At 36.0% G+C, this 72,089-nt stretch overlaps 2 long non-coding RNA genes across 3 annotated transcripts in view; one reads left to right on the top strand and one right to left on the bottom strand.

The window, feature by feature from the left end:
* The window catches only part of LOC110352099 (uncharacterized), an 8,361-nt gene extending 26 nt beyond the window's left edge, over positions 1 to 8,335 (top strand). Inside the window, exons 1-4 of the long non-coding RNA XR_002400521.3 lie at positions 1 to 104; positions 1,998 to 2,073; positions 6,638 to 6,754; positions 7,061 to 8,335. The exon at positions 1 to 104 is cut by the window's left edge and continues 26 nt beyond it. This is a non-coding gene — a long non-coding RNA (uncharacterized lncRNA). The remainder of the gene's footprint in view (positions 105 to 1,997; positions 2,074 to 6,637; positions 6,755 to 7,060) is intronic.
* Positions 8,336 to 12,778: 4,443 nt separating this feature from the next.
* Positions 12,779 to 54,458, bottom strand: LOC140002512 (uncharacterized). 2 transcript variants are annotated; one of them, XR_011809261.1, is made up of 5 exons: positions 54,393 to 54,458; positions 51,276 to 51,476; positions 35,514 to 35,576; positions 35,077 to 35,231; positions 12,779 to 20,823 (listed from the first exon to the last, which is right to left on the bottom strand). It is a non-coding gene; the product is annotated as an uncharacterized lncRNA (long non-coding RNA). The 2 variants fall into 2 exon arrangements; XR_011809262.1 differs by having other exon boundaries at positions 35,077 to 35,177.
* Between the last annotated feature and the right edge of the window lie 17,631 nt (positions 54,459 to 72,089).

The following is a 72,089-nucleotide window of genomic DNA, read 5'->3' as shown; positions in this document are numbered from 1 at the left end:
ATTACAGAGGAGGGATAACTAATCAAGCTCATCAGTGTTATGTGGTTCATCTGTGATAGAGTGAAGATGAGAACCCAGACTACAGAGATTTGGTATCCCACCAGGTAAAAGACAACAATAATAACTATTTTAACTAAAATCTTAAAGTTTATATTTTTATTTTACTTCTCCTCAGAAAAGAAAACTGGCTGTAGATCTGGCAAGAAATACTTCAGCAAATATTACTTTAATTGTCAATGTTGATTCATCCAAAACACATCATGGGAAAGGAAGTATTTGGCTGAATTACTTTCCTCTAGGGCATTCTGAAAACACTGCAAAATCATCAGAATTTTTGGATGCAATGTTTTGAAAATGACAAGTGCTGACTTTATGATTTGAAATAAAGTTTTTTTTTTTTTTTTTTTTCCTTCCTTAAAAAAATTCTACTGAATACATCTTAAAATGCCTGAAGGGAAAATAAAACATTGACAAATTAGAGAAACTGTTTTTCAGATATTTGTGATGATATTTTTCTGCAATTTTTGAAAGCTTTATTTAAGATAGGAATATATGTATATATTTAATTACAATGTTTGTGGAACTTGCAAATTATTTCAATAGCAGGCTGAAAAAATCAATAAGAACTAGAGAGGAACAAAATTCAGATCCTTCCTAGCATTTTATGCTAATTTCAATTGGAGTTAAGGCGGGCTTCTTTCCATGTTATAGGCCAGCCCAACCCAAATTCATGCTTCAGGTACAAACTCTGAACACAGCTGGACATCCACATAATCTAGAGCCCCATGCCACCAGCCTCATTCCATCACACAAGTCAATGCATGCAGATTGTTTTAGCAGTATTTCCAATGAATCAATATTAATTTTAGTTATATTTTGGAAGTATTCCATGGATCAGTTCCAAAGCAAAAAGTCGAGGAGTGCAGCATTACATGTGCAAGTGTGACAAATGGAGTCTGACATGACCAGCAAGAATTAGCTCTGAATAGCCCAGCTTTGTGCACTTTGACAGACTTCCATGACTGCTCTCTGGAGCATGAAATAAGTCTAAAGTATGACTGCAGCTCTGCTAACAGTGTGCATGTTTCACCATAATTTCCTTATCATTTGCTGAAAAGAGTGAGAAATTGTGTCTTATTTATGCTTGTTAAAGAAGTAACACACACTTGTAATTTTTGTAAATATTTGAGGTAAGACAACTTATTTAGAACTTAGAATATAGAAACTGAACTGATCAGAAGTTGTTACACTCCTTGTGAGGAGATTGTCAAAAAAGATTCAATGTTTGGGAATCTATAAATATCAGCTTGAATACCATCTGAGTTCAATTTGTAGATCCTGAGAAGACAACACATTGCCACTGGAAACCAGATCCTTTTCCTGGCTTAATGCTGCAAGTTCTCCAGATGAAAAACTCCTATTGGAGTCATTCTGAGAAACATCTCCTAGAATTTGGTTCCCACCTGCCCGTAAAGCAAAACAAGCATACCAACAATATGAAAACTTACTATCAACAATAAAGTAGAGATTACACCAAGGAAAGAATTGAGTCTTGAAAAACAAGTCAAAAATTCACATTTTATATTGGCTATGTAGGATTGTAGAGGGAACACAAAGTAAGGGAAAGGGACAGCATAGATTTGGCATTTAGAGAATAAGGGTTACATTAATCTAACCTTCTTGAAGAATTATTTGTTCTCATATTTATTTCTGGATAGATTAGAACATATTTTATTTACATTATGACCTCTGCATTGGTTATTACCAATGGTGAGATTCCTGTTTTAAATGAACATAATCAAAATGAGTTAATTAAACTACCATCAGAATATATCTTTGTACAGAAAATATGGAGCAAGTCAAGCTCCATGCAAATGTATGAAGTGCATTAAAGATGATCTCTTCTGAATGTAGTGGATAACCATTTATGGTCAGGTGCAACAATGAAAAGATGTCACAGCTTTAGTTAAGCCAATGTGTTTGTTCCTGAGTTACAGCAGGATTTGTACCAGAATCTGGAGTTGTGGAGTACCTGAATTTCATTTCTTCAGGCTTCATGAACAAATGACAGAGGTATGAATGAGAAACTGTATAAATAATTATGTTTTATAGCTATCTTTGAAAATGTGTGAAAGTAGTTACAGATAATTTGGTACGTATAATCTGATCAGGTTTATTAATGAACTCTTGATTTAATATCTCCTGTGACTTGACATGTTTGGTTGTGTATTTTTAAGGTTTCTGCTGAAAAAGGGACCAACACAAAAGACAAAAAAGCAAACAACAGATAAATATTCATAACTATCTGCTTGTTTTATGGGTAAAAAGAATGATACACTCAGCTTCTGGTCTTGGAGATATTCTTGCTGTAGAAAAGAAACACTAAAGGTAATTTCATTGCTGGTCTGGGGACTTTCTTGTGAAAAAAGACTTCATGCTTCAATACACTCCACCTCTTTTAAGTCTCTGAACTCAGTTGAAAATAAATTATAAATTGCACAGAAATAAGTATAAAAAATCTTGAGGCTGCTGTATGTAATTGGTGGAGAAAGGTCACTTTTTGACTTATGTCAGTGAAGGCGTAAGATTTTTAAACATGGGTCCTGTTCTGTGCAGGATTTGGCAGGATCAAAAATCTAGTTTGGTGAAAATACACATAACATTCCTAACCAAAGCCTGCGTTTGCCCAGTTTATTCATCAATCAACCAAGGAACACACGTATGCATTTTTACAATTTATCCTTATAAAAGTATCGAATAAGTATTTACAGGGAAGAGAACCCTGCAGAGTTAGTTATTCATTATTTTGGGAGCAAAGAAAAAAAGCAAGCTAAACTATAATTATAACCACGGTGATAATGTATGTAGGAATCCTTCTTAATCCAGGCTAATCTTGTTCATGTTCTTACCTACAATAAATATCTGAATGATTTTTGACAAGATCCAAAGTTTTGTCAGTTGTTAAGAATTAATTGAAAAAATTACTAGAGCACAGCAGCTATTTCAAAGGGACTGACCCAGAACCAATTAGAATTTTGTAACAATTGACCATTCACCACAAAACAGTTATCATGAGCTTTGGCCTCTGAAGTGTGGTGTTGGGGGTGGGGGAGAATCAGATTAAAGAAACTTTTAAATTTTTTTCCCCTTTAACTAAAATATCGTTAGTAGCAGCTTTCTCAACACAACTATCAATCAACTTATCTGAGTTTTAAAGGCTATGCTCAGTTTGCAGGAACAGCACTACAGAGTATAATGGATGATTATCCCCTGGCTTTAGATGATACACAATATAGGTTACTATCTTGAAAAAACAGGTCAGACATAGGAACATTCTTTATCAAATTGCTGTTGACAGCCCAAACAAGAGATTGAAGAATACCACAAAAAGGTTCTTTCATCTAAAGACAACAGAGTTTATAATTGGTCATTCTTTCCTCCTTCATCCTCTCCTTCTCAGCAGAAAAAATAAAAATAAAAAATCCTAATGCAGTTTCTTGAACATGGTCAGCACGAGGGTAGACTGGTATACACTGAGAAACAGATTCAGTGTTCAGTGTTGATGTCCAGACGCCTGGGGAGAGGTATATGGGGGGAAAGCCCACGGCAGTCTTAAATGTTGAAAAAGAATAAAAAGCTAGAACTTTGTGCTGGGTATTCAGTCTTCCAGGATGATAAATATATATATATATATATTTTTTTTTTTTAAGGGAAAAAAAGAATCAGACATAAATATTTACCAGATACTTCTATAATTCATAAATGTGGAATATTTTATATCTTTTTATATCTTACTTTCAGCCCATAGTAAATATACATGGTAGGCATGCAACTGTACAAATATGTTTTATCACATCATATATTTCACTCAATACTTTCTATACGTATGCATATAGGTGTAAAACAGAAAGATATCAGATTGAAAGGAATGCTAGATTTAAATATTTAATGTTGAAGGCTTTTTCCAGAGGACCACTGTGTTTAAAATGAAAAAGTGTTATCTGATAGGCTGAATTTCTGTATGTTTCAGGCTCTTATATTTCACCCAGTCACCTCTCATTTAAGTTGCCTTGGGCTGGTTAAGGCATATTTCCATGCAAAATTTGCAAACTTATTTGGAAAATACCAGAGCTGGAAAAATTACTATTCTCTTTGGTGTTTTTCTGTGGCACTTAATCTTTCATGAAGAATAGCTAAAAAAAAAAAAAAAAAATGAGATCAGAGCAATTAAATCACTGTCCTACAAACACTTATGCTTTTGCTTACCCTGACACATGTGAGTAGCTCCACTGAACTCAATATAAAGAGAAATCAATAGAACTGCTCATGTGTATCAAGTTAAATATATGAATAAGTGTTTCTAGATTTGTAGCTTTGAAAAAGTCTACAGTAAGATTTTTACAGATTTTATAAATGCACTTTGTCCTGAAGAAGAATATTCATCAAGGAGGTTCATAACATGAATAAACTTATCCAACCATTATTCTACAATAATACCTAGCTCAGTTCATGTTTCTTCAGCTCTGGCTAAGCATTATGACTAAAAATAACAGAAAAAAAAATCCTCCAAACTTCACAAGATAAAGCTTCATATGAATCCCCTATGCCAGCTTCCTAAGAGGAAAAAAAAAAAAAAAAAAAAAAAAGGAAAAAAGAAGAAAGAAAACAACAACCACAATTACTAAGTGTCTGCAATAAAGTCAAAGCCTTTACAATTTTTTTTATGTATTTAAATAGTCCCAAATCCCTCTCCAGGGACTGAAAAGTATTTGTACTACTTTATAATAAAAATAGAGAATTCTCAGCCCGTTGAAGGATATTGTATGAAGTCTTCACAGTAAATCAGCACAGCTTTGTCAGAGGTTGCTACTGTGAAATAACTGAAGAAAGTTTGTGATAAAACAGAGTCTAAAGGTGCTTTTTTATTAAAAAAAAAAAAATAATACTAATTTTCATGAAATTTCTGACCTCTGTTATGTCTTGTTTTGTTGTATATGATTTTGAATAAAAATCATTCTAGAAGAGTAAAAAATCATTCCTATACAATTCAGGGAGTTCAAAGCTAGGAAAGGACATGGTCTCCTCTGAAGAAAACATTTTGTTGATGCATACAGACATACGCTGCCCTGAACCCCTACTGGATCAGGGAAAAATAACTGCAGAACAAGGATATCTTGGCTTCCTTGTTTATGTGAAGACTCTGTGTGGGAGTCTCACTTAAGTTTGGTTTCTAGATGAGTGTAATTCCAGTCACTTCAGTGGATTTATTTCCAATTCATTTAATATCATTGTGAAAAGAAGCAGACACAAAGTTTGCTTTGGCGCTGCACATCGTGTTGCGTCACTGTCTAGCAAGCTTCCCATTGCACATTTTTTCAAATGGATGCATCTGCCAGCCCAATACAAACAAAAATAGCTTGCATGTGTCTTACGTTAAAGCTGAATGAGAAACGTGATGCCACGTCTATGTTGTTCATTCACCAGTTAAAACCCTAATGTCTTATTAAAGACATCAGAGAAAGTGTGCATGTTTTTTCTTTCCCTCCTAATGCATAAAGGATGGGGTCAATTCCTAAGCAGCTTCCATTCAGAGAGCTTTTAGGAGAAGATCCTTTACTTTTGCATGGACTTGAGACTATTTTGTGCAACTTTGTCATATTCTTCTATATAACATGCTCAATCTTGCATCCGTATCTGGCCTTATTTTCCTTGTCACAACTCAATGGTAGTTAATGAGACAAATCTTGAAAGCCTCAGTTCACGTGAATCTAGAATATCTGTGAGGCTTCAGGGGCTGCACAGTCTCTTTAAAGGTCTTCCTATGACTTGGATGTTCATTTCCCCCTCTCTTTTTATTTAATACGATTCATTCATTTAACCCTAAATGTTCATTTTCGTGTTGCTCTGCTCTTCCTGTGTCTTAAAGCCATTAGATGAGAGCACTTTGACTCTCCACATTGACTCCAAATCAAGCTTTTGAGAAAAAGTCCTTTTGTGTCTCAGTGTTGAATGCAAAGCACAGTTTACAAAGTTCCCTGGTTTTGCTCTTGCTCTATTTAATGCAATGTTATTCCTGTCTTGAGCTCACTCTCCCTCTGTGTTCACTGGACTGTGCCCTCCCAGGCAGGCAAGTAGTCACTTCCATACAAATGTTTCAACTGGAAAATTGACTCAAAACTCAACCTACCACAATAAAGTGGGTTTTGTTTGGTTAATTTGTCTTCTGTGGTGATGTCAGTGAAGTGATAGCTTGGTGGCCAGTACCATTTCTATCTATCTTTCTCTTAATATTTTGTTCTTTGTTTTTTGAAAGAACATTTGTAAACAACTCAAAAATTAACAACAAAATGGTTTCTATGGCTCACAGGTCATATTACTCATGGAAGATGTTTCAAATGACAGCTGCTGCTGCTATTTTATCTATTTACTTATTTATTCATTTTTGTTTGTTTGTTTGTTTATTTTTGTTTTTAGAAAAAGTACAGTGATATGTTTTTATTATGTCATATCTAAAGACTCTAGCCATCCCAAGGAATCAATTGTGGGGCTTTGTGCTCACAGTATAAAACAGATTTTACTGTTCATCACTGTTGATCTAGATAAGTGAGACAAATAGTGTATTTACTTTATTCTGTAGGGGAGGTGGGGAAAAAAGAAAAATTCTGCCAAAACTGGGAATTGAAGTGAGCCTTGTGAAAAACATGAAGTGCCTTGATCTCCAGCCCACCCTCATCCTTATGTTTGCCATTTATAGGTGGGTTTTTGCTTTTCATGAATTCAAGAGAATACTCTGTTTGGGATTTCAATCCTCTTTCACCTACTTTTTGCTGTAACTTATTATTTGGCAGAAAGCTTAAAGGATGTGATGGTTTGTGTATTACTATTTCATCTGACATTGTTCCTCGCTCTCACTATGTCACTATATCACACACTGAGTCAAGGAGAAGATAAGAATGTGAAGGAAAATGAGATTGTTTATTCATAACAGAAAAGTTACAGGCTTTGTCTCAAATTATCACAAACACATCTACCTAACAACATTTCCCTTTTTTTTTTTCAGCCAAGACTACTATTTTACCATCTTCATCAACTTTTCTCAATGACAGACCTCCCACCTATAATAATGACCTTAATATCAAGAGCAGAAGTGAGTGAAATATTTCTTACTGTGTTATGCTAAGGAAGTAACAAAATAGACAAGGCTCATGAGTTGATTCAACTTGTAGCTGCTGTTACTACTTTCTCTTTTACAGTGTTCTTTTTTTATTGTGATTAATATGGAGTTTATACAATTTAGCAGTATGTGATAGAATTTTTATTCCCACCTGGCTCTGTTTTTGCAGGTTTGTGTTAAGGGATGAAAATGTAATGTATTTTATCACAATGTCCTCTTGATGTATTTCCAGTTGTAACAGAGGGCAACTCACAAATAACTTGAGTGTATACAATCTTTTTTTCCGTTAAGTTGAATGTTTAGAGAAATTGTGATTTCCTTAATATTTGCTATAAGAAATCTCCTATTCCCATCTGAATAAGCAGTGTTGGAGGTTTTTGGTTCATGAGTTGTGTTCAGTCCACATGTACACAATAATTCTCCATGGGGGCTGTGCTAATCAGTGGTCATTACTCAGGTGAATAAAGAATTACTGAACCTATTGCTGTGTATGCCAGAGAATATTTATGAATAGGAAATTTGGCTCCCACAGGCATTTATGGAGAGTCTCAGTCTTTGTTTTCCCAGTGTCTCTGCTCATGAAACTCAAAGGTATACATGTACATTGATTTCTGGACGTAAGTGTATACAAATTTCTTACAATGTGAGGGAAGTCACTGCATTGACTGTAGTGTCATAGTACAGCAATGAAGATCCAGCTTGGATCATCAACTACAGAGGAAACATTGCTTTTGGAGAGGTTGTAGAGGACCCATATATTTTGATCATACCAATTCCCTTGTGAATGGTAAGCTAATTCAGAACCAAAGGAAATGGTAGGAGAAAAATATTGAAATGCCACTGCTAAAGAAAGGTGATTTGGGATGTAGTGTGCAGCTATGGACCTGCATGGGAGAAAGAAAGGGCAGAAGCACATATGGCCAATCTGGTAGTTAGAAAATGACATGACATATAGATTATATTCAATAACACAATGATTTCCAGGTGACTCTATTAAACAATTTGATGCTGAATTATGATTTCCTGTATTCTCCCCTAAGACAGTGAATTTTCTGCATTATAAATAACAGGAGAGGGGTCTGTAACTTCCTTCTTATGTCTGATAAAGATAAAATGAGGAAGTTGGGTGAATAACTTTGAAGAAAACATTTATTCCTTCCAACTTAGATTTCTGCAGAAAGAAAGAAAAAAAAAAAAAAAGAAAAGTATTTTAGATCTTTCATTCCTGAGAAACTCTTGCTTCCATAAATAAAACTGATATTTAAAGTTTGGTATGCCACTGATGTAAACTGTGAAATTATTATCTTAGAAATGCAATTTCACAAAGTGGCTCAGCTGCATTTTCAACACCCAAATCCTGTGGGGAACTTTTGTTTGTTTGTTTGCTTGCTTAGCACAATGGGCAATAATTTTAGGTATTATGATAACATAAATAAAACAAATTATAGATTTATCATATCGTAGTTATGAAATCTACTTCTGGATATATTCAGGCCATTTGGCATCATGTCTAGGCTGAGGGGTTTGCTGGAAATTAGGACACTTCTAAAAAGGTTTAGTGGTCTTCGATGATGCAGCAGTTTAATGAAGTAAAATATTTTATTAATTAGAAAAAAAAATAATCAACCCAGGACTTATGTGTAAGAAAATTTGACTTCACCCTCCAGTCAATTACTTCTTGCATAAATGAGAGCAGAGTTTGGGGATTAGTGCAGCTGTAGTTCTGCTTGTCCTTGGGGCAGTTCTCCAAGGTGATGTGGAGCAGGAACACTCCTCTCACACTCCTCGTTCTGAGAGGAGCAGCTGAAACAACCATGCTGCATTGCTGATGAGAAATCAAATGTTGAACAGTTGCAAACAATCCTGATGTGCTTCTCTGAGTCTTTTTGAGCTTGTGGCTTTCTAGCTGCTCAGACTACCCTGTTGCTGGAAACTTCAATGACTAGGAAGGTGGCAGTGACTTTCCTTGCAGAGGAATGTCCATTGGCAAGCTACTTCTTTCAGTCGATCTAGAAACCCACCATTTGGTGAGTTGAACACAGGGTGAGTTCAAGCACAGATGAAGGCAATGTAGAATAACTCACCATATTTTTATATGATTTTACTAGTTTCCAATTTTCCTGAATGCTTCAGAACTATGAAGAGCTTGAGCTCTCAAACTGATGTATAGGCACCAGCAGAGAGAACCTCAGGTTCTCTGTAATATTATAGTTTGAACTAGCATCATTATATTCTGGATTATTCATTATCTTTTTAGTAAATTAATTTCATGCCAATAGACTTTAGTATACAATTTAAAAAGAAAAAAAAAAAAAAAAAAAAAAAAAGAACAAACAAAACCAAAAACACCTCAGTTAGGTTTTTGATGTAGATGAAATATTGGGAATCTTCATATTAGGAAAATAGCCGATTAAAGTCTCCTTCTTCCCCTTTTACCTTATTTGGCTCACTGTGCATAAAAAGTCATCTGATACTCAAATCTAGCAACTTTGGCTATTGTTTGCTTTTCTGGTGGGATTAGCGGGTGCCTCAGAGATCTGAGAAAGGATTCAATAAAATCAGTAGAACTAAATATCCTCTGGTATTTTAATCTAGCTGTGGTGACCAGTTTGTGGAGTTCAAGGTCCAAATTCTTCTTCTTAGGGGCAACTTAGTTAAGTAATTCCTGTGTGAATGAGGAGGAAGAATGTGTTCCTGGTGTATTCTCTCCTTTTCAAAGATAAATGTCTAAATCATCCTCATTCCTGCTAGAAGATGGCAAAGCAGGTGGGTAATTCTCTTTCCCTTGTTTTCTTCCCTTCTTGCTTTCTGAAGCTAAAGATCATCAGGTTTCCTGACCATTTCTGAGGAAAAAATTCCCCCAAAAGCAAATGCAAGCTATGAGACCAGAGCAACACTCGGAGATGCAGTGAGAAAAAGACCACGCCTTCCTAATGAGCTTCCATTAATGGATAATTTATAGTGCAGATAATGAAAGTATTGATCGGTGCTCTTTAACTTTGAAATATTACATTTAGCTCAAGGCCATAAAGATTGTTTATTATAGTGGTGATAATGACACTCTGTGGAAGCAGGAAAGCTTGTTGACATCTATGAGTTTCCACAAAAAATAGGGGAGAAGTTCTGAAAGGTCATCAAGGTCTGGAGGACTGGGGATTATTTTCACAAGAGAATACTGATGGTAATTCTATAGAAATTGCTTATTTGATCCTGATTAGGGACAAAAAGAGGAGCTGATAAGTATGGCATACCTAAGCATTGAGGTCATATGTGAAGGTACAAATATGCTCTGATAAAGACTGGCATCTCATTTGGAAGAATCTTTTCCATTTGCAAAGTATCCTGATATGGAAATGAACATTAAAATCTGGGGTCCCTGGATCTGGAGTCTTTAGAGCCCAACGCCCTTACATGTTATCAGACAGCTGGCTCTGTTGGGCACTAGCATTTACCTTCACTGTTTGACGGGTACAAAAATGGGGGGATGCCATTTATGTAAGCTCAAATGCAGGCAGCTGTTTTTGGCAAACTGAATCCTTCTGCTTCTGCTTGCCAAAGAGCATGAATATTTCTCTGAATTATCTATAAAGGGTGCTGGGAAAGTGCATCCACTGGTGTTTGTAAAATTATATGAAATTTAAACAGATATGCTATTAGTATAGTTGGCATTGAACAGAAATGTTTCTATTAAACTTAATTGATGTTTTCAGAAGATATATTTGAATTCTCAATATTTTCCCTAAATTACATACAGCCTAATAATCAGTGTTTTTCCACCATCTCCAATACACTCAACAGCCTGTTGCAGCCATAGTATGAAATGGTGCAGCACCTGACGTTACTGCAGTCCCCTACTGGTGGAGAAAACTGGAGCAGACTGTACACAGATAGGGATTGTGCTGGCTGTAAACTGGGAATTGCTAGATTTATTTCCATCATGCAGTCTCCTAAAGTTTTGACATCTTCATCAAACTAATGAACAAAAAAGTGACAGACGTATTGGTTCACTAATATTAGGTTACCAGTCTTTTCCTTAAGTCCCCATTAATGCTTCTTCCTTTGCCTGCTAATGCTAGGATAACAGATAGCAGCCAGACTTTCTGGCTCTACCATGTGCAAAACTTCTAAACATTGGGCCATTTTTGTCTCCCACTGCACTTTGCTATAAAACCACAAGGTTAACACGACCTTCTGGCCCATTCCATTTTGTGTCTTGTTTTGAGTCAAGCTTTGTTAGGGACAAAAATCTATGTTATATTCCATCTGATCAAAGTACTTCAGATGAAGACATGCCATCTGTATTCATTTAGTGATATCTAAGACTATAGAGCATTACAGTGGTATTTTGTACTTAGTATTGATTGACTTCATTTGTAGCTATTATAGACACCGGACACTGTTCACTTTTAAATCTGAGCGTCAGATTTCCCATCTACAATCTCCAGGCACTCTCTTCCCACTCCCTTGCTTCCATAGCAGCTTTCAAAGGCTCTGTTTGAAAAAGCTTCCTTTAAAATAATTGAAATAATGTAGCATGTTATACATTGCATTCTTGTCACAATTTTCTATACTGTTATATTTGTTAAATGTCCTAATGCCCCTGTGGAGGAAAGGTGCTCAAATCTATAATTTACTCCATATCTACCAGATGACTCTGTTTGCACTTTGTTGCTATTATTACTAGTAGTTGTAGTTTTTGCATCACTACAAAGTGTTGTTACAGATCAGATCTCTATTAGCTAAGCACTGCATTTTTGTTCTGTTCTTGTTTAGCTCCTCCTTCAGAGTTGGCAGCATGACCATATCTACTTACATCTTTATATACATGTAAGTGGGTTCTCAAAGCCATCTTCACTGGCAAATTTTCAGATGAGTTCTGGCCACGGTAATACATGTCAGAGGTAAAGAAAAAGATAATAGCTTCACACTTTACAGCTAGGCAGACCTGAACATGGGATACTTTCATCAGATGTGGATTTTGAACTTGGGCAAATCAGCTAAAAATTTGATCTATTTTCCTGGTTATACCTAAGAAGATGAAACCAACTGGTTGTGTTAAAAAAAATATAAAATTAATCAAAAGTTATTAATGGAGTTTATTGCTGCTGCCTGTTACCTTTAGGAGAACACTCTGCAAAGGTTAATCAGAAATTGGCCTGGCAAAGGACAAACCAAGGTATAGATAAGTGGATAGGTTTATTTCTGTTCAAAAAAAAAACAAAAACAAAACAAAACAAAACAAAAAATCACCCACACTGGGAGAAAAGAAGTGTTAGGTCCAAAAGCACCTATCTAAAGTGTCAAAATAATATGATAAATCTAGCATAAAAGCTTAGAAATGATAGTGTCTCTGTAATTCCAGACAGGATTTCTAGCACCGACACTGGGGGGGTCCACAGTACCTGAACCAGCAAAGGCTTGGAAGTTGTTACAGCGGGAAGTGTTTTATAAAACCAAAGGAAAACGTAATTCCCAACAGTAACAGGAACAAACGGATGGTCTCAAGACACTCAGCACATTAACTCCCAATTCCAAATCAGTGAAAGGAATACAGGATTCCACACCCTCCTCTCTATCCTTACTTTTGGGAATAACAGATATTTCATTCATCTTCCCCTTGTCGTGCTCAAGTACCCACATGCACATCACAAGGTGCAGTGCTCTATAGCTGAGGTGTGGAGAAAGGGAGTAAGGCAAGGAGCAGAGAACAGTTTGGAAAACTCTTTGATGGTGGTGAACTCATACACTGATACACACACTAGGTTGGATTTTTATTTTTAGGTTTTGAAGCAACCAGAATAAATGAAAACTCCCTGTTATGACAGCAGAAGTGGAAAGTGTCTGTGCTTGCGGCCTCTTCTTGCCCTCTGGGCTAGCCTTGCTTTTCCTCCCATGAGAGGAACTCCTGCTGTTACCAATCCTCTTTTTAACTGATCTTGCTGAGCAGCCTCAAGCCAGAACTGTTTCCTTCAGCAGAAGGGAGAGCACTACTATGCTTATAAATCTGCTACCTCTAATGCGACTCTGGGCAGTTACTTCTGGAGCATCTGTAGAAGAGCCCATCCAAAAATGAGCAGCGGATGTTGTGCACAAAGTATGCTTCCAGCACTGGCTCCTTGCTGCTATTCATGGCTGATTAAAAACCCGCTGGAGTATGAAGTAGAAATGGCAAGTTCTCCATTTGAAAGGCTTGAATGAACTTCAGGCTTAAAGAGCTTAATTTTCAGAAAAAGATGAAAAATCAACTGAAAGATTTAGTGAAGATTTGATTTATTAATTATCATGCACCTGGACTGTAAAATGAAATTTAGTGCAGGCAGCAACCAGATGCTTCCGCTGGGTGAGCTGTCTAGGTAAAAGTTGTATCTGTGTAACAGAGAGCAGATTTTGTACTCACTGCTACTCTTTAAGGGGGATGGTAAGTAAGAGGATGACTTTACAGCAATAAGTCATTGCTACCAGTATGCATTTTAAAAACCTTTAACACAGTAATGACAAAAACAAGAACCAGATCTTCACATACCCCAGTGAAAATATTAATTTTACCCCTAGGTGTGCTGCATCATTCTGTAAAGAACAAAAGTGTATAGGGAAGATTTGCAAGAGACTGTTCTCTGCAAAAAGACAAAATTTATCAAGGGATATCCAATAGCAATCAAGCCTTTATTTGATACCATTGATTTCAGTAAGACTTAAGTCACTGCACATATGTAAAGGTCTTCCTGGACAGATGAGACTCCAGACTTAAGGTTCAACTAAAAATAGCACTCAACAAGTGGTCTGACATTGAAAGAATAAATCAAACTATGTGTATCTTATTGGGGGGATTCAGTAGTGATAGTGATTCAGCAGGCAAATGTCTTTGAGATTCATACAAACCACATACAGCTGTGAAACTAGGCTCCATTTCTGTTGTAAGTTTTTACCCTTCTCTTTCTCCCTCTCTCTCTCTCTCTTTTTTTTTTTTTTTTTTTTTTTAACCTGAATAGATGACTCTTCATTTCTATGTAGTGATGTTTTGCACAAGGAGTAAAACTTATAGTTAAAATCTGGAGAAGATAGTAGAAAGTGCCTGGGGAAAAAAAAACAAAACAAAACAAAACACAAAATGATGAATTGCAAATTGGAGTCCATATTAACAAATAAAGCATGCTAGAAAAACAAGCAGCTACAATTCTCATATACAGGGGAGTACTGAAATAATGATGTGATTGCACACTATGTGTGTTCATACTTCCTTTCGGTTGACCATGAAGAAAAGACCTCTTACAAATGTCTTAAAAAGAGACAGCTGCCCCATTGCTGAGCCTGGATCATTCAGCAAAATGTAAAACTCAAACAAGTTGTCTTCTCAAGAATCATCTTCTCAGAAAACATCAACAAGATGTTCAAGATCTGGGCAGTGACTTGGAGTGGGAATAAGAACTGAAAACTTTGTGTTGTGAGTAAGATGGTAAAATGAAGAGTGTATGTTCTGCCAGTTTACACAATCTTGGGATAACTCTTGTGACTTCTGGAAGACATGAAAACTGACATTACCATTTAAAAAATATTTTTATTTTAAACATGCAACTCTGAGGATGCAAATTAGGAAATCATTTGTGAACAACTTTTTTTTTTTTCCTTCTTTATGTATGTATATATGTATATATGTATATATATATGTATATACATATAAAGGGAAAATTTATTTGTGGAACAAGCTGAGTGCACTGCTGGGTGGTTAGGACTCCATGATAGCGCAGAGTGCAGTCTGTGCAGTAGATTTGCCCGGTACTTTTACATTCCTCAGACTTTACATCTAAAGAGATGTTTGGGATCTAGTGTTTCTCCTCAAGAAACTTTCCAGAGGCCTTTTATATCCATGGTCTGTATGATTTCAGTGCAGTTTCAGAGTAGTTTAAATATCTAGGAAGGGTTAGTTAAAGTATGGGGTCATTCTTTGCAGATGGGCATCTGCAAAGATTCAAGCACACGGAACTGCCCTTTAGAGTTTTTTCCACAATGTGTACAAGGTGATTGATAAAATGTCAAATAAATCATGTGTTATAAAAATAAAATAGAAAAAAATAGAATAAAATAAAATTTCATATTGTGTGACTGTAATAAGTATGGTTCAAAAAAAGTATCTGAATTAAGACTAGAGAAAAAATGTTATTGGAAATGATGTTGTTCTGTTAAAATCTACTGAGCTGGTTAATGTTCTGTAATTCTGTCAGTATCAACTGAGGAGCTAGGCCTTGCAGTCATAACCAAGTCCCTTGGTCCTCAGTGTTAAAACCTAGCAGCCTGGTTTACAAAGGCTTTTTCACAGACCTTAGCAGAGATGGAACTGGGCCATGAGTACTTTGGTTGTTGTGGTAGATATATTGTTATGGTAAGATGCGATATTTCTATGTTCCTGTGGTGTGAGGTATGTGTGAGTAGATATTAAAGTGCCAGACAAATAACAAGTCTGTTTCTCATAGTTCTAGTATGTTTGTATAAAACATTTGTGCAGTGTGAGGAACAACACAGAGCAACCTCTGAATCTTTTAGAGATTATCACCTCTTGGAACAGCAAAACTGACTGGAAAGAATAGTTTTTGGCATGAAATACCTTGATTTTGAGACTGATTCTCATGTTTGTCTAGTTCCTGCAATGAAACTTCACTGTTGTGTTTGTCATCATTCTACATTTATATTGATAAGAAATTAGGGAGGAATTCTTTGTATTGTGCCCAGAACTGCATGAGTGCATGCTTCATCATACAGCCTACAAGAGGAAGTTAAAGATGTTTTGTAATATAGGCAGATAATATGGTTAGAAATGTTAATATGTGGCTCTGAGAAGAAAACAGGGTTAAAGACTAGAAGTAATTCTCTTTGTGTCCAGCAAGTTTGTTCTGTGTTGTTGACCTACCTGAAAATGTAGTTGAACCAAGTGGTGGTTGAAACAAACAAACAAACAAAACAAAACAAACAAACAAAAAACAGAACCCAAAGAAAATTGCATATTTAGATAATGGAAAGAGGTCATCAGCTTTCACTTCAATGTTATTGTTTGTCATCATTGAGGGATCCTTAAGGATCCAGCTGAGAACCAGTTTTCCAGCAAAATGAGAAATGAGTGCAATTAAAAAATGGAAGTAGATTATTGCCTGTATGTTAAAAATCAAAAGGAAATTGAGAACCTTCTCTTTGAGTAATAACAAATATTTTGGCCAGAAGCATGGTATTTTGCTTGGAGGAGACAGAAAGCCACTTCATCAATATTAGCTCAGTGCAGTTTTTTTGGCAAGGACCTAATGAGCTATCAGCTGTTATCTGCTGGGGGGAAGGAAAAATTCCTCTTAGGAAACAAGTTGGTCCCTACATTGCCATAATACACATCCTCTGCTTCTGATCTGTTTTCCACGTTTTCGCCTATTGACTAGTTAGTAATTGAGATGTGTGTAATAGGGTAATATTCCGCCATGAACTTCAGGCTTTTTCACCAGTTCAACTGTTTGCATTCTGAGCCTGTTTCTTAGAGGCACTTCTTTTGTACTGACACATGTAGATAAATGACCCTTAGCACTGGAGGGAAGGGAGTTACAAATAACGCTCTTTAAAAATCTGGCCACACACTCATTATATTCACTGTACTCGGCATCATGTCACTTGTGATCTAGTGGGCTCCATTCAACTTCCATCCTTAGGCTTGTGTGTGAAGAGTCACTGTGATTGTTTCTAATACTGTGGCAGGAACAGATGGCAAACATATTTTAAAGAGCTAAAAATATGGAAGGGCAGTAGAAATCTACATAGCAGACATCTCTTAAGCTCCCACAGCTGTGACTAATTATTATTTTTTAATAATAAATATACTGTATGGAAGCCTGGTCACTAGAAGGAAAGTCTCCTTTGAAATCAGTGGGAGTATTGAATTTTCCTGGGCTACAGCAAAGGACAGAATAAATTTCCACTTTTAGTTTCCAGTCTGTCTCAGTCATACTGATGGAAAGAAACAAATAAGTGTGGAGAAGAACTGCTGAACCCAGGCTTACAGTGACAGAGCAGCATGTAGAGGGCAGCCCCCATAAATCACTGTCTCATGGACACTGTGCTTCATTGCACTGAACTGGCTCCTAATATGGGATTTTTATAGCCTGCACAGATGTTTCAAGTTTCTGTCCATCTATCATGCTCTGTGAGGATGATTTCTTTCGGAAGATGCCCTGTGGCTCAAGCAGCAATCTGTACACGTAGCTGTCAGGCTGAAAAGGCTAACGCCCATCTATTCTGTCACATACTGTAATCTTACAAGTGCCAAGACAAGAACCTACAGAAAAAATACAGAGTATTTCTTAATGAGTTGCTTGTTACCGGCTAATGACAAAGCCCAAGGAGGAGCCTAAAGGTCAGGGTACATTTCTTAACTTTTGCTGAAGAGGTCTTTGCTAAAGGTCTGATTTATTCAGGGAGAGGAGAATCTCACCAGCAAGAGAGGGGTTATTCTTGATGAAAATTTGGTGTGGGGGGGTACTGCTCCTATTTGGCCCAGTGTAAGCAAGGTGTGGCTGGTGACCCATTTCCGAGCAGTGCTCACTCTCAAATGAGCTGTTCATTTCTCTCAACTTGTGGGTGCCTGCTTTTCTGCAGAAGTAGAGGGACTTGGGGCAAGGTGCTTCCTAGGAGGAATGGAGGCAGGTAATGTGTTATTGAGCATCTTAATTATAATGAACCAGGGGCACTCACTGCTCCTTGACATAGGAACTCTGCTCTGAAGAATCCAAAATAGGTGTCTGAGAGTGCAGCAGGCAACATCAAGAGGAGCTCCCCTGGTTGTAGCTTCTTGCTGGCAGGTTTTGGGACTAAGGTGTTTTAAGCCCCCAAGAAAAGTCTGTAGCCAAATTCTCTCCTCCAAAGTATGATGCAGAAATAAGTGTATCAGCTGGCAATGCATCTTCCCAGGGCGATACAGCCCACTGGGAAATTTTGGTGAAGGAATCACACATCTGCAATTTTTCAGGGATTAATGCCTGTGCATGGTGTCTGCTGTAGCCCAGTTGACTCTCAAAGAAAGGCTTTGGAAACAATCCCATAGAGGCCTTTGATGTGATGCATATAATCACCAGTCAGCCTTATGCTGTCTGAAGGCAGTGAATTCCCCACAGCTAGGGGTGTCTCTTGAAACTTCTCACCCTTATGCTCCAGAGGCATTGCTTGGGAAACAGATGAAAGTGCGTAGACACTGGCTGTAATCCTCTGGTCAAGCTCAGGACACTGCTGCAGAGCATGCCATATACCCTAAGATGTGCCCTGGGGAGCTGAAAGAGAGCACGGGCTCTTCCAATGTGGCCCTTTCCACCCCACAACTTTTATGGCAAGATGAGGTGTGCCCATGTTAGTTCTCTGAAAAACCAGGGCATCGAATTTGGGGCCCTTTAAATTCTGGCTTTTTCAGTCTATAACGTTGCACTCAGAGTTTCTCCAACAGCCACTTCTAATTAATTTCACCTGTAGGAAACCAAGTCAGGAAGAGATATTTTCTGTGCAAGAAATAAAGAGAATGGGATACAAAGAGGAGACAGACTTCAAGGAGAAAATTATCTGAACAGGGTGTGCCAGATTGGGTCTTTAAGCTGCTGCTGTCTGTGTCAGGCACACACACACACACACACTGTGGGCTTCATTTAGTTTGGCTCAGCAGATAGATCCCAACATGTTTTTAAGGAATCCTCTGAAAACAAAAACATGGTCCTATCAAAGTGGAAAGCAGGATGCCTAGCCCATGAATAACGTTACAGCTCTTAACATGTTATTTATAAGCAGTCTGAGCTAACAGCTAACATGTGGCTGGGCTTTGGCTAAGGGAGGCTTGCTGGTCTCAGGGGGAGAACATTACGAACTGGACCTCATTGCTCTCCTAAGTCTGGAGGCAGGAGGGTCACTGCACATGGTGACAATGGGCAGGCGAGGCAGACTGCTAGTGGTATCTGGAGGGCTGTGACTTCTACCAGGGTAAATTTGGGCCATACTCAGAACTACAGAGTAGCGTAATATAATTAATAGGTATGCTACCTTAAGTCTTCACTGGTATAATGTTAATATGAAAAAATAATGTCAGTAGAGATGTGCTATTCTAGCTAAAGGCAAAATATAAACAATTTATGTCACAGCTATTTCCAGTATAAGTTCTTCTACCTTGAGGCTCTGTTCTGCAAACACTTGTCATAACTATTTATTTTAGCATAGATACGTGGTCCCACTGAATTTGGGGAGGTGTTTAAAAAGAGCATGTGAGGAAGATTTTGAGTATACTAAGAATACTTAGTGTACTCTTACTTACAGAATCACCATTCTGGCAGACCTCCTGTTCTGCACATGCATGTGGAGTAAACTAGTTAGCATACAAACACTTAATGGAGTTAAAACATCCCTAAGAGCCAAACAAGATCAATCACAAAGATAATTTTTTCAGGCCCAAGTTTGTCCAAGCTGTGGGGAAAATCTTAAAGAGATATTCTGGTCCTTGTTGTCTTCTAGTTGTCTCCTTTTACTTGCAGGCTTATAGGCAGCATAGCTGGGACACTATTCAATTCCTCTCTTGCCACCATGCTATGGCCTTGCTACAGTGTTTCAAGGACACAGCACTTCTCCTAGCAGCTCCAGTAGATCAAAGCAGACTGAAGTCTGCAAAAATCTTGGTTATGACCTTACAGTGTTAGGACCTAAATGTGACACTAAGGGACATGATTTAGTGATGGGAAACGGTAGGTCAGGTTGATGATTGAACTTGTTGATCTCGAAGTTCTTTTCCAACCTAAACTGAAAAAAAGAAAGCTCTGAGTTTCTGCCAGTGCTTTTTGCACTGGGATTTGTGTCATGAAATGCAACACCACAGTGTGGTAACTCCCGTACACTCATGATTAAACACTTCACATACTGGTGAAAACAGTGTTCACTGATGCAGCACAGGATTTCTCAAGCCTACTAAGTTTTGTCTGATTTTGAAAGTTTTCAGATAATTTAATTCTTTCTATGCAAAGATACAATATAACCCCTTCATCTCACTACACACACAAAAAAGTAAGTATGTGGACAGCATTAACTATATTGTTTTAACTTAAATTTCAGATAGGTGCTCTCTAGTTTTAGGGTATCTTTACCTTATATTTTCAGGATGTCAGTTTCTGTGCCCAATTCTGATACATGCAGGTCACGCATAGATCAATTAGTTTTACAGTTTTCTACTATACAGACACACTGATAACCCATGTGGCTCCTTACCTTTAACGTGCTATCAAACATCCATGAACCATCTCAACACAAGCTGACAACAGTTTCTGTGCTGATGAGCTGCATGCCATTTACTGATCAATTTAATGTAAATAAATATTTTCTGCAATTTAGAAATTTCCTAACTGAAGACAGATATTTCCTTCAGATTGTGATATTGCTTCTTCAGCTGCAATATTAAGCATTTACGTAGTATTTTTTTTTTTTCTACCAGTGATCCCATTGGGAACAGCATGTGGGTAGTATAGCCAAGACAGCGCTCAGAGACGTTAAACAATATGGCTTCTGTCCAGACTCTGTTGAAGAAATGGCAGCACTCCCATTGATTTCGGCAGGATCAGGATTTCACGGCTGTTGTGTGAAAGAGTTTTCCCAACACTCGGTATCTGCAGATTTAATTTATGATACAACTTTAAAAACTGCATCAAAAATATTAGGATCCTATGACTGTTGGCTCAGAAAAGGTGTTTAAAAATAGCTTTAAACTTAATTGAAGACAAGATGAGTCTCCCTTGTCTCTTCATTCAGGGTCAAAAGGCATGAATTTCATTCACTAAATTATCAACACTTAAAACTTTTTCTGCATGATTAGACTATTACTAAGAGTCAGGACAGCAGAGATCCTCCCACTGCATTGACCTGTGAACTTTGTTAAATCTTCTGACAGGGGTCATTGTCTATAGCATGATAGTGAATGACTTTTCAAAAGGGAGCCATTCTTTCAGTTGTAACATGAAGCTGGTGCTGTTTTCTAATGGGTTGAAAATGTTAATTTACTTTGATGACATTTCTTGTCAATTTATGTGTCATCTGAATTTGCTGATTAGTCACAAAAGATGATGTATTGCTTATGGACAGTTATTATTTTACCTTTAGAAAACAAAACAAAACAAACAAACAAACAAACAAAAAACCTTCAGGTACTTCAAATACTTCCATGATTAGAAATCACTTCTTCCCTTCCATGTTTCCTTCCTTTCTTCTGTGACATACATTTCAAATTACCTGTAAGTATTTTGCAATTCTGATGGAATAGAATGTGTTGGCAAACATATATGAAATTGAACCTCTTTCAGAATACAAGCTTCTTCTGTAAAATATGTATCAAGTTACTGTCCTTCAAATTAACCTTCCTGAAAATACTTCTTTTCAGTGACACATGCAGAAAGCATCTACCTTTCATTAGGTAGCTGATAGGCTGGGAACATTTCTTCCCATCATTTTTCATAATGGTCTTAGTGGTCCATTAGTCACTTGTATCTTGATTTATACATTGAAGATATTTGTGTACTTAAGTCACAAATATAAAACCAATGTGATTTTATCTCAAAGCTTAGTTCTACAGTGTTTCAAACATGCTTGTTCTTGCAGACTGAGACTTGAAAGCAATCTTAGCAGGCCAAGTTCTGATTTTATGTATACAGCTGAGAATCTGAGAAGCTTTGTAGCTTTCCCAATGTGTGAAGGCAGTTCTACAGCATGAGCAACTCTTCCTTCAAACAAAAGGATGTGTTACAGCCAGACACGCTTTATGGATGTGTTAGTGGATGTTCATGCTGGTTACTGAGCCAACAATTCCTGGCAGATCATAATGAATTACTGTGGTATCTTCCTTTGTCAGTTCACCTGTGTATGGGACTTAGCAGTATTGTTTTGTAGATGGTCTCATTTAAATTATGGATGATTGTTATGTATTATTGAAGACTTGTCTGTCTTATGTTGTTATTGCTGACACGAGTAATAACTGACAATTTTGCTGATAAACTGCATCAGGGTAGCCAGGTTGTGTCTTGAACTGCTTGCAATGTTCAAACAGTTTGCAACAACTCTAGTGCCAGAATATATCATGTGATACAGGCAAAATCAGCTCCGGAAGCCACTATGTTTTTACCTCTGTCCTCCATGTTTTCACATAATTATGGAACCTTTTCTCTATAAGGGTTAGGGAGACAGACATTGCATTCCTGATGGTGAACACACAACCCCAGCATGACCAATGGGTAGTGCTATCAAGCCTTTCCTGAATAACTGGTATCCCTGACCAGGCTGTCATGAGACACAATGGTACCTCAGCTCAGCTGGATCATACACTGGCAATGTAAGATCCTCTTCTCCTGTCTCTCTGAGGAGAGACAAACACTATAGGGCATGTGTTTCATGACCCTCAACTATATCTGAATAGTTCTGATATATGGCTGATATGGTCAAGAACTGTGTCTTTTCCCACCCCCCCACAGGGGATTTAGAAATTGAGGAGTTAAAGTCCCTGCTATAGTAAGCTAAATAAGGAGAAAATACTCCCTTAGATAACCAGCAACAGTAGGTCATTGCTTGTGAAGTATTCTGTAGATTTTACTTAACATTAGGAAATCTATCAACAAAGAGGAGGTGGTTCACGTGCCTTTGCTTTACTTAATGAAAGCCAATAAATTTAAACAAGTCCTGGGATAGGCATCTGGGCACCAGAATGCTAGTTTAGACTAGTAACTTATTAAAACATCCCATTCTACTTCCTGGGTACATTCCCTCAGTGCCAGCATATTTATTTGCACATAAATCAATACTGTTTTTAATCAAGATGAGTTTATGGCCTAAGCCCCATGGTTTTCAACACTAGCTACAGATAGACACCTAAATGTAAGAGAGAAGCTCAAGTATCTTGTCAACATTTCCTTTATCCATTTATCCATTTGGGACTGCTCTGGAGCCCCTCCAGATATGGCTTCAGGTCCATGAGTAGTGACTCAGAGTATAGTGGATAGGGACTTTTTTTCTTTTTTTCCTGTAGAGACTTTTTTTTTTTTTTAAAGCTCTACTTAAATTGGTACTGTATTTTGCAAAGACTGGATATCTACAAATGAAGAAAGGCAATTTAAGAATCATTGATGATGTCAATTATCTTATAGTATTCAGTTAAGTGTGGTACAAGAAAATGCACCTGTACCATTTACAAATTGAAGGAAATGGTGAATTCTCTGTTGTGTGGAAAACCAACAGGACTGAGGTTTAGGTATTTTGGTTGAAAACCAGAAGTGGTGGTTGGGCAATTCAAGATGAAGAGTATCTTGGCAGAAGTTGATGGAAATTACACCAATTTGGGAACAGATGCTCCACCAATCTGGGTTGAATAATACTTTCAAATGTTGATGTTTTTGGATGTGGGTAGTCAACTTAATGCCAAAATCAAAACTGATGACATCCAGACCAACCTGATGCTAGTTTTCTTTCTTTTTAACTTCCTCTGTTGTTCCTCAAGATCTGTATTGGACTTCTGGAATCAAATCTCCTTAATATGTTTCTCATATTAGTATAAAACCCCTTAATTCCACTTGGAAAGATCTGAAAAACTAAATATTTTTACACAGTTTTAATGTGCAATAAGTCAAATTGTCTTCTTTCAGAACTGAATTCATCCTTGTCCAAATGTTCTTATGCACATTAGTAATCTGTGCCAAAGTTGTTCTGGAACTAGATTAATATTGTCTCTCAGATTTTAATAAAGATAATGCTGAGTGTAAAGGATATGTTAACGGATAATTGGAATGGATGAATAGAGGTGGAAATTATTTTGTTTGCATTATAAACAAAACTCAGTAAATATACCTATCTAGAAGGAAACAACCTGCATTTCAGAATATAGTAAGGACTGGAATATTAAATTACAGGTCCAGTATGAAGGACTGTAACTAGTAACTGAATCTATTAAATGGGTTAACTGGAAATGCACAAACATAAAGAAGTACGAAAGGGCAATTTTGTGTAATCTCAAACAGTAAAGATTTTGGAAGACATTTTAAAGAACATAATAGCGAGTAGTTTTAAGGATGTATGTAGTTGATTTCTCTATCTGATAGGGATTTATCAGCTGGAAATAGCATATGTGGAGGAATATTCTTCTTCATTACCTGACCGGGAGAGTGACAAACAGCAGGGTGTTCTAAGGAAAGGCTAAACATAACATTAGGAAAGACATTTCTAGCAAAACCAAGGACATTTTATAGCCATTTTGCAAAGTAGTTTGAATTATTCATCTGGCTTATTGTGCATAGCTAACTCTGTTCCTTTGGATCATGTTCACGTGAGGGGCTACCAAGGCAATCAGGGGAAAACTGCTTTGCTTGTTTCACATTGTGAAATGAAGGTTGAGAAAATATGCTTGTTCTGTGAAAATACGGAAAAAGAGGGATGGAGGAACAACTGAAGAACAGTCTTCTCACAAGAAGAAATGGGTATATTGTCTGCTAGTACATTCAAAGAGGATTTAGGAGAATGTTTCTAAGTCCTCAAGGAATGACATTCTATGGTCTTCCTCCAGTAGAAGAGCTGTGGCCAAGAGACTTATTAATTTCAGTGTACAACTTCTTGCATTTATTATCTGTATTTTGTAATTTTCTTTAGCAGTAGGGATGAAACTTAATGATGCAGGATGTTTTTGTTTACTGTTCTCTACACTAAGAAAATATGTACCACTCTAATTTCTTTTTTTTTTTTTTTTTTTTTTTTTTTAAATGTAATATTTATTTTCATTGTAATTGTTTTAAATTTTCTTAGGTAAGATAAAAACATGGTCAAACTCAGAAAGAACTTCTTATACATACAACCATCTCACAAATCTAAATATGATATTACAAAGCAGGTGTTAAACCTCTTCAAATAAAATGTTACTCAAATTTATTGAAGAAGAGCAAATGTTCATTTTGCTGATATATATTTCCCTTAGCTTATTTCTCAGATTCTGAACTATTTTGGTTCAAATTTTTTCTTCCAATATTCATGCTTCTGATGACATCTGATATGGAAAATCTTGGCTTTAGGCATTGAAAACTGTTCAAGTTATAAGCAAAAAAAACCACCTCAAGGTCTTTGAATAGGTGACATTAATCAGATCTTTAATGTATTTATTTACCTCTATGGATGAAACTATATAATACTTTTAGAAATGGATATTTATATATATGTATGCATATTTATATGTAAAGACAGACAACATAGATTTTTCTAAGAATTGTTACAGAGTGTTCACATAAAAAGAAACACACTGACTACATGATTTGGTTCAGAATTGGAAAGTTTTCATATCATTTTGTAAAAGTTTATGAAAATGTATAAAGTTCTTGAGAAAGCTAAACAAAGGACTGAGAGTTCATTGGATGACAGATAATTGAAAGTAATTTTCATTAGGAATAGCTACAGTCAATGTACAGTCAACTAACAAAACAGATTACTAGAATTTATTTTAAAAAGATCAAAATTAAAAATAAAATGATGAACATTTTGGATCACATAGATTTTTTTCAGATCTATATATTCACCAGGTATGTTTGGACTATGGTCAGGAATTTATGAAAATCTTTGCAAATAGTGGTGTTTTATGAACCCTAGCACTCATCTGAAAACTGATATGCAAGCAGAGAATATATGAAAAAATGTGTTATCAGTTTCTCAGAAACTGAACCGGGAATCTGAACTGGTAGAGCTGAAGTAAAGAAAAACACTCTTTCTCTAAAGTGAACTAATAATGGAATCTCAGTTTAAGAATATGCAGTGCTTAATGGCCATTATTTTCCCATTCTAAAATTTATCCATAAATTAGCAACAATAATATATGTCTCCAGGATGATCCTAACTATGATTACTGGAACACATAGAGTATGTTAAAAGTTTGAAGGATGAAAACACAAGGCAAGTGGATCAAACATTTATTTCTAAATCACATTTTTAAAGTTTAGGTTTTGCACTGAAATTCTTCCACAAATAACTTACAGTAAGATATTCTGGATAATGCTCCAATGTTTGTAATGAACATTATCAGTGTTGAACTGTTTAATCAGATCTGCTGTTGGAATAATTAATATGATTTAGGAAATTACAACACTACTTTATCTTCTGTTTGAATTTAGATACTCCTATGTGTGAACTGGTTCTTTCCTTTGTGCTGCGCTGATCTACCCTGCTACATATCTAGAACACTGTTTTAATAGCTACAAAAATTGCTTCCACATCTAATGTTGCCTAGAAAAGAGGCAATCATGGGAAATTCTTTTAAAAATCCCAGGAAAAATTTTAAAAATTTTGTAAGCATTCTTTTTGTAAAATATATATATTTTAAAGATATTTAAAGACATTTAAGACATTTTTAAAGACATATTTTAAATGTTAGGCACATTCCATCAACATTCTTTGGCATGTAGATTGGGAATAGGTTGTTGTATGCAATCTCTCGTGCACAATTTTTAAAGTAATCTCATAAATAATAACATAAAAACTGTTAGCTTTTGAAGTGATATGCACAGCCCAGTATTAAGCCATGCAATAAACTAGGTAATTACTTGTAACTCTGGCTCAATATATAAAAAGAACTGAGCAAATTAATTTTATTCTTAAATTAAAAAATAAATTAAAATTTTATTTTATTTTTTATTAAAAATTAATTGAAAAAAAAAAAAAACCCTTCGCATTATAATTGCCTTCTTTCTGTTATATATTACCCTTTCAGGTGCAGAGAGACTTGGGCTGAGAGTGGATTCTCATCCTGCTAGGCCAGTAGTGGCCCGTTTATGTTCCAAGACAGTATGAAGGAAATTCTGCCAAGCTTGGTCACTCTCCTGATTTAGATTTTCTTTCTTTTGGAGTGGTGGGAGAAGGAGATCAGGCAGAAGAGAAAATTGTTTGCTGTTTATAAAATCAACATCTCCATAAAATTAACTTATGAATAATTAACATCTGAAATTCCAGTTTTCACAGAAAAGTTAAAATAATAATTAAATATTTTAAAGCTGTTCAGGCAACGATTAAACAGAATATTCTGTATTATTTTATTTATTTTATTTTATTTTATTTTATTTTATTTTATTTTATTTTATTTTATTTTATTTTATTTTAATCTTGTTTTATCTTGTTTTTGGTGTAGATTATTTGCTAACTACAAAGCTTGATTCAAAACCACAGAAGTGCAAATAGGAAAACTGTGAACATCATTACTGATAATATTAATACTTCATTATTATTATTATTATTATTATTATTATTATTATTATTATTATTATTATTATTATTATTTATTTGTAGCTGAGATAGTATTTAAATATGTACTTAGCCATAAAACACCACTGCCCTGTGCTGTCATTTTTTTTTTTTCCCTCTGGCTATCTTGAAATTTGTTTAGAGTAGGAATCATTCTCCATTTTCCTTTCTGTCAAGAGACAAAAGCTAATGGGACAGGGCACAATAGTGGCACTTTCATTCATAACTAAACTACCTCTAACTTCACTATTTCATATCATATCATAGAATGGATCAGGTTGGAAGGGACATGATAGATCTAATTCCAACTCCCCTGCTATAATGACTAGGGATATTATGCCGTAGTCATAATGCTCCTATGCACTGTAACAAGTTATAGCTTTTTTATGCAGTTTGGACGATCTTGTCCAAATGTTATATCCTTGTTCGGTGTACATGTTTCTGCTTTAGTTCTAATTTTACATAGATGCAAAATAATCATGTACACACAAATGAACGCAAACTGCATTTCTAAAAAATCATATGCTTTATTTCAGCTTCCTGGATGCTCTGCTTGGGACAATGTCAGCATGATACTTAGTTATAAAAGGCACTGTGATCAAACAAAAACATCTGGTCACCTTACACCAGGCTAATTAAAATGACTGTTTTTTTCAGAATTACTTTTATAAATTCAGCAATGAAAGCATATTTCTCATTTGGACAACAGAGAATTAGTCTGCAACCAAGATGATGCTCATCTTGTTTCCAAGCTTTATTTATCTGTTTGGGATCCAAGGATACTTTAAAGGCCATCTCCTTTAAAGTATCTTTACACTTTAAAGAAAGTGTTGAAAGAAAAGAACTAATTTTTGTTAAAATATGGGAACTGCTGTACAGGTTAGAGGAAAACTGTTGACATTAGGTAAATATGTTCAAAAAGTATCACGTTGCTTAGCTGGGGTCTGGGACATGCTGCTCAGATTTCTGAGATACCAAGCAATTTAAACAAAGGTTGGAACTAAATTCCTTTATCCCTTTTGTGCATAAATATATTTGTGAATATTAGTGAAGCCAGATGGAGAACTAACTTATTTTGTTAACTAATAATTTAAATAGGGAATATGATGGTATTACATTCAGTCTACAACATAAAAAACAAACAAACAAACAAAAAACAAAACAAAACAACAACAACAACAACAACAACAACAAAAGAAACTCTTTCTTATCAATACTGTGATTAGGATCTTGATTATGCACTTGTAAGACATCTGGGAAATTAAGACAGAGATCTTATTTCTACTACGATGATAGTTCAAATGTGGTAATGGCTATATCTTTCTTCATGGGCTAAATAGATGCTTTATTAGTGCAGCAGTGTGATGGTTTTGTGACTAGAGCAGTGACACGAGGTGACTGGCAACTGTGGAGAATCAGTTCAAATTCCGATTGTCAGATTTCCTGTGTGACCCTGAATAAACCATTTAAACATGTGGCATTCCCACACCTGTGCTGAAAGTCAGCCATATCCCTCATCACATTGTATCTGTCTGTTAGAGCTACCGTAAATGTAGTGAGTGTAGAAAGGGAATAAGACTAAGTAACTGTAAGTGTAGAAAGGGGTATTGCCACTGCAGGAGTCTTCAAATGAATTCTCAATATATGAGATTAGTGGGAGATTCAGGTATATGTAAGAACAAGCTTGTAAATTTACATGAGCAATCATTGCACATTACACATATAACACTAAGCTGGAAATAAAGGGATTGTATAGAGTTACTTACAGCTCAGGTGAGTAAGGATATTTAATATAAATAAGCATCTGCCTTCCAGTTACTTCCATGTTCTTTACTACAATACTGCTACAAAGACAACCTTTCCAACACATGTGAATACCTTCTGTCAAATGAATTTTAAATATGATAATGATGCCCCTTATCTGAAAATGAAAGCTAATAATAAACATGAGCAAGTATTTCAGGAATGCATACTCCACATCACAACTTAATTTTGATGAAACCTATAGGAGAAAGCACTAAAAATTAAACTTGGAAAAAACATACAGGCTGGATTTACCTGTGTCAAAAGTAACCTTGGAATTCAAAAGTTAACTAAGAAAAGTATTCAGCATTATTAATTAAAACCAAAGTAATTCTTAACCATGATTAATGTGAGCATCAGTTGCTAACTTTCAGTAGAAATAACTCAAAGCTACTATTTTATGAAATGTTAATCTATTCCAAACTTTCATATGTAGCTTATCAAAATATGTGTATAAACATCTTTATTCCAGAAATAAAGTTTCTATATCTAATTATTATACCTGACAAGTTTTGGAAACACAGATCATGCATTCTCTAACATTTAATGTAAAACAATCACTGCTGTATTCTTCTGTCAGATTAATTTTTTCACTCCTAATAGCTCATGCACTTATGGGCTCTTCTGACAGCGATTTTTGCAGCAGAGCTGCTTTCTCCTCTGACCACTGACATTTATTAATCAATTGATCAATAAGTCATTTGAACCCCCCTTGGGAATGATGAAATACCCGTTGTTCCTCTTAGATTGCAGAACTAAATGATTGTGTTGTTGTTTGTGTTGTAATGGGTGGTGTTATGGAGCTCTTGTTACAAACGGAGTATGAAATCTAAAGCACACTGGAGGGCTATCAGTCGCTTTCCTGCTTATGCACAAAGGTTTGTTCTAGAGAAACTGCCTCTTCTTGCAAATACATGTGTATGAGCTTATCTTATGCATGCCAGTAACTCAAGAGATCTCACAGAGTATGAAACTTGTGTGAAAATCTAGACACATACAGAAGTGTGCCCTGGCAGCCAGGAGGGCCAACCGTGTCCTGGGGTGCATCAAGCACGGCATCGCTAGTAGGTCGAGGGAGGTGATTGTCCCGCTCTACTCTGCGCTGGTGCGGCCTCACCTCGAGTACTGTGTGCAGTTCTGGGCACCACAGTATAAAAAGGACATGAAACAGTTGGAGAGTGTCCAGAGGAGGGCTACGAAGACCGTGAAAGGCCTGGAGGGGAAGACGTACGAGGAACGGCTGAGGGCACTGGGCCTGTTCAGCCTGGAGAAGAGGAGGCTGAGGGGAGACCTCATCGCAGTCTACAACTTCCTCGTAAGGGGGTGTCGAGAGGCAGGAGACCTTTTCTCCATTAACACCAGCGACAGGACCCGCGGGAACGGGGTTAAGCTGAGGCAGGGGAAGTTTAGGCTTGACATCAGGAGGGGGTTCTTCACAGAGAGGGTGGTTGCACACTGGAACAGGCTCCCCAGGGAAGTGGTCACTGCACCGAGCCTGACTGAATTTAAGAAGAGATTGGACTGTGCGCTTAGTCACATGGTCTGAACTTTTGGGTAGACCTGTGCGGTGTCAAGAGTTGGACTTGATGATCCTTAAGGGTCCCTTCCAACTCAGGATATTCTATGATTCTATGATTCTATGAAGTGTTTTTAAGACAAGTTCTAGAAAAATGTTATGTATTTATTCAATTTCCTCCTGGCCAATCTTCATCGTACATGAAAACAAAAAATACTCTAGAGGGTCTCTCAAGGAAAAGCAAATTGGTCATGTTACTTTGAAGTTTTGGAATGAGTTGTTGAACATTTAGCTCCACTGAGGTTGCTCAATTGCCCTGCAGTGAATATCTGTCTTTTATACTTTCTGAAGTATAATGTAAGTTCATTGTGCATTTAAGTAAAAACTCTATTCCCCCTACAGAGTTACTATTTTATGGCAAGAAGTGTCAGATGTCAGATATGGATGTACTGTAAGGATAGTAACAATAGACCAGTGGGATATGTTTGTAGTAGAAACCCCAACAGAGAGACAGAAACCTTGTAGTTTCCTGATCTTAAATGAAATTCAAACACTATTTGGGGTAGTGCTGTGTAACTCTTAAGTTTTAAATCATAACAAATAAATTAAAATTAATGTTTATTTTTCTAACAACAAACTGTTAGATCTTCAAACCAAAACAAAGCAGGAGAATAGCTCTATCTGGTTGGCTTCCCATGAAGTCTGCTGCAGATTATTCATAAATGGAGAAAATTCACATTTGAATATCTCTGTCATGTTCCTGGGGCACTTCAGAAATTCATCATCTCTGTGGCTTTGTGCCACAAAGCACCACTCTAGACTTTACCATTGCCATAATGAGCAGATCACTGTAAAATGGGAACAGCTAGGATATCAACTGTTCAAGAGAAGAATCAGATCTTAAATGTAATGGCAGCTTTTTTAAATTATTATTATTTTTTTCCCCTCCTTTAAATGTAAATAGAGACAGAACTGTAAAAAATTAAGAAAAAAGTTATTTCTCTGTCTGATCTAGAAATGAAGCTGAACCATAGCTGGAAAGAAGGTGCCAAGATGGCTTAGAGGAATAGTGAGAATAAACACATTTCCTTGGATAACTGATTCCTAGGGAAGTCCATGACACTTGTAAATAACATGTCCTGCTAGTGACTAGTGACTGAGGAATTATGTGTCTATTGCAGTACAAACAGAAGCTCTAAAACAAGAGGGAAATAATCAATGTAAAAAATTAGAAGTAGGGGAAAAATAATAGCAATAATTATTACTTAGGTAATTTCTCTGGAGTTTCCAAATAGAAATGTATGTCTCAAGAAACATCACTAAATATATAATGCTGCACCCTCTCTCTGATTGATAGAGGTCTCTAGAAGCTGAAATATTAAATATGGGAGAAATTTCTTCTTTATTCTGTGTAAGACCTTACACAGAAATGCTGGACCCCAGGAATATTAGAATTTTCCACCAATGGAGTATAAAAGGGGGAAACTTAAGGTGAAGGTTTCTTAACAGCCAGAAAATCTAGGTGTGACATCTCCTTCCCAGGAACAGTATGACTACAGACCTCAGTATTTCAGTTAAATGTACAATCTATCTCTACTTTCTGACTTTTCTCTAAAAAAAAGAAAAAGAAAAAAAAAAAAGAAAAAATGTTGGAGTTTATCTCAGTCATGCAAATTTATGTTGTTTTTGTTGGAGCTACTTATACCTCTTTAAACATAAGCTATGTGCAGGGTTGTGAGGACTGAGATTCAGACTCTTATTTTTCTTCCAGTTGTGTCTGTGTGCCAATTAGCAGTTGCTTCCTTCTAATAAGGTGTAGAGAGCTGAGATGCCTGGCAACCACATCAAGAGAACTTCAGCCTAGACTAAGAATTTTTGGGGATTGCAGTGCCTCTGTTTAGAAATGTCTTGTAAAACAAACAACCAAAAAAAACCCATCACCTGCCCACCCAAGCAGCCAAAAAAAACCTCCCAAAACAATCCTTACAAAGTCAAGGAAATCCAGTGATCTTTCAGCTATATTAAGTATTACTTTCACTTGCATCATTAAAATAATCTTCAGCAGAAGAAAAGATAATAAAAGTCATTAGGAAGACTAATTTCTGGACCTCCAACAGAAATATTAGTTAGTGTCCTCTGCTGACCTTTGCAATTATATGTGTGCAAATTGACTGTGCATATACTTTAAAATCAATAATGCTAGCTGATAATATAGAAATGTGAGACTAATGGATGAAGAATTAAAATAGCAAACCAAAGGGTTAATATTCATATTAATATGGACAGCTAAGGCCAAGCCATTCTGCAGAAATGAGGGCAGCAGGTCACTTTGACAGTTTCTCCATAGTTAATGGAAGTTTATTGACTAAACTGTGTGAAACCACAGTGAATATTGCATATCACTTTGTCATATGGAAAAGCCGCATTTATGGATTTCTGATTCATCAGCTAGAGTGAAAAATCTTTGTTGAATCCCCCATATTTTTTTCTTTTTAAATCAATGTGGCCTTGTTCACAGACTGCTAATACAAGCATCTTAGTATATTTTTTGGTCTTAGAAGCCTGGAGGCTTTTCTCATTTTAAAGCAGTCCCACTCACAAAATCACCTCTATAGGTGCACCAAAATGCTGCACCAAATGGTACAGGGGAGCTTACTGTTGCTGCAATCCCATCCCACTAGTGTATTATTCAGCATCACCCATTACATTGTAATCTGTTATTTTTCATGCATTAGCACCCTTGTCTTTGGTAATACACAAAAGATAAACTGTTCACCTCAGCCAGTGGACTTCAATTGTAAAACCTGTAAACTTCAACCAAACCAGGTGACACATAGCCATTTTATGTAAATATAACATTTCCTTAAATAGGATATGGTGCCCCTAATTTCACATGTTGTCCAAATGTAGCATAAAAGAAAAGTCATTTAGTGAAAAAATAGAAACAATAATAATGAAACAACAGACAGGAATGCTTTGACCTTCTGTATAATATAAAACAAGATTAGTCTGTGTTCCGTATTTTTACAACATCAGTCTGAAGTGTAGGAACATATATTTCAACTCTGTCTACTTGTGTGTAGGTTCACTGAAAACAGTTGGAAATATGGATTTTTCTGATGTGATTGTCTTTTAAACTTCCCAGCATTTAAACAAAGTGAACTTAAAAAAAGAAAAAAGAGTAAGCAGAATGGACTGTTAAAAAAAGTCTAAATAAGTGAAGACACTGAGATATTTCATTTAAATATTGCAGTCTATGAATTTAGTTTTAATTATTTTAAAATAAATATTTTTAATCATGTTATTAATTTTGATATATTGTATTAGTGAAAGACAATGAAAAACTTCCACTTTTCCCCACTGAAAATTGTACTGCATTCCTGAAAATGCTGTCAAATTAACCACCTTCACCCTCCCTCTCTCCTTCCTCCTCCTCCCCCCCCCCCCTTTTCTTTTAGTAGAGAACTCTTCCACTGAACATTTTTGTCTCTCCTTATTTAGAAGTATTTATAAATTATTCCAAATTCCCAAGTCTGGTCTGTAAAGGCTAAATGTGTGTGTGGGGGTACATGTAGTAGAAGTGTTTTTTAATTTAGGAGAATTAGCCTCAGTATGACAAGCTTCTGCTCATTTTAACAGCTGCAAACACTGGCATAAACCAAGGTAAACATGTTTAAATTACATAATTTCCAGACCACTGATTTTTTTGCAACTAACTCCAGGGCAGTTCCCTTGAAAGAAAACTCAAGGACAGATCTGTGATGCAACATTATTATATCTATTAAAATATTCAAGAAACATTCTGCTCTGGCTGTATTAAATATATTCTCCAAATATGTAATTTGGGCTCCCTTCAATTGGACCAAATAGTAGCAGTGGCATTAATAGTCTGGCCTAAAGATATTTCCACTTTCTTTGAATTTTGCATGTTTCTTTGTGTTTCATTTATTTATTTATTTATTGTTTGTTTGTTTTCCCACTAGAATTTATGATGTTTTTGAGTTGTTTTATTTGTTATTTATTTATGTAATTAATTAATTATTTTCCTGGTCTGACACTAAGAACAAAACCATTGAGTCAGTGCAGAAGCCATTCATCTACATTATTGACAAGTATGTGAGATGGCAAAGGAAGTTAAAGATTTTCATCAGCTTAACCATAAAGTCAAGTCTTGACACTTCTGCCTCTGTTGTAAAAGATTTTTTCATCTGCATGCATGCTCTCCTTGCTCCCTTCCCAATGTACATGTATATCTCTTCATAATGAGAGAAATGTCTGATTAACAAAATAGCATTACCTCAGGGTCAGATTCTGGCAGCCTCACCCATCCTGGAAAGTGTCTTCCTTCTGGGTAGTCCAACTGAAATGACTCCCGTTGATTGAAGAGGAAGCACTATCCTAATTGAGTAAAGGTGTCCAGCCGGTGAGGCATTTGCAAGGAATGTTTCTCAGCTAATTGTTTAGAATAGTCAATGTAGAAGAAATGTCAGAGATCAATGAGGTGGAAAACAGGATAGGAAAGGACAATGGGTTTTTTAAATTCAAAATTTAGGCAGCATAGAAAGATGCATTCCAGGCCTGATAGTTGGCATTATTATTCCAACTGTGCCATTAATTCCTACAAACAAAAAATTGCATATAGCACAGAAATATCTTCCAAAGTTTCTGTGACACCTCCCCTATAACATGACCACACATGAACCATGTGCAGGGTGTATATTTGTCTTTGATTACCTGAATCTATGGTCTCTTGAATTCCAAGTGATAGCTCTGTATACCAAAGACACACATATTGACCTGCAAATAAATAAATCAGTGTAAAGGGAGGAAATGTTAGATTTCCTAAGTTGTTTGACACTATGCACTGTTTGAAGTATGGAAAACAAAATATTTTTTGGATATTATTGCACCAGCAGTAATTTCCGAACACAACATGGTAGCTTTACTCTGCATCCACAGTTATCAGTTTGCTATGAATGTACTATTTTGACTTTAAAATCATGAATCCCTGCAAATCTGTGTGCTTCTTATTGCAAATGTAAGTGGCTCAGAGACTGATGCCAGGCTTGTTAGTGAGCTTCTAGAAATGAAGGGATGTGGACCTCTTCCCTTCTGTACTGGTACAGTGAACAGTTCCCTTCCTGGGAGGAGACATTTTATGAGGCAACAGGACAGCAGTGTTTTTTTTTAGTACAAGAAGTATCTCAGCCTCTGCTCTTCCTCAGTAGCTTCATATGACACGTGTATAGTCAACATTAGTTCAAGGTTATTATAGCATTACGTGGCTTTGCAGAGCAGTTCATCTAATTTATTGAGATTCTTTAAGTAGTACTTGGTAATTCTTGAAGTAGTGCTTGGCTATAGCAAGAACACACTCACATGAGATAATAAAAATGGATTGAAAGAATTACATCTCTTGCTTTCTAATAACTTGTTTTTAAGTTTTAGGTTGCAGAGAGAGAGTACCATGCCAAACTTACATTGAGTGAGAAACCACTATGGGGAGCTTCAAGGAAGCTACTCCTTCTATCATGCTTATGTTATTTCATGTAGTATTAGCTTAAATAAGGACACATTTAGCAGAAAATCAAGATGCACCACTCAAGCCCACAGAAGATTTGGGCAATAATAGAATATTTGAGTACTGAATGAAATACAACACCAGTTTCAGTAGTATTTTTTTTCCTGTCTCTGCTATTGGTGAAGATGAAAATACATGTATCAATCGCAATACTGGAACAAGAGCTGCCCTTGTGAAGGCTTATGTTGCCTAATGTTTCTTGCCAAGAGGACATTTCCAGCCCCTTTTTCAGATAGTAGAGCTTGTCAAAACAGTCTGAATAATTCCCCAAAGATGCATCACTTTCCTATAAGTGTCATGACAGCTTTGTGATAGATGCCTTCATTTTCATGTAATAGTCAACAAGGCAAGAACACATTTCATTTCTTCTCAATAAGCAGGAGATTTTCAAAAGTTTTAGGTGTCCTGAAACTGCTACAATTAAATTGAAGATGTTTTCTGACTAGTTTAAATGGAAGAAAGAAGTTAGGGCCACATAAAGCACTTTGGAAAATCCTACACTATATTTTTTTTTCTCCATGCATTATTCAATCCCTTTATGAGCTTATGCAAGCTCAAAGGGTGCAATACAAAATGCTCATATCTACACCCTTGTCAAATAGCACTTAACAGCTAACAATCCTCTGCCAAAAGAAAAATTAAAAAAAAAAAAAAAGTAAAAAAATCTGAGCTATGGCTTAATTTAAGACCCATTCAATTTTTTCATATTTCCTTATGGTAATTTTTAACAAAAAATAAATCACTACCGACAAACATGCCTTTAACAATAGTATATTAATTGAATTAAGATGGAGAATAAAGGAGACATTACAGGCAGTTAAGAGTGAGAAAGCATGTTCAACACTGAATAATTAATTTTCATTCCAAGATAAAAATGTTGCTCATCGATTTACAACCCCTTCTGGCTATAAAGCCTTTTGGTGGAAACCTGATTCTTAATTATTGTCACAGGAATGCTAAGCTTGTCAAAAAGCTATTTCCATCGTGATGATCAGCTTTAACTGCTTGGAGCAATTTTTGTGCCGTACTTAACAGCTGCTTCATCATTTGTTATCTTTTCAATTAAGCACTCTATTCCTACATGGCTCATAATCTCTACCAAAGAAACACGCATGCAAAGACACACGTGCATACATACAAGTAGGTATGCTACTCAGCATACAAACTCACCACATGTCTGTCTCTGTTTTCTTTATTATGGAGAGAAGAGTTTGAATATTTCTGTGAAACACTAGGGGAATATTTGGACTCTTATGCAGCATGTACAAGATACTCTCAAAACAACACAGAAGAAGCATTCAAAGCACCACATAGACAATTTCAATTTATATAGTTCTGTCTTTGTCACAACATATTTTCCTCTGCTAAAATCTCTCTGTTCCTTTCAGTGACAAAACTGAAAATAGACTGATTACATCAGTAAAAAGATTAAGCAGAAATATGCTTTTCCCTGAAAACAATTTAGCAGTGTATTTAGTATTCTAAAACTAGGTGTTTGTAAATTGTTCTTTCTTTGATACATTTTTTTTTTTCCAAATGTAACTGATTTTCTTTTATGTGTGATTGAAGACTTTTTGCTCAGGATGAGTTTAGGAGACAACGAAGAGAGAGGGATGTCAGTTCTCTCTCCTGCAAAATGAGAAGGGAACACAATCATCTGATGGCCTTAATTACCAGGATGACAGTATCTCCTGTAAGTATTTTAGTTCTGTACATGCAAAGGCACACAAGAAAATTTGCTGGTTCAGTGGTTCATGATGTAAATCAATTCAAACTTAATTTGAGATACTTCATTTAGACTTCGTTTGAACCAGTGATCTGTGGCAAATCTTGTTTGTGCAAAAGCAGAAACAGAGGTTAATAGATATAGAGAGCTAAATTATGTGGCCAGATCAACCACTTTAACTAAGTTTTTTTACCTGCAGATTTGACTAGGAATCAAGGACATTTGTAGAAATTTATCTTGACAAGGTATTTAAATATTATTTGCTGTCAAGTGAAAATATGAGTGTGCCTTTGTGAATTTGTTAATCTGAGAATTGGGTACATGTGTGAAATACCTCTGTTATCCAAGTGCAATCTGGAAGATTTTCAGAAGATATTTGTTTATTACATACAGAAACTGGAATTTATAATAACTTATTATATACAACAATACTTTGTTAGAAACCTCGTCTATCAATGAAGTACATGCTTAGCTCTGATGCTGGAGTAATTCAAATTCTTGTTGGGTTAGAATTTCAGTGAAGAATTTTCTATTGTACATACAGCTTCTAAGATTAAAATATTGTCATCAGGCTTATTTGAGCAGGATTTGGTGATATAATGGGCAAGGAAAATACAAGTCCTTGTTGCATACACTGTCTATATGAAAGACTTTCTTTACAGTTATGATGACGGTAGACTAACCACAAAAGTGTTTGTATTATTTATATTATTTTTTAGGTTTTAAGAGCTCCAAATGGAGAAAAACATAATTTTGAGATTGGCAGTTTAAAAATAGATAGCTCCAGAAGAACATTAATGTTACTTCTGATAATATAGGAACTCTTGTTAATTTTTACTTTAATGTCATACAAAGAAAGAAACATGTTTTCTGTATATCTTTTGATGATATACTGCACAGAATACCAGCTGTTCCTAACAGTCCAGAGTTTCTTTGTTACTAATTCAAAACAGACCTATTTAAATGATTTTCCTTCAACTTAACATGAATAACTTAATTCTAAATGTATTTGAAGAATTTGAATGGGGTATGGAATATTAAGATATCCGGTACCAAATAGTGAAAGTATAAAGTGAAATAAAATCTATATATTTTCAGCCAACCTTTTACACCTGTCACTGAGACAGATATCTAAAGCTAACTGGTGGGATTCACTAATGGAAAATTGGCATTGCATGCAGCCCACAACCATTTGGGGCTCACCTAGAGGTTCAGAGAGCATTTGCTATGCTTCTGCAAGGTCATTTTGCAGTGTACACTGAGACCCAATCCAAAGTATAAGGTGCCACTTGTGGTAACTAGCCATTGCATGGGATAGCAGTAAAATGTCCCACTCTGAGCACTCAGATGAACGATGAATTTGGGCAGGGCTCATCTCTGTGGTATGAGGGATTTGTCTTCCAGAGACCTGTAATGTAGGGGAAAGATCGTTCACAGCAGCAAAAGTGAGAGAGATGTACAGAGGAGAAGAAACTACATATAGCTATTGTTTTTTTTGTTTTGTTTTGTTTTGTTTTGTTTTGTTTTGTTTTGTTTTCTGGGCCAAGTGCCTTATGATGATCTAAAGGAGTGAATGTGTTTGGTTTGATGCTGGGGCCAGGCAAACAGTGTGCACTGTAGTAACATCTCAGGTGTCTACTTCAGCTGGTGTTCTCTGCAGTTACAGAAAAGATGGGTTGAGCTCTGCTTGCTCAACTGTGTTTCTGCGTTTCCCAGCAAAAGGTTATTTTACTTGGGACAAGTTGCACTGAGTGCTGGTGATCATTGTAAGCAATGAAATGGTCCAGAGACTGTTGGAACTATCTCTGACCATCTAATAGTGCTCTTCTTCTAAACTCTGTCTCATGTTCTCCATCTTTCCCTGTCAGGAGGTTGTTCTTCAGACATTCTCTTCCTTTTGCCAAATAGACAAGCGTTCTGAGAGGACTAAGCTCTGGGTTATACTAGAAAATTTTCTTCTCATGAGAAGACAAATTTCTTAGTTCTTTGCCCACAAGGAAAGTTGCCTGTCATAACTCCATGTTTAATAACTTTAACTTAATCTCCAGACCTATAACTGATATTTATGATCTCCTTCAGTGCATATCTTAATTTTCAGTCTATCTTAGATTCTTTCTTTTAGGCTTGACTACCAAAGGTACCACTTTACTAAAAAGTTTAATGCTACTACACTGCAAAATATGAGAGGTTACATGAGTTATTTACAGAATTGGGACACAGGGTTAAAAACAGTATTATTGGTTTGGACAAAGCTAAGTCTACTAGAGCCACAAAAGACTCCATAATATAATGCATTTGTGCTTATGACACAGGTTGCTGCAAGCAAGGAAAAAAAAAGAAAAAAGAAAAAAAGAAAAGTTTATTTAGAGGGCTGATCTGACTTAAAGCATTTCTGTTATGTTTTGAAATGCTGGACCTGAGGCTCATGTGCTGAATCCAGCTGAGGATCTAGCCCAGCATTTGGCAATTCTGAAGGACTTGGTAGAAAAAGCAATGAGTAACAGTATCCAGATCTTGAATGCCTCTGGTCAGACACTGCTGTCAGATATTAAACATCTAATGTACTGAAATCCATGGATTTATTTGCTAGCCCCAGGGAAGGATGGGGGCATTCTAATGTTGGTGGATATGAGCAAAATACATGGGAAGGTACAGTTATTCAGTAATACTTTCCACTTTATATGAAAATAAAATATAAAATAAAATTATATAATGCAAATAAAAAAAAATCAATAGAAGAGGAAACAAATTCTAAACAGATTTCTTCTTGAACAAGGTGTCTTTCGTATATACTATTTTACGATAACTGAAAAGTGAGAGCAGAGCTGAAATGTAAAAGTACAAACATTTATGGTATGAAGAAGTCAAGGAATTTAAATGTGAAGTCCTTCAGTACAGGGATAACAGATGTGCTGAGGTAGTTCATATGTATGAAATACTCATGTAAAAGGATTTAGCTTGTCCTGAGACATTAGGCAGGGAAATATGGAAGATGTTGCCTTATATATTTCATTTTCTCTTGACAAATATGCATACAATGAAGTTTGAGGCCAGTGTATAGGCAGAGATAAAGGAAGAAGGGAGGAAGATGTGACCTGTCATTTTTAGGGTTTATGATAAGAGAACATACTGAGAAGATCAGGTGAGTGGGGCTCTTTAGAAAGTATCTATCAGAGTCTTCCCAGATACAGGAGCTTGTAGGAAGAAGAGATTTTAACTGTGTAGTTGTCTTCTGGGTGGCTGATGTGTCTGGACACACTGAATGTCTGCCAGTTTCTTGGAATGCATTTTGTTAATATTTTGATAGGGCAACCAGAGATGTGTACCAAGAAGATTTGGGAGGAGTGGCTAAAAGGTAGCTAATGTGGGAGACACTGTGAAATGATTAAGATAGAAAGTTGTAATAAGGGAGGATAAAATAACAGGGAGGAAAGAAAAATTATTTTCAGCAAGGAAATGTTAATATTGCAGAGGATTGGAAGGCTAAAGGAAAAAAAAGATTGAAAAAATGGTTTTGAGAAAACAAGTGAAAATCGTCTTTTTTTTTTTTTTTTGTGGAGAAATAGTGGTGAGTTTACTGAGAGAATGAGTGCATTAATATGTCTCTTATGAGATAAGAGGTGGGCAATTTTTCCAACCTAAATGGTTCAATGGTTCTATGAATTTGGAGACGCGTCCCTAAGAAAAACATCTCAGATGTGGGATGAATAAGAAAGCTGAAGCACAGTAATTTTCAAACTATTTCCTGACTGAGATGTGAATGTACTTCTATCTGTCCACTTAAATTTCTCCCTTCTCCTTCTCCTTCTCCTTCTCCTTCTCCTTCTCCTTCTCCTTCTCCTTCTCCTTCTCCTTCTCCTTCTCCTTCTCCTTCTCCTTCTCCTTCTCCTTCTCCTTCTCCTTCTCCTTCTCCTTCTCCTTCTCCTTCTCCTTCTCCTTCTCCTTCTCCTTCTCCTTCTCCTTCTCCTCTTCCTCCTCCTTCTCCTTTCTTTTTCCCCCTTTGCCTTGTTTAATATGTTCCTGGTTAGATATTGTGGTAAAGAAGAAGGTAGAATCATTCTTTCTTAAGATTGTGTGATGTGCATTTACTTATTTATTCTTATTTTGAATTTTTATGAGAGCTCAGTCAGTCTCCTAGATTTTGGCCATTAATCTATTTTTTCTCTCTCCTTCTGTTCTAATTGTTAAGACCTTTATGATGCTGTGATCTATTTTTAAAGAGTTTTTGCCTGACATAATGCAACCTGTGAGCTCAGCAACCATGTCCAGTATTAAGGAATTTTTGCATGAAAGGTGACTAGCTCCATTTGGATTTTTTTTTTTTCTCCTCCATTTCTTTATTTACTCATAGGTGAAGTACCATACTTGCAGAAATGAAAATGAAAGATCTCCTTATTATAAGCAGCTTGATAAGTTTCTCTGCATTAGAGAATATGTTATATGTTAATATAAAGGGTGAACTTGCCTCTGTAAAAGGAATGCAATTTCTGGGTTCTCAACTCAGTTTACTGCTGCCTTTTGGCTTCCATCCAGGGAAGCATTAAGGAATATGCTTAATTGTAAACATGCGAACAAATGAGAAATCCTATTGATTTGCGTATGGTTCAAGTTGTGCCTAAGTGCTGTGTTTGGTCAATGCTTTAATTGTACTTTTAAATAGGCCAGTCTCTCCTTTCTGCTAGGCATTTGACACAAAAGGCAAAATGCTCGGTGCAAGGGAATGCTTCCCTGGCCAGGATAGCCTTCATGTGAATTGGTGGGTGCTGAGTTGTGCTGGCAAAAACAAATGCAGAGGTATAAAAGAAAAAATAATGAAAAAATACAATGAGGAGTGAGCTGAGGTTCAGAGAAGGGAAAAAGTGAGCTGGCATATGGACAGAGTTATCTACTACTTGACTCTGCTAGTGTACTCTGAAAGGTCTCAGTGTAGGGAGTTTGTATAGCAGTGATCATATCTGTCCCGAAAATCCTGTGTCAAAGAACAATATAAAGGCAGCTACAACCTTTGGAGGGAAATCAACTATTTTTAAGGCTCATGTTATCAGAGAGCCACCATAGGGATGCAATTTGCTCTGCCAGCCTTGCCTTAAATACCTGGTGTTGGAGATTTACTTGTTTCCACTATAATTGAAAAATCTGATAATGAAAGTGTTGGACCAAAAAGGTCACAATGGGTTTAATTTAAGAGATTACATGTATCTTGGGGGCCCTATACAGTAACCAAATGAGGTAAAATGGGTGTCTATACATGCAGTGAGGAACATTACCATACATACTGTAATCTACTCAGGTCCTATTCACTTCTCAGTGGCATGTATGACATTAGCAGTTTCAAGAAGCTAAACTCAGTCCACCCAAAACAGATAGATATTTGTAAATATTTGTAGTATTTGTAATATTTTTACAAATATTTGTAATATTTGTAAAAATTACAAAAAATTACAAATATTACAAAAAAATACAAAAAATTACAAATATTATTTTTTTGTAATTTTAACAAATATTACAAATATTTGTAATATTTGTAAAAACATTTGTAAATGCTGCAATTTGGATTGTTACTTGTAAAGCTGAATTAGCTAAGGACTTGATACACTGTGTTATCAAGAACTGCACAGAATAAGCTTTTGCTGTGGTTGTCTTGAGACTTGAGATATGTGAAATAAAGCTCTTGGGAGAAGTGTGAAAAGCTGATAATCAAGACGCTAGGTCTGTTAGAACAGAACAAATAAATTATAATATCCCAAAAGTATTATTTTCAAGGATAAACCTCATGGGAAATTTTGTCTCAAAGTTCCTTTCCCCCTTCACTTTATAACCAAAACACAAATATTACTATATTTTTTTTTCCACAAACGACAGTGGCCTCTTGCTATACGTAATATTATCCTAATGTAAGATCACTGCTTGTTGACTCAGAAGTCCACTGAAACAGAATAATAATCAGTTTAATTGCATACTCCTATTCTCCATCTAGGTGACAATAACTGTTACTGTGTCAAGAGTGTCTGGAAATTTTGATTAACACTGTGTTTCTGCATGATACACAAACATACCCAGAGGTAAATACATCATTTTTTAGTGTTTGAAAACAAAGGAAAACACAGGACAATGGACAGCAACATAAAAACTTAAATTCAAAATACAAACAGCAAGTTGGAAACAGGGTCAGGAATGGGTTTTCTAAGTAATTTTGACCCAAAGGGTTTTGAAGTTTTGATTGAAGAAACTCTAGTTGTGGACATTCATTTTTAATTGGAGTTCTAGTGAAATTTTAGAAAATGGGCAAAATCTTAATTTTGAGCCACTTCACTTTGTGTTCTAAAGAACACAAGTGAAGAATCTTGATCACAGATGGGTATTAGACCAGCACTGCTCTCAGGGAAAAAAGTGAGAAAGCTGAAATAAAATGCAGTCAAGGAATAGATAAAGTAGTATAATTAATGTTAATCAACACTGTTTTGTGGAGATAGGTCCTGAGAGATGTACAATTTTGTCAGATTTAAATATATATGTTGAGTATACCCTGTTTTTTAAAGGCATTTGGTTTAGTAAAACTTGGCGTCTGAATAAAGACCAAATAGTCTATAGAAATGACAAAATACTGACTAAATGGACTATGTAAATACAGATATTTACAAATATTTTGTGTAAATGCAAGTATAAAATTATGTCACATATTTGTGGATAATTTAAAGATTGAGAAAATGGAAAAGAAATGAATTAGGACACTAATATAACCTGGTAGTTTGCCCTGGATCATGTGGTAAAATGACTCATACAAGACACCTTTCAATAAAGCTAAAAGCAAAATTAGGAAGTGGAGTGTGAGATGCAGGAAAGGGACTGTGTCCTGGAAAAGCTTAAGTACTGAAAATGGTAGTCTCAATAAAGTGGTAAAATCCAAAGAAATGAGCAAGGATACGGATATGGCTTCTCTGTGTGATTTCAATGAGACTAGTCCTGGCAGAATATCACATCTTGTTCCAGGGTCTTCTCCTTAATGAAGATATTGAAAAATTGGGGTTTGTTTTACGAAAAAGAACTATAAAATGATCCTGGGGATGAAAACAACAGTATTAAAATGAAAGACTTATAAAATTTTGTCAAAAATAATATTTAGAAGTGATGTGACTGCAGTTTTTAAGAACCTGTATGAACTGATACTGCTGCCTGCTAAGTCAGGTTCATATTTGGTAACTAGGTCAGAAGTAAGCAGCTCAGAGTACTAAAGAACATTTTTTAACAACAGAGAAATTAGATCACAAAGTGAAATAATCATGGAATGAAATGACTATGACAAAAAGATGGAGTTCACAGCTCTGAGAACTCACGCTGTCTTTAATTTTCAGTTCTTCAACCAAATGCAAATTATTTGGCAACTGTGTGGAATCAAGTGGTATGTAATATATGTTCCAAAATGTGACCTTTTGGGGCTTTAATCTCTGCCGTGAGTACCAGCCCAATGGAATTGTTTTACTTGAATATAACAGTAGAACTGAGTTTAAATTTAGAAAGGTAATCATGATACTCGTTTCCATTTCCAATGAAAAGTAACACACTGGGATTATTTGTGAAAAACCCTATTTCAGTGTTATTTAGTCTTAATGTCAAATTTCTATTCTCTTCTATAAATTGATATGATATCACTATTTCATTTACTGTAGAGAACCTAAGGGTATGTGTCAAAATCCTTTTGTGCTATATTGCTTTAAGATTAAATATTTTTTCTAACAACAGCTTCCTTTCACCAGTGTAATTTCTTAATCAAGACAGACTCCTTTTAAATTAGAATGTCTGATTTGGGTGAAGTTCCTGTTGTCTGTAGTAGATAGGGCAAGTGATCTGTACTTCTCTAATTGGCCTGGAGATAGAACTAATACAATCTTTTGCCTTTCTTTGGTCTTTTAAGTGGATATCCTCATGTTCACTCAGGCACCCAAACACAACCTCTGGGCTTGTGAATATTAGCAGTGTTTCAACAACCAGATATTTTTCATTCTGAATAGCTATCTAACTTTAGTCTGGTGTCTTTTTGCCCAGCTGAAGATTTATTTATTTATTTTTTATCATAGGGATATATCTTTTGTCAGTGTAATAGACTGTGTCAAATGTGGTCTGACACACACTAAGTAAGAAATAATACTCTCCAAGGCATGCCTCCAGCACCTGAGAAATAAGATATATTGTAAGAAATGTGCCCTGAAGTATAGTATTTTACTCATAAACAGAAAACAGACATTTTTAGGGGACCAAATCAAAAGTGAATTAAATATTTTTAAAATTTTAGTGTTAGATAAATGAAAATATCTTTAATCTATTATTTTGTTGTGAATCAGCTTAACTTCACTTAAATCAGGGACTGTGCCAGTATTTATCAGATGATAACCTGATTTATTGTCTTTTTCATTGACTGAATTTGGTTTAACGGTTGGAAGAACCCAAACCGGTAACTCTGAAAATTTATCTCATGTTTTAAATTAATTTATTTAAAGTTCAAATACCATAGATTAAATGCAGAATTTCTATTTAAAGATAAACTCAAGAATATACTTGAACACATCTCAGTCTAAGGCCTAAATTGCCCAAGGCTAATTGTTCTAGATGACCAAAACAAATGAATTTTGAAAAATCTTAAAAAAACTTCTCCATGGGACTGAGACACTTTCTTTGCCTTAACAACATTCTCTCTTCTACTTGCTGGGTATCCATACCCTCATTTGCCTGAATACCATTGAAAAACATAGTCCCAATGATCTTTCTGAAAAGGGTTTAAGTACTCACTTTTTCACTTTTATACTTCTATGTCTTTTACCTTTACAAACTCAAAATCAAAGCATTTAGTTCAGTAGTTAAGTGTTGATAATAAATATTTGAGGCATGAATTAGTAATGCCTAAGTACTAAATTTCATGAGATTTGGCACCTTACTCATCTAGGCTTCACTGAAATTCTTCACCCCAGGAAAACAAAACAAAACAAAGAAACAAACAAAAACATCAAACAAACAAAACCTAAATATTGTGTAATTAGGAAACCACCAGCTGGAGAATTGGCTGAAATCACAACTCACCTTACTTGTAGTTCAAGATGCTGAAAGAATACCTGGTAAAGATTTCAACCACACATAAACACTAAAGAAGCTTTTTTTTTCTACTATCCTGACATGCTGTCTTCAACTACTAATTTTGACTATAACCTTGTTCATAAAATATAAGCATTCTTTAATTAACTAGGTTCTTCTAAAGAATATATATATATATATACATTTTTTTTCCCTGTAGAAAATTCTTGCTTCACACATTGTACCCATTTCAATTAGGATTACCAATAACTTTATTATTCTTTCATTCATGTTAATTTACATGGGGGATAGCAAGCTACAGCTATACAGCTTTTAGGGAGAATCAGCATCATGCCCCATGTGGTGTCCTCAGAGCACTTTGACAGTGCTGGGAATTGCAGATCTGAGTGTGAAGCAGAATTCTCTCTTTCAGATATTGATTTGTTTGCTGTGAAACCTTTTAAATTGCTAAGTGCAAAGTGCTCATAGCCACAAAGCTCCAAGTAACTCTACTTTTCTACTCATAGATATAGCAATACCTGTTCCTACAGAGGTCATATTGCACAGGCCACAGAAAACATGTCAGTTTTGTAGCATCCCTTTCACTTAAACTACCTCATACAGCAAAGCACAATGTTTTATTGGTGCATTTTCACCACATTATTCTTCTTTTGGAATAGTTCATAGTCAACTCTGTGCCTGAAGGGTTGCTTTTAAGCACCCACCTTGAAAAATAGACAACTGTTTTTTGACATTCACTTTGGCTGTGTCTTCAGATGACAGTGACTCAACTGGTCATTTCAGCTCTGAACTGACACAGCATTCAGAGCCTTTGCTTTCAGATGGGCTGATCTGGTTAAAATGTACCAAGAGACTGGTATAAAGGATCTGGTGTTTCCAGCCCAGCAGAATAGGGCAGGCTGTGAGAGAAACCCCTGGAGACTTCAATGTGCCTATGAGCTACTCAGTGAGCTCCAGTTCCCATACTGCCACCACAGCACGGGGCACTTCTGGCTCAATAGCAGACTGTGTAGCTGCAGTGCAGCACCAGGAAAATGGGTGATGGGCACTAGAGGAATATGTGGAAGAACATCCTAAAACTCCTTCTCCTTTCTCCTCCCACATAGTATTTTCTTGACATTGAAACTAATTTAGAAGCAATTTACACTATAAATCCAATAAGTTGCACCTTATTTCTCAGCATACTGTGCATACTTCAGTCTAACATTTGGTTTTGGACCTCAAGATATGCCTCACAGCACACAATACTCTTTTATTTCTTTCCAGTCCTCCTGTTTTATTGAATGAGGGGCAGAAGCATCTATATTAGGTTCACAGCTGTCATGGAAAGAGTCAGGAATAGAGATAATCAAGCCCATTCTGTATAAGTCTTTCCTCAGATGGTGTTAAGGACTTTCCACACCAAAGTTGCCTGATGTATTTAAAAAGACTGCTCCTCCAAATGACATCACGTAGAGTTCAAAATGAGCTGTACGTATCATTCTCATTCAGGAAAATCTTTAGTGAAAATTGCCTACAGCTTTCTCTCTGAGCAGCGCACTAACATGATCCAAAAGGAGTGTCTTAATTATGGTAATTATAGGATTTAAAATTCATTAAATAAAATATTGAGGGTATTCAAACTCAGATTTTTGAAGGATTATAGTGTTTGACAACACTATGAAAGGTTTAAGTGCGTAGTTTAACTGCCAGAATTGGTTTGTGTTTTGCCCTCATTACTCAGCATGAAAAACATGTTTTAAGTGGAATCTGCAGCCCACTTTCAACTGTCAGTCCAAATATATCTATTTGCAAGCTGAGAAATTAGCACAGCACATAATACTGTGGTGACACCCATCAAGCAAGAACAACTCGTTGGTTTCAGCATAACTATTTTCAGTCCATCTGACATCCAATTCACGGCTTTCTATGGTTCACTTAAAAAAAAAAAAAAGAAAAAAAAAAAACAACAACAAAGAGGAATCTTGTTCTGATGGATGAACAGTGGCTTAAAATGACTAAAACCTGAATCAAAAGGTAATGTCTGGCTTTCAGACACTGCCTTTCTGGCCACTGACTGCATTACAGTGGAGTGAGGAAGATAGGAGGCAGACATTGTCTTTTCCTCACCTGTATCCTCATCCAGCTTCCAGCCACCATAATGACACTGCATTTGCACTGCTATTGGTATTTGTCAAGTAAAAGTGGAGGAAAGAAAGAAAAGGAAAAAATCTTTCTGTGCTTTAATAATTTCCCCTATCCTGCAACAGTTCATTAAGAAAATAACCCTCAGAGGTGAGTCATATGTTCCCAAAGAGTCAGCCCCATGCTGAGGACTGGTTAGCCCTTAAAGTCACTGGTGTGCACTGAGTATTCTTTGTAAGTGCTCTACCCTCCCAGTTCTCCTGTCACTCTCTCCACACAGAAAGCAGTTCTGATCATAGCCTTGTGAAAAATGTACAGTTCTGACCTTACTGTTTCAGCTTCTCTCACCTCTATTCAGTGCTGCTCCCTCGTGACTCCACTCTGAGTCATTACAAAATGCATATGTTCAGCTTACAAAGGAAATGTTTGGTTTAGGTAGCACTGGTATCCCCATGCCTAAAAATATTTTCTTATTATTCCCACTACTCTTCTATGCCTCATTTCATAGAAATCTACCAGTGCCCATTTACATGAGTATAGCAGTTATCTAATTTGAATAATGTAAATAGAACTACACTGAGAAAAAAAACAGTGCATGTAAGACTAGAATTAAGATCTTAACTGTCAAAAATATAACATTTTTTATGAGTTAAATTTGTCATATATATATCTGTGGCCAAGGAGGTTTCATTTGCAGTACTCATTCATCACAATACTGACAGATGGATTAAAGATGGATCTGAATTATGATCACTATATTTAAGAACAGCCCATCTTTCCCAAGCAGAGTAACAGAAGCAAATTTTAGCAACTATTTTCATGTTTCTTTGGAACACAAAGCAACATCAATAAGGACAATTCAGACTCAGAAGAGTGTCTTAAAATACCTTGTAACTATCCATTAAAGCTTGTTCATTTAAGGCTTGAGTACAGTTTGGGTCACAACCCTCCAGGAATATTAGACTTTTACCTAAGACCAGAGGCCAGTAGGATGCTGCGTGGATATAAATAATGGCAGATTTGAAATCTTCAGCAAAGCCTCAGATGATGATAAGGTTAATGTGAAAGTCACTTCTGGAAACCAAAGGCATGTAAGCAGTGTATGACACTAGTTGCATAGGTAAGATGAATGACACATCTGTGTACATGCAAACTGAGCATGATTGGAAAATCCAAGTTATCACAAGATTGATAACAAAAAAATGCAAGTTATCACAAATGGTATGGCATATCTACATAGTGACAAAGTATGGCATTAAGTAGAAAATAAGGAATGGAAGACATTCCTGAATGTCTCTATAGATCTTTAACCAAATATACCATCAAACTTTTTGAAAAATAAATGTTTGTTTCTAGAAATATCCAAAAGAATGATGAATTTTGGTATGGATCTGCAGTAACAGAGCTTCAAGCTGAACCATCAAGACCACGCTTTTGTAGTTTGATGAACTTAAATCATTTGTTATGTATGTAATGTTGTGCTTATTTCTATAAAAATGTATGGAGAAAGGAAGCCACTCTTTAGGAAATTATCTCAGCATTTTTCCAAAAAGTAGTCTGTATGAGAGGATAGAAAATAGAGGTTTTGTCTATAGCAATCTCTATCTATAGTAGCCCTAAAGGTTATATGACCATGAGCTCAAGTTTCCAGCACTATGTGGTTTGGTCCACAAGTTCTTATCCAGTAAACAGGTGGCATTAGAGTTCCCTTCTTTCTCCCCTGAGTTTTTTGGCATAACAGACTCACCCCTGGTGAGGGATCATCCAAGGGATGATAAACATGTAGATGAGATAAGTGGTAAGGGAATGTGATCTTAGTGTGAACCCAGCCGTGGAGCTGACATAAGCACGAGGAAGAAAAGGGAAATAATTTTCTCCAACCAGGAGAGGGCAGAAACTTCATTGTATGGCAGTATGAAATTGTGAGTGCACATCCACAGGTAAAAACTATGCCTTATTTCCAGAAACCCTTAACATTTACCTCATATATATGTAGCGGAGGACCATTTTTCTGGTAATCCTCAAATTCAGTGGTATACTTTTCTGAAACTGCAACTAGAAATTCATTCTTCTGCTCTTAATTTTCACATTTATTCCATGCCAGGTACCTTTTATAATCCATCTGCTTCTCACCAGATCAGTAATTTTGTTTTCTTTTCTGGCAGACAAGTCCTCAGAAGCCCTGCCAAAAATATCCAAAGTCCCATGTTATTTTTAAAAGGTGCAAAAATGGAGAAAAATCAAAGAGAATCCAAGTAAGTAGTTTGAATTCCTTTCTAATTTCAAATTCTGTTGTGGCTCAATAGTAGGGTAAAACTCTTGAAAGCAAATGAGAGTTCACAACTGACATTTTTTATTTGAAAAGAAATGAAAGAAAGACACTACTTGAAATTGCCTGATTTCAGGAAAGAACAGAAGGCCAAGATTCTTTCCAAAATATCAAGGGTTGTCCTTGACTGTATTGGCATTTTAAGGAGAATAGAGAGTGCGTATGAGCTTTTGTAACTGGCATTAAAATACTAGTTTCAGTTTAAAAGTTGCCATGCTGAACTCAAATCCAATTGAATTGCTGCTTATGGGTGAAATGACAGTCTCTTCAGTTTGCAGAAGACAGATGTCAACATTACAGCTGGAACTAATCAAAAGCTGTCATCATTACTGCAAGTAACTGAAACTATTCTTGAATGTAGATAGCTGGGACTGAATGGACATGAAAACTAATTCATCCTCTCACACTTAATATCTCATTTCTCCAAGCAGATGGGAAAGAGGGCAGAAACTCCATTTCACAGGACATTGGGCAATTTTGACATTTGTCTTCATGTGGATTACAAACAAAACTTGAAAATGTCAACATTTTCAGTGTAAACAAAATAAATCATTTGCTTTCAATTGAAATGTTTCATTTTGACAAAATCTGAACATTCAAATTCTTTTTCACTCCTTTCCAGTGATACAGGACAAATATTAGGATACAGCATCATTCATATGCTTCATGCTTGAGATGAAAAGCAGAATTATTTATTTCTGAGGATATTGTAAAATGAACTTCCTCCTTCTTCCTTCCTTCAGATAAACCTCTGCTGAAATTAATGAAACTTCATGAGGTGTTTTGACTTTTTAAAGTAGAATTTGTTGGAAAACGTCTCTATCAATATTTTCAAGTCTGCAAAGCACATTTGAGGAAGCTTAGTAGTACTGCCTGGGCAGGTATGAAAGAATGCCACTTATAACACCATTTATGCTACTTCAAGACTAGCAGGTGGGCCTTCACTTTGGTTTTCAGTTTAGCTCTTGTTAATGAGTGAGCGACTCGCACACACTAAAGAATCCTTCTCAAAAGCCTAGTTACAGTTATGAGTCTTTTTGAAGCCACCTGAACAAAATGTCATTAATTATAAATTGCAATTAATTTGAACAGGCTTGGGAAAATTTGGATAGGCTATGTATTCTTTACACTCCACCTGCCCACCCTGTGTTTATATGAACTACGATTCTGACTTTCTGTTTTTCTTCTATTCCGTTTTAAAGAGTACAACACGTAAAAGTGAAAGCTTTAGGAAACTATTACAACTTCTGTGACTTCAGTGGGAAAAAAAAAAAAAAGTAAATGTTATGATTATTTGAAAATATCAGACCTGCAAATATCTAAGAAAAAATTTCTCAAACATATTTCTATGGGAAAACATTTCAGACTTACTCAGACTAACTAATTTTGAGACCTGACTATGTAGTGTGAAGTGAACAGAGGGATTATCCCCCCCAAGAACATGGTCATATAACCAAACACCATAATCGCATTATTTAAATGGTGTATCTACTAGGGTATCTACACTGTCTACACTACTACGGTATCTACACAATCTACACATACTAGGTGTATCTACATTGTGAAAAAGAAATGCATAAACTTTAAATCTTGGGCTTTGAATTTACTTTTTCTTCACAGGCCAAATGGGCTTCAGGAAAAGCAAGTAGCAGCAGAGAAAATCCTTGAGGAAAGATAATATTTTTATTAGAATAATAGTTAATGATGGGAAAAAGATACTTGTTGAGGCTGAAGACAAGCTTTTGAGATCTAAAGAAGAGATTACCATGTTTTTTGCCTTATCTGTTTCTTTTTCCATCTGTGTTAGATAAAAGAAAAACCAAGTCTCTCTCCCTGCAGACCTGCCCTACCAACAGTTTTGAGTGATATATAGTCTTTAACCAAAAATGTGGGTTTTTAAGAACTGGGTTCTTGTATCATTTGTGGCTGCTACTTAGATGAAAATAAGAGCATGTATTGATTTAAAGAATATTTTATTGACAGTTTTTATGAACTTTATACCATTGTTGGTACCAAAGAACATCATCTGTCTCTGAAAGTAGGTTTCAGAATAGAAAGGCTGGGAGGATTTTATCTTCTGTCTGACTCCTGTTCTGTGTTTTAGCTTGTGAATCTCTGCAGACAATTTGCAAAAGAAATTTTGAGCTTACCAGAGGAACAGGAGATGTACTATGTACGTCCCTGAGGATAATATTTAATCTCATTTAAAAGGAAATTATTTATTTATTTATTTATTTTTACCTAGGCCTCTGAAAAACTGTTATTGCCTATCAAGAAAGCAACATTAAAAGAAGACTAAGTATTGCCTAGAACCTTCAAATCTAAGTACTCCAGTGTTTCTCAATCTACCTTTCAATAAGTGGCATTTCTACCTCTTTATCAAAGAGATGTGAAGAGGACCTGAAGACACATAAAATAGTGCATGTGCCAGGTGGCTTGATTTTGTTATTCTAGTGACATAGCCCCTGGTCTCTCCCTGTTTAAACTCCTAGGAGCCACTAACACAATTCATTTGGTAATGATAGCCGGATTTGGCCTAGAATCTCCCACAGGGACTGACACATACAAATATCTTCATGTCTGTGGTCTTTTTCTTTGTCTCACACCAATTCTTTGTATCTCTTACAATGACAAGCAAAAAGAGAAAAATGTGCAAGCGCTCTTCCATGTGCTGTTTTATACAACTTCCATGGTCTCAACATCTCATCTCCTTCCATATGTAACAAGTTAAATAAGATATTTAAAGGGAAAAAGAAAAGGAGCACTTACGAATGGTCTGTTGAGGCTCAGTCTAGTTTTTCTCCTCTCTCTCATCTGTCTTTTTCAGAGTGATTCCTGAGGGGAAGAAAAAAAACCAAACATTTAAAATACATTCTTGGTCCTGACCCAAGTCCCACTGCTTCTTCATTCCTCCAATGATCAAGGCAAAAAGCACTTAAACAAGCTCTTTGGGACAATTCATGCATCTCCTTTCCATTGTCTACCTTTATGCTCCAGGAGATAAAAGTGCTTGAAGTGAAAGGCTTCATCACTCAGCTCAATTTCCTTTTCTGCCCTGATCATGTTTTCATCTGATTGGATTTTGCAAGTCTCTTCTTCAGCGAAATAAACCTCCCAAGCATATGGTATAATGCTAAAGATCTTGATCTGACTATTGCCTTATAGATTCCCTTGCATTAATGATTGCTATGTAGCAGAGATACGGATTTTGCAATGACCCAGTAAAATAGCTGTATGTCACTTTCTATTTCCTCTTTACAGCAAAGATTTATCAGGATATTCAAAATATTTAGACTTACTCTTCGGTATGCACTGCACCAGTGGCCAGGAACAAATTCAGATTATAAAATCTAATATTTTCTTAGTGCTCTAGCGTGGTGATGATGAAAGGTGAAGCAAACAGCACAACATAGAAGCTGGTCTCAGGACTCTGGGGCTCCCTTCAGTTGCCAAAGCGAAGGCATCTGCTACTGTTTAAGTGCCTTCAGGTATTCTGCAGCCCCTCCAGCTGCTAGTCCAAAAAGGTCCAGGACTCTGTAGGTCTGCCTCCCATCTGCTAGCACATTGCATGTCCCAGATACTGTTGGGGAATTTAGGGGCATAACGAGTTTGAACAACACTGAGCACTTAGCTGTTTCCAGCTGTCTCTGGAGCATCAAACTCTTTGCAAATAAGAGTTTAGACAAATATGGTTAAGAAATAAGAACAAATCTCACTTTATTCTGCTTATGGTTACCTAAAAAAAAAGGAGAGAGGAAAATATGAAATACCACTAGAAACAGAGCTTTGCAGTAGGACTGAATTGACAGATATTGGCAATAGAATGAAGAAGAAAAGAGAATATGTTGTCAGTCTTGTCTTTTTCATCACAGAATTTTTAAGCAAACTCATTTTAAGTTAAAGAAGTTGCAGAAAAATTTCAATATAATCAAAATGTTCATTTTAAAATGAATTATTGTTATTATTATTTTAAGGGCTAGCTAATCCTACCCCTTTTCAGCATCCTTAGAAAAAGGAGAAAAAATGAGACAAGCAAAAATTAAAAAATGTTTTGACAGTAAGCAGAAACATTCCACATCAAATTCACAGCCCAGAAAATGCCATTTTTATTAAAGCATTCACTAAAAACATTGTTTTAGAACCAGCTCTACCAAAGAGATCATGCCTGTGCCAGTCTGACTCATTGTAGGGATGCAGATCTGAAGGGTTCTTCTTGAAAGAGAAACATCTCCATGGAAGGAAGAGACTACACAACAGGGAACTGTGCTGTGTGAGTAAGACTTCAAAAACCACGAGCCCTTTCTCTGAGAAGTGCAATGTGGCTCTGTTATCAGCACAGGACCAGGGCAGTTCAGCACCAAACTGTCCACCCTTATGGCTTCAATTAAGAAATTAACATTGTTATTGTCAGGATACAACAGCTCTAACAGAATTATACACACAGCTTGCTGGAGCTCCAAGGAAAACTGTTGCCACAGTCATGTAGTTTTGTTTTGTATGAGTCCCCAGAGCAATCTTTGAGACTTATGTCCAGGTGAGCTACGGGTACTATACCACTTAACACAGCCACTGCATCCCAGCTTTCTATTGCTACAACAGCTAGAAAAAACAGCTCCCATTGATTTTAACAGAGTCAGCTGGAGGCCTAATGAGTATATCTAGCCCAGCAGCTCTGGCCCTGTACCAGCAATGTGAATGTTAAGAATTATGCATGTGTGAAGGAGGGTAGTTTGTCATATATTTCTGGAAAGTAGTTTAAAAACTTGGCTTTAATAATGGGCATGTTGACAGCAACTGGGCTTTGCTGGCCAAATCCCTCAGATATCAACCACTCTAGCATCAGAACTATTTTGACGTCAAAACAAAACAAGCTATTTACTTTTTGAAGTTAAATTAAATCCAGAGTGTATGATGCCATTTAGAGAGCTGGAGTTCTAGGCCATTTTGTCCAAATGAGCTGAGTAAGGTATAAGTTATGAACAACTCTATAAAACACAGAGACCAGGTTTTGTTTCTGTGGAAATTGAGAGCAATATCAGTTAATACAGGAGTGTATCAGGGCCAGTGATTTTAGAGAAGAGCAGCACCAGAGAATTTGCAATGCAGAATACATTTCACTCTCACATCTCATCAAATGGGATTGTTGGCAAATAATTAATTCTTCAGATATTGGTGTAATAAAAGATGATTCTTTACAGTAATGTAAATCAGTTAAATGATGTCTCACCAAGTTTAAGAGGAGGGGATTCTCCCACCCTGTGGTGGGCTCAGAAATTTCCACAAGGATCCTTGGAAAGAAAGCACCCTGGAGATGAAGAGCCATGGAAGAATTCCTGCTGCTTCTGTTCCCCTTCTCAGAGCATCTTCCCCTTTCTGACCTCATGGAGGTATCATTCTTGTCCCTTCTGTGTTTGCTTGTTCCCTGTTCAAGCACTCTCCTTGCTTGCTCTAGTGAAGCTGTCCCAGGTCCCTTGGGATCACCTCTGTCCTGAGGGTGGGTATGTCCCTGGCACATGGTTCTCTGCTGGACTGGCCTCCTTGGGCCCCTGGTTTACCTGGGGTCTGTTCTTAAACATGTTGGTTTTATACAAAGTGATTGCTGGACAGACTGATTTCTCTTGGCCTGATTATGGCATGCAAGCAGTGAGTGTGCAGTGGTCAGTCATGTTGACTGAGTGTTGACTCTAAGGGCTGAAGTGGTGAGAACCAGAGTAGATTGGGACCACAGCTGGCCCTAGGAAAGTGCTACTTGTGTCATTGTTTCTCTGCTCAGGCGGAGTGAGACTCTTCAGACTGCTCCTGTGATCCTCCTCTCATCCTTTCTACTGGCAGAAATTTCTGCTTCTCTGGCAAAACTTCCTAAGGTTTCTCTGAGATCCCATCTCACACCAGCTCCTGTAGGAAATGAAGGTCTTTCTCTTTCATGGAGAGTGAAGAGGCAGGCTTCCCCTGCCAGTGAGGAAGGAGTGCCCTGGTGTTTCTTTAGCATTGGGCAGGCACAGCCAATGGGGATTTGGTTAGGATTTGGACTGCCCTGAATCTGTCCTGAAAAGCTGTCTCCTAGACACCAGAAGAGACTGTCTGTTTCCTAAAAGAATTAAATTTAAAAGTAAATGTTTTTCTTTATGCCATACATAAAGGATGTGATAAGCAAGTTATCAATTAGCATAAATTAGTCTTGGCTTTTTTCTTGGCTCTGCAATTAGTCATAACAGGGCTAGGTCTATTTATGTAGAACATATTTGTGTTAGTTGGTACATAAAGTAAGAGAGGAAAGCAGCTAAATTAGCAGACAGACTAAACCCATCTAATCTGCCCTTTGCTACCAAAAATTCCTGTTGTAACAAGAAAAGCCTTCATCCATCTGAAGCTTTCCAGAAGATTTTATGGTTCCTACTTGAGACCCTTGGACAACACTTTCAGACATATGGTTTGATTATTGGGTGGTCCTGTGTGGAACCAGGAGTTGGACTCAATGATCTTTGTGGGACCCTTCCAATTTAGGATATTCTGTGATTCTGCAAACTGCAGACCTGAACACAGTAATTTATGCTTTGATGTTATGCTTGGCTACTGTATCACAAGCAAGAGCTATGGGAAAAGTACTGCTCAGCCAGATTAAGAAAATCTCTTGCTAGATAGCTAATTCACAAAAATTCAGGACTTCAAGGCTCCATCCAGACCAAAATATTGTCCCCATAGCAATGTGTACAGATATAGTGCAGGGCATTATGAGAATTTGTACTCAGAAAAGTGTTTCTTCCTCTCCTGCCTAAATTAATGGAAGCCAATCAACCTTGAAACCAAAAATATTTGCATATTCAGGCCAAAGGTATTTTGAAAGAACCTTCCCAGAAGTAGTATAAATCCACTAGTATAAATCTTCTTCTTTTGGAGAGAGATAAAAGGAAAAAATGAGGAAAACTAAAGAAAATTTACTGACTTCGCAGAAATATTAGAGGGTGTTCATGTACCATTCAGTGCTAACAAGTACCAAATTTATTTATTTCATATAGTGTCTGTATTACTGTGAAAATCATTGTTGTGTCACTGAAAAATGACAAGAAAACAGTAGGTTGCATGTTTGGAATTGGTGATAAATCTGGAAGCCAGGCAGTAAATGCCATTACGTGGTAAATGTCTAAGATGATCCATATGCAGGGGTGGTTACCAATGGCCTAATGGTTTTCTGCCCTGTATTGTCTGTGCAGAATGGGACATCTCAGACTTTCTTCTTGTTTCTGACACAGACTTGTTCATTTTACCTGAGACATCTAAGCATTGATAGTATATGAAAAATTATAGTAATGTAATAGTGTCCTGATTTCTTACAAACATGCATGTGGCTGCCTGGACACATGAAAAATCCTATGGAATCAATTGTGAGTATAAAAGCTCTTGGACAATAAGTGTTGTTCTTTCATTAGTCCTATCATGCACTTTGTAAGGCTTCAATCAACCTTTAAGGGTGCTGCATTTTTAAACTTTCATAAGGTTTCAGCTTAAGGAAACGCAGTCTCATACTCTTGTGATGAATAAATGCTTATTTTTTTGTATAAGTGCAAAAGAAAAATGCACATGCTAGCATTTTATAATCATAAATTCTTTTTTTTTTTTTTTTTTTTTGTAGGTTGGAGAAGGGAAGTTAATTTTTGCAGTATTCAATCCCAATTGCAGAATAACAAAAGATGATAGTTGAACAAAAATGCTATTGTTTCACTGGGAAGCAATTAGGCTGGTGATGGCAGGTCTCAAGTGAGAATGTAGTTCCTCAATGAGCTATAATTACCTGCTATTTGCCAAAATTGCCATTAGAATAAGTACACTGTCATGATTGAAAACCCTAATTACCTAGGATTTAGAGGTTTGTGGAAACTGTTGTGCTTTTAAAGGGCTAACTACACTATTAATACATTTTTAAAATTGGAATTAAATTGAAGCATCCCACAAGTTTTATATGGTGTTGTACTACCAATGCTTAAGATGCTGAAGTGATGGATTTTTTATAAAGACTTGATCATAATGGAATAATTTTTCTGGCTGAATTGGACCCACATTGCACTGTTTTCTTTCTCTTCCAAGGGCCATATGCTTTCACACCAAGAACAAATTTATCCCTTTACATGGGAGAGATCATGAATAAAAATGAAGTGTTGAAGAAAGAAAAAGAAATGTGGCTATGATTATACTATGTTTATGTCCACAGTGGACAGATGAAAGTAATAACATAAGGCTGTTATTTTAGTAATTATAAAAGCAGAATTTGTAATGATTTAAAGACTAGCTCCATGAGAAATATAAAGACAACGTGCTCTGGAAAAGGTTTGCATGGAAGGATCTAAAACTCAGATTAATATTAAATTTCTTGCAATTGCCTTAGAAGAGGCTATATTTTAGTGAAATTCAGGGACCCAAAACTGTGACTGATCTGTATCCTTAAGTTATATTCATATACATCTGGTACTTAAACACTCAGCTTGTGATTGGAACTCAGTTCTCCGTACCACCACTGGTGAAGGCAATGGTTGTGTTATTTACACCATTAGAGATGGAGAATGTCCCACTGAATCCAAGAGCACTAAAGAGTCCTGGATATAAAATAAATAATTTGGCCATAACCTACTAGGCAAAAATGTAATGTTAGCATAGACAGTTAAGCAGACACAATAAAAGTAGATCCAGAGGTGAAAGATAAATTTCAAAAAGTACTAAAACTTTTAGCAGCTGCTTATCAGGCTTACTAGAATTAAACTGGTAAACTATTTATGAGAAGAAACATTGTTCCATTTAAATGGTTTTTAAAACTATATAGTTTTAGAGCTTAAACACTTTGAGATGAACTTATTTCTAAATGCCAGAAAATTAACAGAATAATGTTTGTTGTGAGAGTTGCCTTGGGGTTGTCTAAAGATACCTGAAGTTTAATGACAAAGCTAAGTGAAGAAAAGACACAGAAAGTGGGATGTATGGCTGAAGAGGGAGATGAGAGGAAAACCCACTGCAGAAATGCTTATGTTGTGAATGGATTTGTGAAGACTGATGTAGAGAGTCTGAGAGGAGGAGGAAGCTGATACCATTTGAATTATCTGAGTCCAAATGCTCCTGTCTTGTGCTAAGATCTCCAGGGGTTTATACCTCTATGATTTAATTGGAAAAGAAACTATAATTTTTTGAAGTGTAGGAGGGGACCTTTCATAGCCACCAGCACAATTGTATGAAGGTCACAGTGAATTCCTCACTAACATAGATTTTCAAATCAAAATGGAATGCCTTTATAAAAATGAGGCATTTGTCTTTTGAGGAGCCTCTGTGCTTGGTGCATGGACCGTAGAGAGGATGACATGTCTTGTGTTACAGGAAAGATTGGATTGTCACAGACTTTCTTTCTGGCCTTACATTTCCATTGTTGAACGTGAAAAATAAGTTAAACCTATTAGCTCCTGAATCTCAAGTTCCTTATTTACATATTCATAAATAAAACTATTTATAATAAATTATAATGTAAACTGGAGATAAAAAAAAATAAATTGAAAATTGTACATTTTCAAAAAATGTACAATGTTAGGTCCAGGAAAGTAGATATTTCTATTAACTTGATCCCAGTGTCTTCACTAAAGTTTGTTGTAAATCATTTATTTCCTGTGAATTTATATCTGTAAAACTTGGAAAGCGCATTTTGTTCCATATTAATTTTTAAAACAACTGGACATAAACGAACAAGTGGAAGATTAAACCTCTGCCTTATTAATCTGCACGAAGCCACTTCCTCAACTCATCAACTTCAACTCCTAATTGTGGTAATTAATTGTTCATTAATAACGCATTGACTATATTAACATTTTATTGTGTTGCTTAGTATCCATATAATTAAAAATTGATACTCTTATTCTTGATTTTATTAATTAATGTTTAATTATATATATTCTTTTAAATAATTTCTCAGTGCAGATAGAAATAATGTTTTCTTAGGCACAGAAATATTGAACTTCCTAGTTTCCAGTAACCAAAAGAATTCACTTTTCTATCATGGGGAGAAATATTTTTTCTATAGCAGTTAGATTAAATTAGACTGGGTAAATTTTTCCAGGGAATGATTGGATACATGGTATAGTACTGAAATCCAGAACAATGGGTCTTTTGTGAGTAGCACTAGGGGAACACAATGAGTTCCAATATCTTTTACTTGAAACGTTCATAGAGAAAGATTTTGAAATCTGACTATTTTGCTCTTAGTCTATCAGAGAAAAACAAAAAAGGTACTGAACAGAAGACTCATATTTCTGTCCTGCACAAAATAAAATCTCTCTGGATAGGAACAATCAGTAGCAAGTCTAATACCTTTTATAAGGTGTGTATCTCAAAAGAAAATTTAGTAATGGTCTTTTATATAAATATGTGTGAGCATCTAAAAAGAACAGAGATTCAAGAGAATGATATTGTACAAAATAGGAACAGCATAGGTTAGTCATTTTAAAGATAATACTAGGAAGATGACAAGAACACTTAGTTTTTGTATACAAGAAAGCACACACACACACACACACACACAAAAGGCTGTTACTTTTAAAGGATCTTGTAGTTTATTTCTTCATGTACCTTTTCACATTCTGCCTGTTACCTGGCAGCTTTTGCAGGCTTGGCCCTTTAGACACACCAAGAACTGTAGGAAAGATGCACAAATGCAGGCCCTGCCATAGCTGTGGGAGCTGGAAAGGTTTGCAATGATCAAAATTTGACTACCCAGAGAGTCAGCTCCATGCTGTTGAACCAGATAGCAGCCATGATGTTGAACCAGATTTGAAGTCTTTCCAGAGAGACACATACTCTAAATTTTAAGAACACCATAGGAATAGCCATGATCAAAACCAAGCAATAATTTTAAACAAAAATATTATTTCAATGAAGCTATGCATGTAGTCTTTTCTTGTATTTTTACTTTTCTGTAAGCTAATAACTTCCATATACTGAATACTGACATGGAGATGAAATTAAATAGTCATGAGGAAAAAGAATGAGGGATTTCCTGAACTAAGTAGAAACAGGCTAAAAGAATGCCAAATGTATTTTTTCAAGGATTTTTTCACTGTGTTGTACTGAGCTCTGTCTACAAGTAATGTCAAGTGAGCTATTTTCCTGGCCAGTAATGTGCTGGGCTGCAACCATTAGTTTGATAATTGTTTGTACCTCTTGATGATGAAACGTCTTAGATTTCTTTGAAAATAAATATTGCTTTCTGCTGTGTAGATGGAAGTTCCTGAACTTCAGTGTCTGAGGTGGAAACTTTGGAATATTAAAAGCTCATACAAGAGCCTCCGTCACTCCTGATTGTGTCCATCTCCCACTTCTGCCTGGGGCAGAGTGGCAGATGGGAGAGACCAGGGAACAAACTGCCGGAAAATATCTTACCAGTGCCAGTGATGTAGAAAAGAAGGATGGAGGAAATGACTAATCACAGTAGTCAAGGGGGGGGGGGGGGGGGCAAGTAGATTTGGCCAAGGTGGTGTAACTGTGACATTGCACAACTAACATTGAATTTGGCAGTCCTAGGTGTATTCTTACAGGTTCCTACAGTTTAAGTTCAATTGTTTGTTGTTTGATGTGAAGTGTTGCAAGGTGGTAAAGACAAAAATGAAAACCAAACAAAAAACCAACAACAAACAAAACAACAACAACAACAACAAAGACAACAAATGCTTTCATTAGCTTACAGAACAAGAGCTCGATTTGGTTATCACTCACTTCAGAAAAAAATGTTTCAAAGTATCTACTTTTGACTAATACAAGTATCAGTGCTAGCCATAGCAATGCAAATATAAAATAGTCTTTCAGAGGTCAGTACGAAGTTCAGATCAAATCTTTATTCAGTAACTGTATGCACTATAAGTGGAGCAGCAACATGGTGAGGGTCTATTAACCAGTGCTTAACTAATGCTAAATTACAATGACATTCACAGGACTACATCATGAATTTATTATGATCTGGGCTATTACAGAGAATACAGAATGAAACTGTAATGAAGGGACATATAAACCTTTTTTTTTTTTTAATGCAAAAATATTTTTTTTCTGGAAATCAGTTTCTGCATGACAGAACAATGTGTTGGCTGGCTGAAACTCTGCTAGAAGAACCCTGGAAAAACAGATGACAAGCAATTGTCCTCCGAGCAGGGCTCTGCACTTAGGTCTGAGTTTCAGAAATGAGCTGAGGGATTTTCTTAGGTTCTGCTCAGAAATGACAGCTGCATGTAGAACAGTCCAGGCAGCATGATGAGTTTATATAACATCCTGGAAATGCAAGATCTCTATGATTACATAGATGGAAAATGGAAACAACAATGGTTGTTTCCATTTTAGAAATTTTAAAAAGAAGAAAAAAAAAAAAAAGCAGCTAGCAGTTTAATGCACAGTGTGGTCTGCATCTCATGCATCTCATGGAAGTCATTGTGCATCCTTTCTTTCCATACCGGGAACTCTAGATGAGGCCAATTATACAGATGTGGAAACTGAGATCCAAGGGGCCAGCTTTGGGATTTCAATGCCTGGAAGAAGGCATCCTACTCTAGTAAGAGCAAACAAATCTCTTGCAAATTTTGAGAGGTCAGAGCCTAGTTTGGGACATTCTCACAGGTAGATCCCGGCTCTGAGTATAGGGAGAAGATACATGTTTTCTTTTGTGACTTACCTTCGTATCACACAGGAGAGTAACCATGGTAAGGAGCGTAAGATAAGCAGTTATACTAAATAATGGTAAATTTCATTATTTCACACCTTTGCTTCAGTCTGAGTCCAGAGAGATGGGCAGGTTATGTAGAACAAAAATTTCTATTTCACATTTCTTTGATGTCCTTTGGATTAGGTGTCCATTCCTTTGCTAGCTCCTCATTGAGGTGAGACCTGACCTTATGTCAGCCATTCCTAATGCTCTCGCCACCACAAGAAGGAGATCAAGACATGTAACCCAGGTGGGAACAGCAGTGTGATCTGGAAAATGAAAGTCAGGGCACAAGGACCTGGGGCATCCCCTCAACACCACACAGGGGTGCAAGCTGAATCATCCAGGACCTCACAGTAAAAGAAATAAAAAGGGAGAAAGTTCCAAATCCAGCTTCACTGTGCTCCTCTCTGTTCTCCCCAGAGAAGGTGGTAGGAGACTATCTGAGTCTTCTTGTACAATCAAATACAATTTATTTATTTATTTTTTTAATTAAAGACAGACCCAGTCCCTCAGTATATTCGATTTTCCAGTTGCTTCAAAATAAATAATTAAATAAATACACAAATACATACTGATGGTGGAGTCTCAGTAAGTAGAATGTCTTTTATTCCATTAGTCTCCTGAGCTAATCAAAAGGACAAAGGTAGCAGAAACAGATAAGCTTGGAGACACAGTGGGATTTTCTTTGCTTTGGCCAAATTGCAGCTGTATAACAGCAACTGACAGAAAGAGATGAAAGTCCCTGGGAGCAGAAAGAACGAAACACTCTCCAGAACAAAGCCACAGTTTGTAAACTGGAGATGAGAAAAAATCAATGCAACCAAACTTTAGATCTGCTGTAGGTGATACTTAAAAAAGACAAAGGAAATCATTAAAATAAGAAACATATTTGATAACTAAAGAACAGATGTGGTCATTATCTTCAAAGACCACAAAATTATAGGAAAAATGAAGAGGGAAGAATTTGAATTCAAAAATAATGTATAAAAGACGACAGGCATGTTATGTGGGATGGATGAAGGAAGGATAGCAGTGAGTGGAGGGATAGAAATAAAAACAATATGAATATCTATAAATTTTTCTTTCTCAGTTCATCCATCAGGGCTGTCAGTGATCACCCACCCTTGACAGGCAACAGAGTCAGCTCAGCTATGAGAAGAAGAGAAGTAAATCTTTTAGTTAACTTCTCTTCTTGCCACTGCTGTGGCTACAGCCCCATTCATTTTAACTTGGAAATAACTAAGTATTCTAGACAAAAATGAATACATTACTCCTGAGATCCAATTACTATGAATTTTCAGGTGATCAGCCCCCCTAAGAATATAAGCTAGAGCAGACAATAAAGCTGTCAGATATCTGAATTAGGTGCTACAAATCAAAGTCTCAACTCGCTCATTTGCTCTTTAAAGTTTGTTCTACGAATACAGTCCTCTTTGGAGGAAAACACAGTAAATCTAGACTTGAAGTAATAGAGACACACAGAGCTGTCATGAAGCAGTCTTTCATGGGAGAACACAGCAAATCCTTATGTCCAAGTAGCTGGAAAAGGAGTGCTCCTCAAGCCTTTGTTCACTGGACACCAGATGCAGCTGCATTTCCTGGAAGAGCCTCATATTGGAAATGTATGCACAGAGGAGGGACACTTTGAAGTGTCTGTATCCTACTCAGTGGTGGTGGGGTTATTCTACTGAGTGGGCCTGTAAATGAAAATAAATAAATAAATAAATAGCATTGTAAATATTTTTTCATCAATACAGAGCACAATCACAGGACCTAAGTTTTTCCATCCCCATAAAAACAGAAGCTACAACATGAATTGGTAGTTGCTGAGGTAAATACAATGGCACAAATGGAAGGCTAACAATGTGCTATGACATTTTCTGACTGCTTTATTAATTCCAAGTTAAGCATGTGCTGAAGTGCTTCACAGAAGTGGGGTCAATGGCATTGACAATTTGCAACACTGAGCCTTGTGGCAGTGATGCATAAAGGTTGAGGCACAAGTCTCTTTAACAGTTTTTTTTTCCTTAAGCTGTGGAGTCCTGCATGCTAGCAATGCTTTCCTCATGGCAGTCTTTCCTCTGTCAGTGTTTCTGCTTGGTTGTAAGGATCCCTGTTATGCTGGATGTGTTGTTTTTTGGATTACTTGCAAAACAGAGGTCATGACCATGTCTGGTCATTAAGAATCCCCAGGCACTTTTTGCTAGCAGAATGACAACTTTAGTACCTTGGCCAAAGTCCAAGAAAGGATATAAATTCCACCTAGTCTACCTTAAATCCCTTAGCATTTCAGTTAGATACTTTATTCCTTGCTTCTCAGCCTCAAAATGAGATTGAGGATTGCTGCTACAAAATGGCTACACCAGAAATGTCAGTCTCTGACTCCAGCATTTGTTAGCCTTCTGAATTTACAACACTGTATGACTAGAAGGCATTGCTGCAGTAATTGATTAATTGGTTCATTAGCATATATTCATATTCTTCACTTTTCACACGTTCTGCAGGATGTTAAGTAATTTTCCTTGTCCATTTCCACTGGATTTCTTAAAATATACTCAAGAATATGCCACCAAGGAGAGGGAGGGAAAAGATCCTCCCCAGCTATAAACCATTCTGACTGGTACCAATGTAGCATATAATTGAATGTTATTTCCATACATTCTGGCCAAATGTAGCCATTTATAAGAAATAAGAGTATCTTTTAAGACCTTAGATTGTTCTTGAATGTAAAAGAATTTATTTCTCATAGATAGCTTTCAAACTGGGAGGAATATTATTGCTAAATTATATTTTAATAGCTAGTTTGTTGTTTCTGTTTCTGAAGCCATCATAAAGCATCCATAAAGTGGTATTTCTCTTGCATTTTACATGACTCCAGGGCTTGCTGTTCTCGCCTGTCAGGTCTTTTCAAATCACTTAACGTTTACTGGAACAATTCTACGCTGCAAGATTTGCTGCTCATCCAGCGTGGTGTTTGTATCACAGCTGCTACACCATTGCCATCTCAATAAGAGGAAGCATTTCTCACCACTTTGTTAGTCTATAGCAGCATGAAAATAATAATTTCCTTTGAAAATAAAATCCACAAGCCTTTCATCTGGAAAAAATCAAACAAGAAATAGTCTTGGTTTTATTTGGAAATGTTTGTGGTCATTAAGGTAAACTTACAACCCGTAGTTAATTGAATAAAAATATGGCATAATTGTCCTGGGCTGTGATATGATTGTACATTTTTTTTTTTCCTTCAAGAGCAGATTAGAATATTCAGACATATTGAATAATGAAAGAGTTGAGTATTAAGGACATATAATGGAAAGCTTTCAGTATCATGCCTGGCAGGGCATTATCCAACCCATTACAAATAGTGAAGAAAAAATATATAGCGAGAGTTTTTTATTATCATTAAAAGCATAAAAGTAATTCTGGCCAATTGATATATTTATTTTGTTCTTGGTTCATGGAAAATTTGCAGACACCAGTATACGCACAAAAAGGAAGAAAGCACAATGTTTCATTCATATCTTATGAAATAATAGTTTTAAGGGCAGTCACACTTTCTGGGTTTGCAGCAGAAAGTAGTATTTTATTTTATTTTATTTTATTATTTTATTTTATTTTATTTTATTTTATTTTATTTTATTTATTTTATTTATTTTATTTTATTTTATTATTTTATTTTATTTTTTTCATTGGAAGATAATTTTTATTTCTTATTTGTTTTCAAATGTCATAAGTTGATGAGTAACATTTTACCCTCAGACCCATCTTCCTTAATTCCATGAAGCAGATTAAATCTGTAACTCCCAGGATGTAATGTAATAGGAAAGGTGTTCAGTAGAATGTGTGCTAATGTCACAGCTCAGAAGAAATGAAATGAATGCAAGGAACCTCTGCCCAAGTTTCTCCTCTCAATCCAATTATGTTCACCTCACTGTATATTTAATTTGAAGTACAGATCTAATTAAAGGTTAATACATCATTAAAATGATTTGTAATAAGTATATTAAACTCCATGTGAGCATGATATGCTCATTACCAAGTCCAGACTGTAACCAGGATCATTCACAATGAAGAAAATTATTATTCATAACAACCACCTTTTCAGTGACATTCATTGGGTACATACATATGATCTAAATGTTTGATCTTTTAAATAATTTTAACATTTATTGGAATTTGTTGCTGATATTTTTTTTCCTTGAATGGTATTTCTTAAGAGGAATATTCCTTTAAATGAGTCTGGCTGTGTTTTTTCAAGAGAAGAAAATAAGCCTTCTACAGAATTAATGAAGCTGGCTCTTTAGCCTGGGGTAAAAGTCGGTTAATGAAGTCATTCATAGTGACAGCCCATGATCTGAATTATATGAATTATTGCTTATTAATGGGATTAATTGCTTTTCATACTATAATACAAAATTTATGCACTTGTCCAAAATCTAGGTCTATAATCTGAAATAGAAAGAGGGAAGAAAAGCTGTATTAATTATATGTTATGTTGACATCTCTGAATGTACATACTATAAAAGAAGCTGAATGTAAGTAACTTTATTAAGAAATGACATGAAGAGAAAACTGTAAAATGTGGATAAACAAAGTAATGGTGAGTTCTACTCAGCTGAGGCAGTATTTCAGATTTTGTTGATCTGCTAAGGGCTTCCATTATCTGTATAGTCTCTTTCAATATGTAATAAATAGAAATTATTATCATTTTTTTGTATATAACATAGTTCTATATTAAACATATACAGTACATATGAGGTATAGGCAGAAAAACAAAGCATTTAAGATCAAGATTCAGAAAAACATGATCAAATTAAAATGATACTCACATTAGATATTTTCATTTCTTAAACAATGCTTTCTCCTCATTATTGTGATTATTCTCTATTGAACATGCACACCAAGGACTTAGTCCAGACTGTATGGAACCTTGACCAGCCATAGCAGAAAAATGGGCTCATATATCCAGAATTTCTTATGTGACTAAGGGGATTGAAGGATTGAAGAAAATAAGTGATCTGAATTCTTATTGTTCAAAAATACCACTGAATGTTTTACTTGATTGTAAATCAATCTCAGATATTTATATATCCAACTTGAAGCATTCTAGGATTCTGTGGTATTTATCTGGTCCATGGAATCAGGAAGACATATTCAAATGTAATTCAAGACCGAACCCAAAATCAGATCAAACCTACATCTCCCATTCAACAGGAAAGTAATGATCAGATAAAATAGCCAAGCCACTTGAGTAGAAACCAAGAATTCTCTTCAGGCTGACAAAGCAATCAAACCTACCTCTGCCACTGCCTAACTTGGTGCTCTTACCACTTTGATTTGTGTTAAACAGAAGATTCCTACAAGCCAAGATGCTGCAAAGTTATTTCTTCTTTTACTAAAGGGCTTACAACTGTGTCTGTCTTGAGGTCCTGATTACAGACGGGATTATCTAGTTCCTTGAGACCTTTCTTCTACCACCCGAGAGCTGCTGGAACCATCAATAATTGCTTCAGTAGTTTATTTCTGTGTGTTTCCTAATTTCACTCTCATAGCACTTTGTTTGTAGAGCCTACCAGTAGTGCCTGTGGTAATGGTATTTTCCTAGATATGACACTGAGGCCTTCTTAAACAAAAGGCTGGTACAAGCACAACCCAGTTTCAAAATGAATCCCTCTGGGATCATTACTTATTTTCTTTTACTTCTTCTCATCCATCCTGACTCTAGGCTGTGGGTGGTACTGGCTGCAGAGATTCCAGAGAGCAATGGCCATTGACTTACAGCTTCCCTGGCACACATCTTATGTCAAAATAGGTCAGTTCTGTCATTATTATTTATGGGGATTTTTCTTTTTAATTACCCATATTGGAGACTCATTTCAGCTTGCACTGTACAAACAAAACAAATAAGACATTTTAATTACTAAAGTTGTTTCTGCATAACTATAAATGGCATGCAAAATTTGAGCAAGAACAACAACATACAGCTGGAATGGCCTAGCAGCATTGCAGTAGTGCTACACATGTGATGAATTTTTACCTCTGTTAATATCCACTGTTTACATTACATATACTATGGAAAGGTGGCCAATGGGAAGAGTAGATATAATTATTTAACAGGATAGGTGAAAGTAAATTAATTGAAGTTAAAAGCAGTGGTAAGTTTGGAGAGGAACAGGGAATGCATGTGGGTAAGACTTAAAAGCAGAAATTATTAGCCAAGGTATGGATAAGAGCAAAGGAGAAATAGAGTATCTTCTCTTTGGACAGTAAGATAAATGAAAAAATACCACCACATTCCCTCCCCCCCCCCCCCCCCCCCCTTCATTTTTAAACATATGCTTCTGTCATATTCTTTATGATTTTTTTTTTTTTTCTTTCAAGAAAGTTATGCTCTCTTCCTACAGCACACATTGGGAGCCTCTCTGGAAACCACACTTTGAGAACCCCAGGGGTCACAGCCCTTCTCAAGAGCAATGAAAAGGCTGGAGGATAACTTCACTGTTTCATTTTGAAGGTTTAAATATATCAGTAGAGTTTTGGAAGCAATTCTTTTTTTTTTTTTTTTTTTTAATAATATTATTTATTAGATAAAGAAGCTATTTTTTGATGTGGAGTTTATGGAATTCAATTTATTTATGTATTTATTTATTTATTTAGATGCACCATAACCCTGTCTTTTTCTTCTTTTATTTTTTATTCTTAAAATACTTAGGCAAGTCAGTTATAGGCTGAGTAAAAATAAAGTACAGAGCTATTTATATATATATATATATATATACATATGCATAGATACATAAAAACAGATATACAATTAACAGCAGATACATATAATATTATATATTTATTAGATATTTCTGTTGTTTCTGGATTTTCCTTTCAGGGTCGTGTTCCTTTTTACAGATGCCCATTCCCCTGCATAGCTAATGAGGATTGGCTAAAATCTGTGAAGATAACACCTCGTTACAGATAACACCTCCATAACACCTTGTTTAATTTCATCTCTACCAGCCTCTTTCTTCAGATCCTCACTGCTCTTTTTGTTATGTTAGGCATTGAGAGGATCACTCTCAATGCCAATATATTTCCTCAACAGCCAGCAACTGGCAGCAAGAAGAACGCATTATACCAATTGGGGTGCCTCACCGTGGTTCAGAACTTGTCTTTGTGTCACTGTAACATTGCTCTATAGCTTACAGGTGAATTAATGTTTCCAGGAAGTTACTCATGAGCAGAGTAAAGAAAATGTGAGAGCAGGGAGGGGAAAACATTGTCAGTCTTTGATTGCAATTAATAATATAATTGACTCTGCAGTAAAGACATTTAGTTAATCTATTTGCATTTCCTTCCCTCCACCCAATCCTACTTCCCTTTTTACTAGGAATTAATAACTAGAAAAAATATTTGTTTTGAAATAAATATGTTTAATATATCTACCTGCCTTTAAAATTCATACATATTGACATAACAAAAATCTTCATACAATTAATCAATGAATTTTGGAGTGGTACCACTTTTCAGTTATATTAGTCAAAAAGAATTAGTTTTAAAGCTCAGGCCATTATAAAAATGTTCAGTTGATTGCACCTACCATTATTTATTTTATTTTATTTTATTTTATTTTATTTTATTTTATTTTATTTTATTTTATTTTATTTTATTTTATTTTATTTTATTTTATTTTATTTTATTTTATTTTATTTTATTTTATTTTATTTTTTTGTATAGGAAGAGAGATGAATGCTGTGAAATTG

Source organism: Anas platyrhynchos, chromosome 4 (genome assembly GCF_047663525.1).
Source record: "Anas platyrhynchos isolate ZD024472 breed Pekin duck chromosome 4, IASCAAS_PekinDuck_T2T, whole genome shotgun sequence".
Lineage (NCBI taxonomy): Eukaryota > Metazoa > Chordata > Aves > Anseriformes > Anatidae > Anas > Anas platyrhynchos.
Note: the sequence above shows the minus strand (reverse complement) of the source record. Positions and strands in the feature narration are given on the sequence as shown.